This window comes from Mytilus edulis, chromosome 2, assembly GCF_963676685.1.
Source record: "Mytilus edulis chromosome 2, xbMytEdul2.2, whole genome shotgun sequence".
Lineage (NCBI taxonomy): Eukaryota > Metazoa > Mollusca > Bivalvia > Mytilida > Mytilidae > Mytilus > Mytilus edulis.
The window spans coordinates 100554300-100626388 of record NC_092345.1 but is presented as its reverse complement, the minus strand read 5'-3'; the positions used below and the strand labels follow the sequence as shown (position 1 = coordinate 100626388).

Genomic DNA, 72089 nt, shown 5'->3' with positions numbered 1-72089 from the left:
ATGAGTTTATTTACTACTGCTGGGTCGATGCCAATGCCAATGAGTTTTAATTCCAAGAGGGTATCAAAAGACCAGTAGTGAACACTTCTTTGTTAACTTGATTTATCATTGATATGTTAATAATAATGATTTACTGTTAATTAACACAACTTTGATTTTTTTTTTTAAATACTTAGGCTTTCCTACCTCAGGAATAGATCACTTTTATTGTTGTATTTGGCAACACTTTTAGGAATTATTGGTCTTCAATGTTCTTCAACATCGTACTTCATTTTGCCTTTTTAACAATATTTAATTCGAGCCCTCTAATGAGTCTTTTGTAGACGAAAAGCGCATCTGGCGTGAATATAAAATTTTAATCCTGGTTAATAGTATGAGTTTATTCACCTTGAGGCCTTCAACAATGAGCAAAGCTCATACCGCATTGTCAGCTATAAAAGCCCTCCGAAATCACAAATTTAAAACCATAATAACGAGAACTAACGGCATAATAAATATGCAACAAGAATGAACAAAAAACAAATATGAAACAGATCAACAAACGATAACTACTGAAATACAGGCTCCTGACTTGGAATAGGGGGATACATACAGAATGTGACGGGGTTAAACATGTTAGCGGGATCATAATCCTCCCCTAACCTAGGACAGTGTTGTAACAGTTCAACATAACAACAAACTTTAAAAATCAGTTGAAAAGGCTTAATTCATCAGATGGATATAAATAGAAATACATATTACAAAAACATAGAGTGCACGTGGCCAGGTATTTGTACATCCCAACAATAAGAAGACACTGAGTATGAGAGTATTTGCAGTTAGTGACAGCTAGTTCGAAGTCAAAAACAACTAACAAAAAAATAATGCGTCTTTTCTTATTTATCAATCAGTATACACATTCAACATATAATGGATTTATTGCAAAGACATCAGAAAAAGTTAAAGAAAAGCATGTCTTTGTGCAATGTGAAGATAAGGAATCGACAGATTGAAGATCCATGGAAGTGCATATATATAAAACAAAACAAATTACTTTGCTTTTAATCTACTGATAACAAAAGTAATATTAATACCAATAAAAACAATACCCAAAGATATAATAAAATGGTGAATTGTTAACCTTTTAGTATGGGCGCACTACGTTTGCGCGCATTTTGGATTAAAATGTTTTACGTTTGCGCGCAGCTTTTGTTTACATTTGCGCGCATTCATTTTACAGGTAAACTCCGGTAAAAATATATATAAAAATTAAATTTTATTATAAATACCTATATTTTTTTCTTTAATTTTTATAATAACTATGACATTCAATTATTACTTTTGAAACTATTTGTTCAAATTTTATATTGTTCATATTGAAACCAAGAATAAAGTGATCATGATAAACTCTGTTATAGCTTAACAAAAAGGAATAATCAACAGCAAAGAGCATGGTATTGTTTTTCTATCATGCAATTCTAATCTTGATGCATTTTGCACAAAAATTCAGAACTTTTCAAAGACTTAACTTTTAGTTACTGTCCAAACTATTTTGAACAACTGTACACTTTTTATGGATTTTACTTTGGACATTATGTACCACTAGTATTTGCTTTCTTACCATCGAAATCAGAGGAAATTTACACTGTTTTGATCAATATGATATTTTCGTAGTGTACAGACAGAAACATTATGTTTAAACCAAGGACAGTACGTATTGACTTTAAAATCGTAATGCACAATGCATTTTATAGGACTGTATTCCCATATACTGGAATAGAATGCCGTCGAAGTTGGTGGCGCAACATATTTAATTCTAGGATTTAGTGCTTGTGCATATCCCACGTCAACCTCCTCGTTGGTGAGCAGTCAGTGAGCAGGGGATTTAGACTAACGGAAGGAGTGCTTATACTTGTTAATAATTGAACAAATTAATAAATTATTAAGTATTATTACCTGTATTTTACTTGAGTTTACCTGTAAAAAAAAATGCGCACAAACGTAATGATTTTTGCGCGCAAATGTAATGGTAATGCGCGCAAACGTAATGCACCGTTTAGAATAAGTTTATTTAAAGGATCGATAAATTTACCTGGATCGTCTCTAATTTAACAGGCACGATAAATAACATTTCCATAAAAAAAGGGATGTGCTATCCCATTTGAAATACGTTTTTTACAGGTTATCAAACTTTGCAACCATAAGTCTGATCTATTATAATTGGATTATCGTATAACAAAATGGAATAAATTACTTTTTTAAAGGAAGATAATACAATCTGTTAATTAACGTCACCGTAGACTTTTGTCAAAAACTGCAACAAAAACAAGTTTACAATTCACAGGCTATCCTGGTACTTTTGATAACTATTTACACCTAATACTTTTGATAACTATTTACACCACTGGGTCGATGCCACTGCTGGTGGACGTTTCGTCCCCGAGGGTATCACCAGCCTAGTAGTCAGCACTTCGGTGTTGACATGAATATCAATTATATGGTCATTTTTATAAATTTTCTGTTTACAAAACTTTGAATTTTTCGAAAAACTAAGGATTTTCTTATCCCAGGAGTAGATTACCTTAGCCGTATTTGGCACAACTTTTTGGAATTTTGGGTCCTCAATGCTCTTCAACTTTGTATTTGTTTGGCTTTTTAACTATTTTGATCTGAGCGTCACTGATGAGTCTTATGTAGACGAAACGCGCGTCTGGCGTATAAAATTATAATCCTGGTACTTTTGATAACTATCATACTCAGTATTAAACTTTGTTCATTAGGTCTTTCCACCTTTCGTGTGGAAAGACCTATTGATTTTGTTCTGATTATTTTTTTTTTCTTCCGCCTAATTTTTTTCTTGCGGTGTAAAAATGTTTCAAAAGATGTCGCTTAGTTTTTTTGTATATGAGATCCTACAGTCTATACGCTTTTGAAACTCACCCTGTTTAACCGAACACTTTTCTTTGTAAGAGTTATCTCCCCAAACACTGTTTTTCTTGTTATCAGATCTCCTCCGCAACCGTAAAAGAAAGCGACAAATTTATTTTTCCAAATTGCTCGTTATATCCTCAGGATGTTACGTTTTATTTTTAACCGAAGCTATAGGAAGACCCCATATGAGAGTAATTTCCCCTTTTGTATTGAAATAAGTGAAATAAATTTGTAACTGGAAAACCATAAGTGATAGATGCCTAGGGTCTTTTGATTTGAGGCCCTTGCTCAAAAAGTATGAAAATGAGGTCAAGGTCAAAGGTCAAGGTCATGTTCAAATTTTTGATTTTGGCTTGTTATCTCTTATTTTCAGAAATCATACAAGATATCGACAAAATATTTTCACACAATTGTTAGTTGCGACATGTCGTAACATGTAAATTTTACTTAAAAGGGTACGTAACATTTAATGCGAGTTTTGTCCCCTTTTATATCTAATATTAGTTGTATGGTAATATAACTCATTAACAATATAAAGTAGAGGCCTAGAGTCTTTTGATTTGAGGTCCTTGGTTGATGACCTTGAAATTGAGCTCAAGGTCATAGGTAAATTTAACGTTCTTGATTTTGACCTTTGCTTTTTCCTTTTATATATACATGATAAAGCCATGGGACTTTTGGCAAAAAGGTTGCAAGCAATGTGACCTTGAAAAAGCCAACCGGAAGTGACCTTTTGTAAACCGGAAGTAGCCATTTTTTGTACTAATTTAATGAAAAAGTATATAGAACCATCTAGTTTTGGAATCAGTGTCAAGTAAACTATCAAAACATACCGGAAATAACATCTTTTAAACCGGAAGTAAAAAATGATCTCCCTTATGTATATCTTTTTGTATAGAAACCATATATTTTTGGAATCAGCGTCCAATAAGCTGTCATTTGACGCTAAAATTGACATTTAAAACCGAATTTTAATATTTTCATATAAAAAAGATCCTTACTGGTGGAAAGACCATCAATGGTTCTCTGAACAATTGGTTTTTAATTGTAAATACATTTGTCTCACAAAATAAACTTACTGTGTATTTCATTCAAATATACCAGGAACTGTTTGTCTTTGGATTCACTGTCTACTACAATTAGGTCACCAGACTCGTTTTGACATCTTGTTCGTGATTGAGACCAAGATAATCTTTCCGTCGAGGCAAAGTAGAACTTTAGACACAAGTCCAATTCCCATGCATATACATAACCATTGTATAAACAAGTTTTAACCTCTGTAAATAAAATGAGTACGTTTTCTTTAAAGGATATCGCAGTGTGTAGACTAGATTATATAAGCACTCCAAATTTATTGAATTTCGAACTCATGAGTCATGGGAACATGACTACTCTATAGTCTACATTGAAAGGCGACAAAACGACAAACAAGTTAACAAAACGCTACACAGAAATCGGAAGGCGGCTGATTGTTACATACCAAGACTTTATTTTTTCTATTTTGCACTTCTACCTTTAATGACTGGACTATATTAAGGAGATAAAATTGAGAATGGAAATGGGGAATGACATCTTGTTCGTGATTGAGACCAAGATAATCTTTCCGTCGAGGCAAAGTAGAACTTTAGACATAAGTCTAATTCCAAGGCATATTCGTAGCCACTGTATAAACAAGTTTTAACCTCTGTAAATGAAATGAGTACGATTTTCTAAAGTGTATCTCAGTGTGTAGACTGGATTATATTTATACTACAAATGTATTGACTTCCAAACTAACAAGTTGAGAGAACATGACTACGTTATAATCTACATTGAAAGAAGGCGATAAAACAACAATCAAGTTACCTCAGTGCTACACAAACATTTGAAGGTGGCTGATTGTTACATACAAAAACATTATTTTTTTATTTTTGCGCTTCCATCTTGGATGACTTGTCTATATTTCTCCTTAATCAGTGTGAATAGTTTTATCTATTAAAACAAATTGCAATTGCATTCACATTTTGATTGAAGTGCAATATGCGGAGAGAAACACTTATTAGCAACATAAGATTTCATTACCAACTTATAGATATTTGGCAAAATTTATCAAAAACGTGGTACATTGAAAAACATGTGAACATGCTGTAGTTTCTAACTGTCATGGTTGAATTGCCTTGAGATCAATTTTGTAATTAAATGCTTGATTTGTTTTCCCTGTAGTTGATATATATATATGTTCTTGTGTAACACTGTCGTCATATCTGCAAACCAAGATATATGGTCAATTTGATTTAAACTTCTACATAAATAAAATTTGTAAACATAGACATCAATATACTCTCTTTGCCTGCTTATCAAATATTTAATTTGCTAGACATATAAGAGTATGATACTCAAATGCATCCCACGAAATAAAATAAAACATACAACAAGAACTCCAAACATATTATTCTAAGGCTTTTGTTATGTGTCAGACTTGTCATATACATGGTTTAGACAAGTAAAACGTGAGTTGGATGGGAAGTAAATTGGATATACGGTCGAACTGTATGTGCATGCATCAATAGATACTTATTAGTCCATATTCAATTCGCTGATATTTTGTTCGCTGATATTTTGTCCTTGTTTGGACGTCTTTATGGATTTCAGTATTAGTTATTGGTGCACTTTGTTGTACTGTCTAATATATGGTATGATTATTTGTGAAACAACTACTCATAATTACCAGAATCATGGATTCATGGATTTGAACAATAACTGTTCACTGTTTGTTCTTTGATTCAAAGTAATATCTTAAAGAAGGACATAAAAGGTGGTCCATGAACGGATTCATACTAAAAACCCAACGATCTCATTTGTCGAAAACGTTTCGTCCCCGATGGTATCACCAGCCCAGTAGTCAGCACTTTGATGTTGACATGAATATCAATTATATGGTCATTTTTTCTAAATTTACTGTTTGTAAAAGTATTTATTATACGAATTACTAAGAGTTATCTTTTCCCAGGCATAAATTACCTTAGACGTATTTAGCACAATATTTGGACATTTTGGGTCCTCAATGCTCTTTAACTTTATACTTGTTTGTCCTTCTATCAATTTTGATCCGAGTATCACTGATGCGTCTTATGTAGACGAAATGTGCGTCTGGCGTATCAGATTATAAGCCTGGTTCCTTTGATGAATATTAACACCACTGGATGAATACCACTGCTGGTGGACGTTTTGTCCCCGAGGGTAACACCAGACTAGTAGTCAGCATTTCGATGTTGACATGAATATCAATTATATGGTAACTTTATTTTATAAATTTACTGTTTGCAAAAGTATTAGTTATTCGAAATACGAAGGATTTTCTTATCCCAGGTATAGATTACCTTAGGCGTATTTGGAACAACTTTTTGAAATTTGGGGTCCTCAATGCTCTTCAACTTTATACTTGTTTGGCTTTCTAACAATTTTGATCCGAGCGTCACTGATGAGTCAATATTTCTATTGGATGAAATTTAACGTGTAATGCTTAACACTGGTGTATACGATCATCATCTACGTCTAATTTGTCAAACTTTCGATGCGGTATAAAACAATTGCCTCAAATTTTTTAAAAGTTGACTTATATAACAGAAAACTGTTACTTTAACTGTCGGGAATAAAATTGAGAATGGAAATGGGGAATGTATCAAAGAGACAACAACCCGACCATAGAGTAAACAACAGCGGAAGGCATATTTGTACACTTCTTCATTTATCAATTGGGATTAATCGTTCATTTATCTATTATTTTTACCTTTTGTTCTATAATAAATACCAGACAGCTCTTTTTGAAGTGAATAATTATCAGTCTGGTAGTGAATCGTTGTGCATCGCCTTGATGACTGGTTGTAATAAAGTGCTTCACAGAAGTCTTCGGAGTCACATATACAAGCGCATTCTATTAGGCCGAGCGTAGTTTTAATTTTACCAATGACTCCCTGTACAGGACTAAAATCAATTACAGGAATGTTTTTCAGGAATTTTTCTGCTTTACCTGAAAACAGTAATAAAATCATCATTGTCAATGTTAATATAAAAAAGAAGATGTGGTATGATTGCCAATGAGACAACTATCCACAAAAGACCAAAATGACACAGACATTTACAACTATAGGTCACCGCCGGCCTTCAACAATGAGCAAAGCCCATACCGCATAGTCAGTTATAAAAGGCCCCGATAAGACAATGTAAAACACTTCAAACGAGAAAACTAACGGCCTTATTTATATAAAAAAAAATGAACGAAACACAAATATGTTCCACATAAACAAACGACAACCACTGAAGTACAGGCTCCTGACTTGGGACAGGCACATACATAAATAATGTGGTGGGGTTAAACATGTTAGCGGGAACCCTCCCTGGGACAGTGGTATAACAGTATAACATAAGAACGAAGTATAAAAATCAGTTGAAAAAGGCTTCACTCATCAGATGGATAAAAATAAGCGTATTTGTTTTAAAATATGTTAATATTTGCATAAGTTGACGTTCTAATCTTAACGTAAGGAAACCTAATGGAAACTTATTTGCAATGATTATTCAGCCATTTAAAAAATATTTAATGTTTTTTTCTTTATTGGACTTGTTGGTATGCATTATCTTTAGAAAATGAAAACAGAAACAAATGCATCTTCATTGTTTAATTATTTTTTCAATGGTGGGAAAATAATTACATGACTTTAGACTTTCTCCTTCTGAGGTTAGGTAATCCCTAATGGAAACGTACGTAAAGTGATAACTCAGCCTTTTAAAAAAAATATATGAAGTTTTTCTTTGATAGGGTTGTTCTCGTATATATTGTTAGTACATGTTTATTATTTATAATCATGATCCTTTTCTGAAAGCTGAATGATGATATTTCAAAAGAACTGTAAAGGCAATACTCAACATGTGATCAAAAAGTTCCATAATAGGTGATGACTTAGAATAAGGAAAAGTGAAAATATTTTACATTAATACATAATATCTTTAGAGTTAATGAAACGGATAATGTTTATACAACATGCAGTCCCATAGCTTCAACAAGTTAAACAAAAGATCGTCTACAACAAAATACCAATATGGTAATGTTAAGACCAGATATATCGATTTATTGCTGATGTTTGTCAAATGTCCAATGACAAATACTAAATGCAAAATCAGTAAATCGAAGCCAAGGTAACACCTTCGACATGTTCGATCACAACTTTATTCAAATGCCTATTGGTTATGACTTTATTCAAACCAAACATGACATCTTTTAAATACAAATTTTGCGTATAATAGACTTGAGGAACAATGTAAAACGTGTGAACGCTTCAAAATACGATATGATGCCCATGTCCGAACAAACTATTTTTAATCGCTTGAAATATCAACTAAAAGCTTATCTCAAATTATGCTTCCTTGAAATGCATATAACCTGGTCCATAAATCACAATAATTAAGAATGATAAGGCAAACGTCATTTTCCCTTGAAATCTAACAATAAAAGAGGGACGAAAGATACCAAAGGGACAGTCAAACTCATAAATCTAAAACAAACTGACAACGCCATGGCTAAAAATGAAAAAGACAAACAGAAAAACAATGGTACACATGACACAACATAGAAAACTAAAGAATAAACAACACGAACCCCACCAAAAACTAGGGGTGATCTCAGGTGCTCCGGAAGGGTAAGCAGATCCTGCTCCACATGCGGCACCAGTCGTGTTGCTTATGTGATATCAAATCCGGTAAATAGTCTAATTCGGTAGGTCACATTCAGGAAAGGGAAGGGGATTGTAGTTACGACGTAAGGAACATATCCGATATCATTTGTGATACGGTTATTCCATAACGGTCAACCAACTCATACTCACATATAAGCGTTCTATGTCGTTGCATCAGATTAATAAAAAATTAAACCACCTCTATATAAAGAGTAAAATTAAAAACAAATTGACAAGGGAAATTAAAAAAGGAAAATCCTTCAAAAAATTGACAACATCAAAAGCTCTGACACATTTAACTAATGGATCACAACAGTCCTGACTTGGTACAGGCATTTTCTTTTGTAGAAAATAATTACTTTAACCTGGTTTTATAGCTAGCTACATCTCTCATTTGTAAGACAGCCGATAAGAACTACCATTTATTGACAACAATGTGTGTTTGCAAAACATAGAGACATAATAAGTAAAAACATCAAATATTGGGTTATAGGATTAACATAGTAATATAATCTTAATCACTTTAAAAACTAATAACTATTTAAACAAAGACACACAAAATGACATATAGACAAAGTACGTTAGATAAGATTTAAGACAAGAACTCAAAGTGACCATAGCACAATTTCGGGATATATAAAGACCGATCCACGTCATAAGTATATAATCAAAACGGATTAACCGTAACGGTAAAACTATGCAGAGACATAAAAGGGTAGCTTCAACACGCAATTAAGATGATAACCAACGTTAAAACCTAGAATCTATGCTTCAAGACCACCATGTGTTATTCATGAAGTTGATATGGGTATCAAACAATGTATTGTTATCTTCAAATAAACTTTTTACAAACAAGACGTCTCCAGACGTTCTTTGACATAACTTTGGCTCATCTGTTAACTTTCTGTTCCCACACTAGTGACTTTTTATTTAATATATAATACATGTAAGACCAAAATTTAAATGTAGTATAATGTTTCTTTAAAGTGTTGTTCTTTTAAAATAAAACACCAAAGTCAAATTTAAGCACTGAAATAATGTCTCATTAATTGCAAAACAATTTTATTGAAATCTTATGTAGGCGAATTCCACAAAACTGCTTGCAATATATTTGATGAGTTAATTTTTACTTATGAACTATTATCTGTCAAATTCAAAATCAGTAATGAATGTTACAATGAACGTGTCTTGCTACATAAGTAGATGTAACTCCTACAAAAAAGGTTAACCCCATTTTCATTAATGATATGGCATTCATTTGTAGGATCCTTTACAATAGACAATTCAGCTGATCTGTAACAATGCCATCTTCATGTCTTATATAGCATGTACTGTATTACGACGCTAGATTAAAACTGACGACGAACGGTAACAACCGGCAACCGAAAGCTTTATTTTTGGAAAACCAAGGTTGTCGAGTGGTCTAGCGCGTCGGGTACAGTGCAGGCTATTTTGTGTCACGATATCTCAGTAGCATGAGTTCAAATCCCGCAGAGAGAAGAACAAATAACTTGCGATAGCAAACTTAAAGATATAACAGTGTTGGGCTGATGTTAAGACGATAATTTATATATAGGCAACTATCCATCCCATACATTACAGTTCGTATACATTATGTCGGTCAGATTGAAAGAGCAATACGGAAGCCAACAGAAAAAAATCTTCACGCTTGAGATATCTAATGGCCTAGTGCCAGTTACCTTCCTACTTTCGCAGTTGTTTTCACAAGTTTTTAAAGGAAGTCCGTTTACAAATATTCATGTACTCTTCTTGAGTAAAACAAATTCAATTTTGAAAACAACATAATTATAGCTGCTAAAAAATGTTACTTTTATAGTTTTATACAGCTAATGTTTATAAATAGAACATGTAATAGGCAACAACCTTCGAACGAATTTTGGCTGAAAGTAAATAGATTGAATAATTTATCATTATGAGTATTAATTTTAACGAAATTTTTTAACATTGTTATAAAGCAGAGGGTTTGGCTAACAATAAAACAAGTTTCAACCCACCATATTTCCCTAAAATATCCTGTTCAAAGTCAGGTATATTGCAGTTGTTATCAAATTGCTCTTTTCTATGTATGTTGATTTGATGTTTATTTTTCGTTGCACTCCAGTAATTTTGTTCTTCTGTTGTTATCTTTTTATTGCTGATAATAAACTCATCATAGATACCAGTATTACATTTTGTATTTACTATTTACGCCAGACGGTCGTTTTGTCGCAAAAAAGTAACAAAAAAAAAAACATAAAAAAAAAAAAAGATGTTTTCCCTCGATTTTAGTTTGTAACCCGGTTTTGTTTTCTCTCAATCGATTTGTGACTTTTGAACCGTGGTATACTACTGTTGGCTTTATTTTCCAATCTTTGCACACAAATAAACTCATCATAGATACCAGGATTCAAATTTTATATTTACGACAGACACACGTTACGTTTACTAGTGACGCTGGAATAAAAAATGTTAAAAAGGCAAAATAAGTACGAAGTTGAAAACAACATTGAGGACCAAAAATTCTTACAGTTTTGCCAAATACAGCTTAGGTAATCTATTCCTGAGTTAGAAAAGCCATCGTACTTAGTATAAAGCGTATAGAAAATTTGTAATTCATTGAACATCTAAATTCGTGGTTCATCAGTATCCACAATACCTGAGAAAAATGTAATCATCATTGTTTAAAAGAAGAAAAACGTTTGTATCTTCATACCATTTGAATATTGTCATCTCTCGATTAAAATAAGGATATATTTAACAGAATTTACACAATAATATTTACCTGTTGAAAAAATGAGAATGAGCAAACTCTTCCAAATCAACTCCATCATAAATTGTGATAAAACTGTCACTCTGCAACTTATAAATGTCATCAACTGATGCTATCGATTATACCAGATTAAAATTATATATGTACATGAACTAATTCCTTAGTCTGTTCCGATATCATGCATGGTAAACTGATGATTAGAGCGTAAATTATACGAGCAATTTAACAACAACAAATAACATGTCTGTAAAATAAAGCAGGACTTGGAACTTCTCATCCAAGCTCTAACAGAGTAAAAACGAATAAAAAAGGAGTAATGTGTTGACATTGTTGATGTAAATGTCCTTTGGTTTTGTGAGTCTTTAAAATTAAGAATGGAAATGGGGGATGTGTCAAAGAGACAACAGCAGAAAGTCACCAACAGGTCTTGTTAACTTCTTGGTTGTGATTGTTATTGTCTTGCTTTAACCTGGAAACGTCTTGACGTGTGTTAAACCAAATATGGTTAATATTTCATTTCCTTAAACAAATGGCCTCAAAGCAATTGATCAACATTGAATAAATTTGTTAAATTATTAATAAAAGTTAGAATAAAGTCGAGAAATCTCAGCAAATTATATACTAAATTTAGTCCTGGTATCTATGATAAGTTTATTCATCACCCAGTGAATATATAAGATTCTAGTTTAAAGCTACTAAACGTACACAAATTATTAGTTTTACAGTTTGATTTAGAGAAAAACCGACATAACTAGATAATACAATAAATTATATAATTACTGACACAATCCTATACGAATAGTTTTGTATTTGTTATAAAACACAACTAATGCTATAATTACAAACCTGATTATTAACTATATCAATTTTTTAGAAATTTACATGGGGCGTCGATCCAATCGTATGACATACATTGCGTGGTTCGGTTGTGCTGTCCTATGTTGTTTAGCGTTTTATTCGGTGGTTAGTCAGCAATTCGGTGTTGACATGAATATCAACTATATGGTCAATTTTATAAATTTACTGTTAGCTGTTTGCAAAAGTATTAATTATTCTAAATACTAAAGATTTTCTTATCCCATACAAGGATAACCTTAGCCGTATATTGGCACATCTTTTGGGAATTTTGGATCATCAACGCTCTTCAAATTTAATTCTTAATTATAAAAAAAAGGAGAAAAACAAAGCGGTGTTTGGTGAGATGGTGAAATCGATCATTTAAAAGAGGGACGAAAGATACCAAAGGGACAGTCAAACTCATAAATCTAAAACAAACTGACAACTCCATGGCTAAAAATGAAAAAGACAAACAGAAAAACAATAGTACACACGACACAACATAGAAAACTAAAGAATAAACAACACGAACCCCACCAAAAACTAGGGGTGATCTCATGTGCTCCGGAAGGGTAAGCAGATACTGCTTCACATGTGGCACCCGTCGTGTTGCTTATGTGATTACAAATCCGGTAAATAGTCTAATTCGGTAGGTCATATTTGAGCATGGGGAATAGAATTGTAAAGCGTAGAAGAATCAAAGGCCTGTAAGTTGCTGCAAATTGCAAGGATTTTTATCTATGATTAAGCAGTAGATCCTTGAGAATAGAGAATTTTTGAGAATCAACATCAGGCCTTGCGGTCATAAAACTTTCGAGTCAGTTTTTTGTACTCATACTCGAAAATCAACCAATCAAATTGCTGGATTTCATGTTTCGAGCATGATTTTTGTGCTCCGAGCACTGAGCAAAGTTTTATGCCTTCAAGGCCTGATTGACACCGCAGGTTGAATATATATCATTACAATTTTTTAAAAGGCCATATTTTACTGTAGAAAGAATAGTAGTCAACGCTTTAGAAAGATGTCCATTTCCGTTCTATTGATCAGTACTTCTGACTTATGTGTGTTAATATGCCATGCAAACTTACAAATCGCAAACCATTAATGTTTATCACATTTCAGCTAATTAAATACCTTTTAAAGCATCTCAATTGGGAAATACAAAATAAAGGTGCGTCTTGTTTTTACACTTTTTGTTATATATGTAATTATTTCATTTGATTACTGATGCAAAAAGAATCAGACACTTACTTACTTTATCTGCTTTTACGTATATTACTCGTGTGATAAAAACCAAATATAATAACATTGTGTTGTAAGTCAAAAGAGCCTTATAAATGAGTTTCGGTACACGTCTTCTTGTAACCTTGTATTTTTTCATATTCATTTTGTAAATAAGGATCCTATTTCTTGGTTTACTCCCAGTTGTAGCCCATATAGATTGGTTCATCAATATTTATAGTTTTATAAACAGCTGAATCTTTTCGATATCGAGTCTTCCCTTAAATCCTGTACTGTCCTAGTTTTTAAATAATCTTACTGTTATTGAGTTTCTTCTTCATATGCTTTCTTTTATATTTCTATGCGTCCTTGTATTTTGAAAAACACACAGTCTGTCGTGTTATTTTATTATCATCATGTAGTGAAATTATGACGGAGAAACAATTTATGTGCAATTATGATAACAGAAATATGATGCATGTCACATTTCACCTAATTTATATTATTCTTGATTCCAACTAAAGGCTTAATTTCTGTGTCATTTTGGTCTCTTCTGGAGAGTGTTCTCATTGGCAATCATACCAGATCTTCTGTATAGCGGGACGGCTGCAGTGCAGGCGATTTGGTGTCACGATATCACAGTAGCATGGGTTCGAATCCCGGCGAGGGAAGAACCAAAAATTTGCGAAAGCAAATTTACAGATCTAACATTGTTGGGTTGATGTTTAGACGAGTTGTATATACATTATGTACACAGCCATGTATCACCATCATTGATGGCGATCCGATGGATACATCTGTTGTAGAGTTGTCACTGACTCAGACGTACTTATAAATATAATTATTTTCTGTGACTGTATATTACATTAATTTGTAGGATCCTTTACTATAGATAATTTAGCTGATCTGTAACAATAACATCTTCATGCCTTATATATCATGTACTGTAGTACGCCGCTAGATTAAAACTGACGAGGAAAGGTAACACACGGCCAGCGAAAGCTCTTTTAATGAGAGCCCAGGTGGTCGTGTGGTCTAGCGGGACGGCTGCAGTGCAGGCGATTTGGTGTCACGATATCACAGTAGCATGGGTTCGAATCCCGGCGAGGGAAGAACCAAAAATTTGCGAAAGCAAATTTACAGATCTAACATTGTTTGGTTGATGTTTAGACGAGTTGTATATATATATATATATATCATTATACTCACCTTACAGATGTCGACCTGATCAAATAGATAGAAATGATTGAAAAACAATTAAACTCGATACACGCATCTGCAACACCGTTATCACTGAAATGTCTTGCTGATCCCCAGTACATCATAAATAATTCTTTTGGTGTTACCGAGATTTATCAAGACAATGTTCAAACAGACAAATTTACTTATTTTTAAACAAAGTGGACAATGAACGAAAGAGGATTTCGTTACATAAGAATTACTTTAGATGTGCATGTCAGTTTGAAATTTCTTATATCCGGCGACCTTTGCCTGATAAAACTTTATTCTGTATTGAAATAACAATTAGTCGTCTTATAAGAACAAGACAAATAGAAAAAAAATAATCTGTTTGCGGAAACAATTGATAACCTTGTTGCTATAACGAAAAATATTTAAAGAAATATATTACATACTATTTGGTTTAGCTGAATAGGTGTTTTTACTGTTGAATTGTAACAATAGCTGTTGCGTGATAAAAAAGGAAAACGAAAATAAACAGGAAATTAAAAAAGTCGAATACCAAGATGAACAAACTACATCATGGCGAATAAAGAACGATAAAGAGACAAAGAAATATTGAGATACTTTAAAAACAAGAACAGTAAAACTGAAATTTTTAAAATACGTCTTCTTTAACGAGAGTATAACATTTCCGAAGTCAATGAACTTGTGATGGATAACTATTTTTTTTATTATTTTTTTTTATTTTATGATCCAAACTTTTTATGTGGTAGTATCATTGGTCTCGAATTTAACATCCGACCTGATATTAATCCGTTCTCGTAAACCTATCGCTTGCAAATGTCCCCAAGTTCGTTCAGAACAAGATGACACAGATCTACGAGTGTTGTTTGTTTTTATGTCTCTAATTATTTTATGTTCCTCCACTGATTAAACAATTGTAACCAACTGCATGATAAATATTGATCTCAGAATAGAGACTTATGGAAAGACGTATATTCTATTAATTCTTTTAGTTTTGTTTTGAGATTAGTTTGACTAAATGTGTTATGTCACGTAAATACTAAAAGAATACAACAGAAATCCATACTTTAACCAAATTCTATTTTTTTGAATTTAAATTATCAATTATAAGATGATGATGAAATCAATTCTTCTTTCATTAAGACACCTTATTTGTAAGTATGAGATTTTATCCCCAAGTGCCATGCATATATATTAACTTTTAAAATATTGCCTTTGTTGCTGTTACCACGAGAGGATGTTTTGTATTTCTATCAATAAAACGGTCGCCAAGTTAATAGTTATAAGCCTAGCTACATCATGACATCTATCGTTATAATTTGTTAATAAAAGAATGTTATCAAAATAATGTATATTTTTTAATATGTATACACTTAAGAATTGTTAAAAAAATAACCCCACCAAGACATACGTATGCAAGTTATAATAATTTGTTTGTGAAGCTATAATATATTATTCTATTTAGCATTTAACTATTCCATCATGTATTTAAAATATACGTCACTTTTCATCGCGGTTATCGAGTTAATTCTTATTTTGTAATATTGCTCGCCGTACGGCCCAGGGCGAGGAACAAAAACTATGCCGCATAGCAAGATATAAAGGGGTCCGATATAACAACGGCATAATTTATGTTCAAAACAACATATGAAAAATTGATATGCAGTAATAAATCAAGACAACAGTAGTATACCTATGATCATTAGTCATAAATGTATTGAGCGAAAACTATTGCGGGTCAAAAACCAAAACACATCATTAAATGACGAAAACAACGGGACAACAAAAAAACTGAAATGCAACAAAACAAACATGCACCAACATATAGAAACGGACGATTTGATAATAATTCACTGCCATACTCCTTACTTGGTATATATTAAAAAGAAGATGTGGTATGATTGCCAATGAGACAACTCTCCACAAGAGACCAAAATGACACAGAAATTAAGCCTTTAGTTGGAATCAGGAATAATATACATTAGGTGAAATGTGACATGCATCCACAAGAGACCAACATGACACAGGAATTAACAACTATAGGTCACCGTACGGCCTTCAACAATGAGCAACGCCAATATCGCAGATTCAGCTATAAAAGGCCCCGAAATTACTATGTAAAACAATTCAAACGAAAAAAAAGGCCTTATTTATATAAAAAAAAAAAACGAAAAACAAATATGTTACACATAAACAAACGACAACCACTGAATTACAGGCTCCAGACTTGGGACAGTCACATACATACATAATGTGGCGGGGTTGAACATGTTAGCGGGATATCAACCCTGCCCCTAACCTGGGGCAGTGGTAATACTGTACAACATAAGAACGAACTATAAAATCATTTGAAAAAGGCTTAACTCATCAGATGGACAAAAATACAAGTGGACGTGGGCGGGTACTTGTACATCCCAACAACAAAAAGACACTAGGAACAGATCTGAGAGTCAGTTAACTGACAGCTAGTTCAAATCCACTAACAACTAATAAAAAAATCATGCATCTAAGATTAAATTATCAATCCGTACACATCCAACATCAAATGGATTTAGTATAAAGACGTTAAAAACACTCAGAGAAAAACATGACCTTGTGCAATGCCAAGATACAGGTATCGACAGATTGTAGATCCATAAATGTGTATATGTATGTAACATACAAGTAATATTTAGTTTGCTTTAAATTAATGATAATATCAATATTTATACCAATAAAAACAATATTCAATGATCTCATTACAGTGTTTAATTGGTAACCTTTTATAATAAGTTTATTTAAAGGAGCGATAAGTTTACAAGAATGATTTCTAAATTTCAGGACACGGTTAACAACTTTTCCTTAAAAATGAGGATGTGCTACCCCGTTTGAAATCAGATTTATGTTGTAAGATAGTGTGAAAGTGTAGTGAAAAGAGTAGAAAAATCAAAACGTCAACAGAATCAAAAGGACCATCAACAGCACGTAATTTATCTAAAACATCCAAATAGTTTTTTATACTCCACAAATAGTTTATCCCACTATGTTCATACATTTTATTACAAAAGTTTCTAATACACTCTTTAATATTAGTTAATGAACTTGTTTAAAGCACTGAAAGATTAGTTTTCGAACACTTACAAGAGGCCGACATGAACCAATATTTCAATGTTTTTTGTGTAGTTTAGATAGCCAATACATAGTAGGGACCTTCAAATATTCAGAAGTAGCCTTAAGCTTTGATGTAGTAGTGATATGTTTGTTTACAATATGTCTCTCTGTGGAGCGGATGCACTTGTTTTTGTTATTTGATTTTGCCATGTGATTATGGACTTTCCCAATTGATCTTCCTCTAAGTTCAGTATTTTTGTGATTTTACTTTTGAATGTAGATGAATTTAAATTTCCATTCTAAAGAACGTTCGTGTAGTATTTACGGCATACCGCCGTCACTTTTTTGGCTGATAGAATATTTGAAGAAAAATGGAAGGTTGAACTTGGTTTTATGGCTAGCCAAACCTCCCGCGTATGTGGCAATGTTAAAAACAAATACCATTAAAATGACAGCAGTGCATGACAGGAATAAAGTAACAATTAACGCAAGAATACTCAGGCAGAGAAATACATGAATTAATTATAAAACAGTACATTACAAACATGTAATAACATTCACTTATAATTTGAAATTAAATATCAATTTAAGAAATATATCGTTTGGCAAATTTCTACAACATTTTATTACAATATGCTTTTAAACCGACGGCTCTGGGATTTGTATTACTATTTTTGAAAATTAATGCAGTTTCCATTAGTCAATGTCTATTACAGTCGAGTGACATTGTTATTGTTTTATTTTTGTTCAGTCGCACATTGAATTTTTCCATTAAATCTAAATAGAAATTCTAAAACAAACGATTCTAAAATTTTTAAATATCAATCAAAATTACCCTGGGTAATACAAAAAAAAATCGAAACTCATGAAAACCTACAACAATGTTTCAATGCGTATTGCTATTCATATATAACTCTGAACTATCAATGACCATACCTTTTAAATTGTTATCGTATTTTAGGTTAAATGTCTGAAACGTCAGCTAATAACAACAAAATTATGTGAACTGATTGTCCGAGAGCAATCTCTTAGAAATGATCTGCTTGTCTGCAATCACTTTGAATAAGGAGCAAATAAAATATCAGAAAGATAGTACAGGTATTTTGTGTTAAATGAGATAAGACCGCTGAAATGACAAAATTGATGGTTAAGGACTTCTCCTTGAATTTGATGAACATTTCTCCAGTTTTTGATGGGGTTCGTGTTGCTTAGTCTTTAGTTTTCTATATTGTGTCTTGTGTACTATAATGTGTCTGTTTGCCTTTTTCTTTTTTAGCCATGGTGTTATCATTTCATATTCGATCTATGGGACTGTCCCTCTGGTATCAGTCGCCCCTCTTTTTTTAACTCAGCCACTCGAACTCGACGCAGTCATGGTCAATGTCATTACTACATGACGCTCGTGTTAGGTTCATCATTGGTATCGTCACGCGACGTTGTTTTTTCGTTTATGAACCGTTTATGTTGCTCGTTTTTTGTACGAAATGTCAGAACTTTGCACTATTTACACAGGTATTCACATTCGGATTATCTATTCATTTAAAAGAATAAACACTTTCAAGATGACTGATTATCTGTTTTTAAGCTTGTACTTTTTCACCATCAAATTAACTTATTCAAAGTATATATAACAAGTATTTGCCAATGCACAAGATTATTAACTATGGCAATTGGCATACCATATTACAAATATATATGCAAGTCTTGTTGATCTTCAATAGTTTAAAATTATCAATCCGTCTTCGACAAGAAATTTGAAAAGCACCTCCACTGTAAAATAACTTTAAATAGTCTGAGGCGACACAATTGTTCTATGATTTTTGTCAGAGAAAAAAAACAACGTCGAACTGCTTGCATTTATATTTTTTTCTTATTTTCAAGTCTTACAGAATTACAGAATCATCAGTTTCAGGTTTTTTTTTCCAAAGTGCACAAATGCAATTATACAATAGAAATACTTTGATTCTGAAACAAGAAGAACTTATATAAATCCGTCTGCCTTTACAGAACCCTTGCTAAAATATACAATAGACATTTTATAATGTAGTTGCACAATCTAGAACAGAAACAACAGTGACGGAGACAGAAATTTTCATAAGTGGGGGACCACTGACTGCCTAAGAGGGCTCTGCCTTCTTAATCCGCCTCTAAATAAATAGTTAAAACTGTATAAATCAGTTTTTATTGGATTTCAATTCAAATGACGAATCAAGACAGTTTGTTGTTTCATAGTTTGTTTTGATTTGAAATCCGTTAAAATTATTAAGTTATTTCGCCAAATGCGTACACTGAAATGACTAACATATCCTACCTTCAATTTGACAGGGTGTGAACATTTCATATCTCAATGTCTTTTTTGTGGAGTAATGTCCCAAAAGATTGTGCAATTTACAGTGCAAAAAACAATATTGAGAAAAGATGAAAACAAAAGTGGCAATACATCACACAAAAGTGCTGATAAAAGTCTTTGTAAATGCTTTGATAACTACATATAAAGAATTAAGAGGTCTTAAAAGGCTATTCCATTTTTATTTTTCTGGGAAAACTTCCTCACGGCTGATAATATACACAGGCAGGTCATTTGGTTCTGCAATGAAAACCGTGAGAGGATTTTCCGGTTGTTCTTGGGTGGAGTAATTGTTATTTCTAAATCGCAATTTTCTGATTCAACTGATCATAATATTAAAAGTCGGAGAATGCTATGATGTGGTGAATACTTTAACGAAGAGATACATGTTTAATTTACTGTTGTACGTGGAGTTGAAATTTGACAAAATCAGTTGCCCCACGAGATATCGCCGAAAAAGGTGACATTTAAATATTGAAATGGTTCTAATAACAGACTTATAAATTCGAATTACTTTTTTTATTTGTCAATTGGTATGAATGTTGTTTTTGGAGTGGCGTGTACGCTGTCCGGTGTTGATAGACGTCTTAATAAATCTGAAAACTACAATTTTTTATTATTTATGCGTGAGGGGATCGGTTCTCATTGAGAACATCTTAAAGCATGAGGGGAAGTACAAACATTTTTTTAGATTTTTGGCTTTATGACTTTTGTTGACTCAATAAATGTGACCAATGCTGATCAGAAAGCTCAGATTTATTTATATATTTTAATAGATGTAAACTGATCACAGATTCAATGAAATCAAACTATACATTATTTGTTTAATTTCAGGAAATGCCCTTATTTAAAGGAAAAAGGAAGAGAGGACTGAAATTGGCTCTCTACAAAAAGCCATGAAGATATACAGTATCCCCGCCTACGATACGATTCAAAAACCTCTGGAGTAGTCCTGTCTTCAAATATACGTCTGAACAGAGGTCACAACATATAGTTAAGAAAAGTATATCGCCGATCAAAACTTCGACACCTATTAGACGCAGTCTGTTCACTCAAAATTACGAAATATTCAAAACAACAAAGACAGATATACAGAACTTATCATTCACGAACATCGATGAAAGCCATGATAATCTCGAGGAAGACCATGTAGTAGACAACAAGGAAGACATAGAAGAAGACCACGTAGTAGACCACAAAGAAGACCACATGGAGAACCTTGAGGAAGAATATAAAGTTTTCCAAAGTGCTTTAGATAAACTCTTAGAGATAGGGGAAAGGGAGAGAGTTTTGAAATTTTTTCATGAGTACAAAGCGGACGTTTTCCTTTAAACAACATTGCACTCGACCTGGTTTTGGACATTGTCGAGTGGTTTGAAAAAGACGAATCAAGACGAATGAGATCCTCCCAATCATATATATCTTCAGTTTTTTTTTGGTTAGGAAGAAAGTTGTTTGGATTTCGCCTTTTTCGATTCATGTCTGGTGCAAAAACTTAAAGTGACATTTTATCAGGAATTTTTGCATCTTTGTCTCCGTTGCAATATAGAGTAGATTTTGCATGTCCCCACAAAAACATTTTAAGGGGTATCAATCTACTAGGGTCAGACCTCCCGTCAGTGTATATTCCAGGTCTAATAAATTCAATGATTAATCTAAAGGCCGAATAAATTGCAGAACAAACGTACTACATACTAATGTTTGATGGTATAAAAGTCAGGAAAAGAGGTTTAAGGAGGGACAGTCATTGCAAGATAGAAAGGAAGAATTAATAGAATTAACAAGTGAAACTGCGAGCTACTGCTCACTGATGATAAACCCGCCGCAAGTGGATAATATTAATAGTGTAAAAATATGCAAGTGTTCGGTAAACAGGAAGTTGTCGAGTGATGAATCTAAAAACGCATCACACGGTATAGCTGACTTATAAAAATCCTGAAACCAAATTTCAGAAATCCTTGTATTGTAGTTCTTGAGAAAAATGTGACGAAAATTTTTAACTTGGTTATCATGTGTAAAATCATACAAGTGTTCGGTAAACAGAAAGTTGTCGAGTGATGAATCTGAAAACGCATCACACGGTATAGGTGACTTATATAAATCCTGAAACCAAATTTCAGAAATCCTTGTATTGTAGTTCCTGAGAAAAATGTGACGAAAATTTTCAACTTGGTTATCATGTGTAAAATCATACAAGTGTTCGGTAAACAGGAAGTTGTCGAGTGATGAATCTGAAAACGCATCACACGGTATAGCTGACTTATATAAATCCTGAAACCAAATTTCAGAAATCCTTGTATTGTAGTTCCTGAGAAAAATGTGACGAAAATTTTCAACTTGGTTATCATGTGTAAAATCAGACAAGTGTTCGGTAAACAGGAAGTTGTCAAGTGATGAATCTGAAAACGCATAACATGGTATGGCTGACATATATAAATGTTGATACCAAATTACAGAAAGGGTGGATGTGTAGTTCCTGAGAAAAATGTGACGAAAGTTTTATGGGACGGACTGACAGACGGACGAACGGACAGACAGAGGCAAAACAGTATACCCCCCTTTTTTAAAGCGGGGTTATAAATTAGGAACATAAATATGATAGACCCATTTGTAAAGAACACACAGTTACATGAAAGACAGAATGTTTTTGACCTTCTCAAAAAATGCTTTTAAATAATATCCTCCAATATCTGGGAACTCAGAGAATTCAAGAAACGTAAAGATGGTATGCTTAGACGATTGAAAAAAAATGTTACAAAAATTTCATCATCTGTGTAAGCCACAGATCTGAGCAGGACAGTTCTTAACATAAAAACACTCACTGACAAAGAACGATAAACCACTTTTGAGGATGTATGAAAAAATAAAGTACTGTCAGAACAACTCATTTTTTTGCCAAAATAATTGCATATTTGCCTTTACTAGCTTAACTAGAATTTACGAAAAGAAATGACAAACTGATTCAACTTCCAGTAATCTAGTCCATTTTAGGTATTGGGGTATATTCAAATCCCGTTCAAAAGCTGATAAATTTCAAATCAATTTTACAAAATGAATCTGATGCTGCAAACCATCGAAGGAGAGCTCTAGCCACATGTCACCATATACTTTTTTTAGATAATTGCCCTACTCTCACAAATAGCGGATCTAACCCAATCACAACGGAGGTCATGCCATGCAAAAGGTTGATATTCTGTTCCGAAAAAAATTGTAAATAATCAGCATTTGTTGTACCATCACTAGATCTATCGTCAGGCTGACCAGGCCCCAATTTGTATACGTTGTGTTTCGACCAGATATCCATTCGAACTGTCCCTCATTCAATACGCCACTCCCGCCAATCCACCATAGTTGCACTGACGTCATGTCTACAAAAACAACTATCATGATAAGTAGTAAATCGTTCTTCTGGAAACACGATCTTGTTTATTTCAAAAAATGATTTAAAAACAAAAACAGTAGTATGTCATCATATCAAGACAAAGCTCATGCCGCATAGTTCTTTATAAAAGCCCTTCGAAATCACAAATGTTAACAAATGTGTAACAGAGCAACAGACGGTAATGCCTGAAAAACCAGTTCCTGACTAAATAAAGACAGCTACATACACAATGTAAGCGGGTTCACAACCTTCCACTTTCTGTGACAGTGGTGTAACAGTACAACATAAGAACTAACTATAGAAATTAGTTGAAAAAAGGCTGTTGTCTGCTCTTTGGTCGAGTTGTTGTCTTTTTGATACATTTCCCATTACTATTCTCAATTTTAATTAAAAAAAAACAATATGTGTCTAAGACTTATTTATAAATCAGTACACATCCAACATCTGATGAATTTAGTGCAAAGACATCAGAAAAACATGACCTTGTGCAATTTCAGGATAAGGAATCGACAGATTGAAGAGCCATGAAAGTGCATATGTATCTAACATTATATTTAGTTTGATTTTAATTTACTGATAACAAAATCAATACTAATACCAATAAAAATAATACTCAAAGATAAAATAAAGTGTTGAATTGGTAACTTTTTAGAATAAGTTTATTTAAATGATCGATAAGTTTACCAGGATCGTCTCTAAATTAACGGACACGATAAATAACATTCCCATAAAATAAGGATGTGCTATCCCATTTGAAATAAGTTGTTTACAGGTATGAAACTTTGAAACCATAAGTTTGCTCTATTATTATAGGGTAATAGTGTATAAACAAAACGGAATAAATAAACTTTTGTAAAGGGAGTTAATTCCATTTGTTAATAAAGGTTGTCCATATGAAATAATTCTGTCTCGCAAAATGAACTTACTGCGTATTTCATTTAAATATATCAGGAACAGTTTTTCTTTGAATTCACTGTCTACTACAATTAGGTCGCCAGCCTCGTTTTGACATCTTTTTCTAGATCGAGACCAAGATAATCTTTCCGTCGAGGCAAAGTAGAACTTTAAACACAAGTCCAATTCCCATGCATATACATAACCATTGTATAAACAAGTTTTAACCTCTGTAAATAAAATGAGTACGTTTTCTTTAAAGGATATCGCAGTGTGTAGATTAGATTATATAAGCACTCCAAATTTATTGAATTTCGAACTCATGAGTCTAGGGAACATGACTACGCTATAGTCTACATTGAAAGGCGACCAAACAAGTTAACAAAACGCTACAATAAAAGTTGGAAGGCGGCTGATTGTAATATACCAAGACTTTATTTTTCTATTTTGCACTTCTACCTTTGATGACTTGAGTTTATTAAGGAGATAACTGTATTGTATTATTAGCTTGGCCTTCGTAAATTGCAGATTTTACTTTCGAAAATTTAGTTGACCTAACGAAACACCCTCTTTCCCCTCCTGTCTAACAAATCAGGATAAATATTTGTGTTATGCATGTATACTAGTCAACAAAAGAAACGATACACGACTTTGAAATATAATTTATCAAAAAGTGTTACATATAAAACAAAATGATATACACTATTTTAAAAAGCTTTCATTTGCAATGTATGCACATGTGATAATGAAAATCAAAACTTTTCGGAAAGTATCTAAATTCCGTGTAAACGATCATAGGGTGTAAATTAGTTTTGCGTAAAGTTGAATAAAAAATCGACACATAATTTTCTCAATACTAAATAAAATTTCAAATTTGTTTTAAAAAATATTCAATATGCTAATCAAGTTATGTTCATGTTGTAACTAATGGGTTGAAATATTGTTAATTTAAATTTTTGGGAAAAACAGTGGGGTTTTTTCGTCTCAAATCAATGCTTTAGATATCAAAACAATATACAGTAAATTTGGAACCTTTCGGATTAGTTTTAAGATTGTTACCGCTTTTTGAATATCACTTTACACATACTGTCTATGGTAAATCAGTTGATAATGTATACATTTTAACGATTTCTCGTGGGGCCGAACTTTGCGTAACTAATAAACGAAGAAACTGTATGATTTTTAAAAACAAATTGATGGCAAACACTGTCTTTACCTTTAAATGAGAGGTTGGCATCATTAGTTGGAACTTCTGTTTTTAAAACTGTCGTTTTATGTTAATTTTGATAAAAAAAAAAAAAAAAATCGCGAAAAAACGTCACAAAAGCTAAAAAAATATTTTTTTTAAACGGATTTATATTTCCATAATGATTGAGTGTTACTTCCTGCAATATTGGTCCAATGAACGGAAAACTGTATCTTTAATTTGAAAAAAGTCTTGTATCGTTTCTTTTGTTGACTAGTATATATATTTATAGAAAGGGAATCTTCCATAGATCTGATTTCTAATGGTCATAATGGTGAAATATAATCCCTTTTAGGTGTAACCATGGCAACAATCTGCATTACTTTGATACAAAGTATAGCAAAAAAAGGGGTGAACATGTCACAAAAGTCTCCAAAATTTGGTCCAAAGTAAAATTTAAATCAATTACAGTGATACCTTTCCTGAAACAATAGGTTTATATCTATCAAGTGGTTAAAAAAAAAACTCATATGCATTTCTGCTCGTTTTTCCATTAAATTGAATTGAAAAGATCGAGCGAAAATTCTTTGTTGATAATCACTACAAAGATTTATGGACCTATGGACGGTACGGATAGGAAAATACGGACTGTCAAACAGATAAATGGCTTATAAAACATGCTAAAAACAATCTAAATGATCATATAAGAAGGCTATGTTATTCTTCAACTATCTAAAAATCAATTTTAGTGTACAAAACTTTCATATTTAATACAGTTATCTCCATTATTATGCAGAATATTCAAATAAATACCATTTTACAAATATTATGGTTTCAACTTTGACAAAAAGAAAATTTTGAGACTCCAAATGTGAATTTCCTATTTTTTTTGTGAGATTTCACATACCAAAAAAATATCGGATTCAAAAATGGTGGCTTTCTTAGTTACAGACATGTAGAACGTAGAATTTACCCCTTCAAAATATTTGTCAACCTCCAATGAAAATAATCGTTACAAACGGATTGCATTAGAATTCCCCTTCATCAGTGTGAATAGTTTAATTTGATAAAACAAATTGCAATTGGATCAATATGGTATACAACGTTTGTCTAAATTTTTCTAAGTTAACTATATAACAGAAAACTGTTACGTTAACTGACTGGAAGACTTTATATGTCTGCACTTATATCTTGAGATAAATCGTTCATTTATCTATTATTTTTACCTTTTGTTCTATAATAAATACCAGACAGCTCTGTTTGAATTGAATAATTATCAGTCTGGTTGTGAACCGTTGTGCATCGATTTGATGACTGGTTATAATAAATTGCATCACAGAAGTCTTCAGAGTCACACATACAAGCGCATTCTATAAGGCCTAGGGCAGTTTTACTTTTACCAATGCTTTCCTGTACAGGACTTAAACCAAGTTCAGGAATGATAATCAGGAATTTCTCTGATTTACCTGAAAACAGTAACAAAAGCAGCACCGCCACTGTTAAGACTATTTGTTCAAAAATTAGATAATATTTACATAGTTTGACGTTTCAATCTTGAGCCTTAGGAACCTTAATGGAATATATTTGAATAATATTTTTTATCGGGTTAGTACTAACATAAAGCATCATGACGGGTGCCACATTTGTATCTGGATCAGGTTACCCTAAGGAGCACATGAGATCACGCCCAGTTCCAAGCTGTTTCGTTATGAACATCGCTGATTCTCAAGTGTTATTAGGGGAAACCGTATATGTGCGGTGAAGAAATCTATGAACATTAAAACACTCACTGACAAAGAAAGATAAACTACTTTAGATGTATGAAAAAACAATGTACTATCAGAACAACTCATTTTGTTGCTAAAATTAGCTTTACTAGAATTTATGAACAAACATGCCAACTGATTCAAAATCGAAAAACGAAGAGTAATCTAGTCTATTTTAGGTCTTGAGATATCTTCAAATCCCATTAAAAAGCTGATAAATTTCTAACTTATTACAAAATGAATCTGATGCGGCAAACCATCACTATGACCAAAAACTTAACAAGGAGAATGAAAATAGCTATCAGTTTTCAAACTGTCCAATATGCTCCATATCAACGGCGGAGATCTTTAATCACATGTCACCATATACTTTTTTTATATAAATGCCTTACTCTCACAAATAGAGGACCTAACGTTATCACAACGGTGGTCATACCATTCAAAAGATTGATATTATTTTCTAAAATAATATTGTATACAATCTGCATTTGGTACACCACTTGATTTATCGTCAGGCTGATTTAGGCCCCAATTTGTATACGTTATGTTCTGACCAGATATCCATTCGAATTGTCCTTCATTCAATACGTCATTCCCGCCAATCCACCATCGGTTCGCTGACGTCATGTCTACAAAAAATAAACTATTATGATAAAAAGTAAAATAAATTGCAAATCCTTATTCAGGTATAACGATCTTGTTCATTTCAAAAAAAGGTTTAAAAACAAAACAGTAGTATGTCATCATATAAAGACGAAGCTCATGCCGCATAGTCCGCTTTAAAGGCCTCCAAAATCACAAATGTAAAACCGTTCAAACGAGAAAACTAACGGCCAAATAAATGTACAAAAAATAAAGAACGAAAAATAAATATGTAATAGAGCAACAGACGACAATCACTCAAATACAGGTTTGAGAAAGACAGCTACATACACAATGTGAGTGGGATCCCAACCCTCCACTAACCTGGAACAGTGGTGTAACAATACAACATAAGAACACACTATAGAAATTAGTTGAATCAGTTGAAAAAGGCTTAACTAATCAGATGGATACAATAGAAATACATAGAACAAAAACATAGAGTAGACGTGGCCCGCTACTTGTACATCCCAAAGATAAAAAGACACTAAAGATATGAGAGTACTCGTAGTTACTGACAGTTAGTTCTAAGCCAATACCAACTAATTTTGCCTTCGGCTGTTGTCTCTTTGACACATTCCCCCTCACCATTCTCAATTTTAATTAAAAAAAAATATTTGTCTAAGACTAAGTTATAGATAATTTTTTATCAATCAGTACACATCCAACATCTAATTGATTTAGTGCAAAGACATCAGAAAAACATGAACTTGTGCAATGTCAAGGTACGAAATCGTCAGATGGAAGATCGATGAAAGTTCATATGTATATAACTATAATATTTAGTTTGCTTTTAATTTACTGATAACAAAATCAATCCTAATACGAATAAAAACAATACTCAAATATATAATAAAGTGTTGAATTGTAACTTTTTAGAATAAGTTTATTTAAAGGATCGATAGGTTTACCAGCATCGTCTCTAAATTAACGGGCACGATAAAAAACATTCCCATAAAACAAGGATGCGCTTTCCCATATGAAATAATTTGTTAACAGGTATTAAATTATGAAACCATAAGTCTGCTCTATTACTATAGGGTTATCAGCAATCAAAGACGGGCTTCAAAGTTATTGTGAAACTGCCTATTCTAGAGGTGGCGTGAATCAGATACTTAAAAATTCCAAAGATCTTAGAGTACATAGTAAGTACATACAATCTAACTCTCTTTCATCTTGTAACAGTATTAAAACATTTGACTTTTCTACTCTTTACACAAGTATTCCACATTCCAAAATAAAAGACAAATTGAAAGAGTTGGTATTGCTTTGCTTCACAAAAAAGAATGGCCAACGTAGATACAAGTATCTTGTCTTAGGGAGGGATACATCCTACTTTGTAAAGGATCACTCTGATTCAAACAAAAAATTCTCTGAAACTGATATTATCAAGATGCTTGATTTCTTGCTTGACAACATATTTGTTACGTTCGGATGACATGTTTTTCAACAGACTGTCGGCATTCCAATGAGAACAAACTATGCCCCTCTACTTGCCGACTTGTTTCTTTATTATTATGAGGCTTACTTCATGTAGGAACTTCTTAGGAAGAAAGACAAGAAGTTAGCAATATTCTTTAACTCTACTTTCCGCTATATAGATGATGTTCTTTCACTAAATAATTCTAAATTTGGTTACTATGTGGAACGCATCTATCCCATCGAACTAGAGATAAAGGATACTACAGATACAGTTAAGTCAGCCTCATATCTTGACTTACATCTAAAAATTGACAATAAGGGTCGGTTGAAAAAAACTTTACGACAAAAGAGATGATTTCAGCTTTCCAATTGTGAACTTTCCATTTCTAAGTAGCAACATTCCAGCAGCACTTGCATACGGGGTATATATCTCCCAATTGATACAATATTCCCGTGCTTGCATTTCCTATCATGATTTTCTTGATAGAGGGTTGCTGGTCACAAGGAAGCTATTAAACCAAGAGTTCCAAATGGTGAAGTTGAAATCATCCCTTCGTTAATTTTACGGACGCCATCACGAGTTGGTTGACCATTAGGCATAACCGTTTCACAAATGATATCGGATATGTTCCTTACGTCCCTTCCCTTTCATGAATGTGACCTACCGAATTAGACTATTTACCGGATCTGTTATCATATAAGCAACACGACGGGTGCCACATGTGGAGCAGGATCTGTTTACCCTTCCGGAGCACCTGAAATCACTCCTAGTTTTTGGTGGGGTTCGTGTTGTTTATTCTTTAGTTTTCTATGTTGTGTCATGTGTACTATTGTTTTTCTGTTTGTCTTTTTCATTTTTAGCCATGGCGTTGTCAGTTTATTTTAGATTTCTGAGTTTGACTGTCCCTTGGGTATCTTTCGTAACTCTTTTATAGTGTATAAACAAAATGGAATAAATTACTTTTGTAAAGGAAGTTAATTTTAATCTGTTGATAAAACATTGTCCATTGGGAGTCAATCTGTCAAGCAAAAAGAACTTATTGTATACTTCATGTAAATATTTCAGGAATAGTTTTTCTTTGAATTCACTGTCTACTACAATAAGGTCGCCATCCTCGTTTTGACATCTTGTTCTGGATTGAGAACAAGATTATCCTTCTGTCGAGTAAAACTTTAGACACAAGTCTAATTGCCGTGCATATTCGTAGCCACTGTATAAACAAGTTTTAACCTCTGCAAATGAAATGAGCACGTTTCCTTTAAAGTTTACCTCAGTGTGTAGACTAGATTATATTAACTTATATATTGACTTCCAAACTCATAAGTCGTGGGAACATGATTTCGCTATGGTCTTCATTGAAATGCGAGAAAACAAGTTAGCAAAACGCTACACAGAAAACTTCTACCTTTGAATACTTAACTACATTTATGAGATAATTGTATGGTTTTTTAAGCTTGGCCTTCGTAAATCGGAGATTTTACTGTCGCAAATTTAGTTTACCTTACGCTGCATAGCGGAGCTAGGTAAACGGATATTTGCGACAGTAAAATCAAGTTTGCCTTCGTAAAACAAGGATTTTACTGTTGCAAATTGAGTCTACTTAATAAACGGATATTGGCGACAGTAAAGTTTAACGAAGAACAAGCTTAAAATACAATGCAGTTATCTCCATTTTAATGCAGCATTTAATGAATGGCTATTATTTATTTTGAATTTATTGAACCATAAAATTAATTTTTGACTCTTCACATTGAATAATCCGCGAAGCGGATTATGTAAAATGTGAAGAGTCAAAAATTAATTTTATGGTTCAATAAATTCAAAATAAATTATTGCCATTCATTATAAATAAATATCTATCAAAAATAAAGCTCAAAGAACTTTTCATCTTATTTATATTAACAATAACAACGTACACAAATGTTGGCGTATGAATACACAACGTCAGAGTGAGCGTGTCGACATAAAAATTGACAACATTGAAAATAAAACTAATAATTTTAACCAATCAGAAGACAGTAAATACACCGAATTTATTTATATTAAAATAAAAACCATTTTATAAATATTATGGCTTTTTGAGGCTCAAAATGTGACTTTCATGTTTATTTTGTGATCTATATCAATAAAAAAAAAGATCAGAATTCAAAATGGTGGCTTTCTTATTTACGGACTGGTAGAACGTAGAATTTACCCCTTCAAAATATTTCTCAACGTCCAATGAAAATTATCGTTACAAACGGATTGCATTAGAATTCTCTTTCATCAGTTTGAATAGTTTAATTTGATAAAACAAATTGCAATTGGATCAACATGGTATACAACGTTTTTCTTTTTTTTAAGTTAACTTAAATAACAGAAAACTGTTACTTTAACTGACTGGAAGACTATATATCTGTACACCTATCTCTTGAGATTAATCGTTCATTGATCTATTATTTTTACCTTTTGTTCTATAATAAATACCAGACAGCTCTGTTTGAATTGAATAATTATCAGTCTGGTTGTGAACCTTTATGCATTGCCTTGATGAGTGGTTATAATAAATTGCACCACAGAAGTCTTCAGAGTCACACATACAAGCGCATTCTATAACGCCTAGAGTAGTTATACCTTTACCAATGCTTCCCTGTACAGTACTAAAATCAAGATCAGGAATGTTAATCAGGAATTTCTCTGCTTTACCTGAAAACAGTAATAAAAGCATCATCGCCAATGTTCATAATATTTGTTTATAGATTAGATAATAGTTACATAATTTTACGTTCTAATCTTGAGCTAAAGGAACCCTTATGGAAACTTATTTGTACAAAACGTGTAATGATTTTTCTATATTGGCCATGTTGGCACGCATTATCTATATAACATGAAAACATAAACAAATTCATCTTCATTGTTTAATTAATTTTTCAACGGTTGGCAAATAATTACATGACTTTAGACTTTCTTATCATGAGCTTAGGAAATCCCTAATGGAAACTTACGTAAACTGATTATTTAGCATTTTTTAAGAAAAAAGTATGAAGTTTTTCTTAGGTAGGCTTAATTTTTGTCCTCATATATATTATTAGTTAAGAGTCAGTATTATAAATGATCAACATGTGATCAAACAGTTCCAGTATAGATGATGACCTAGGAATATACAGTAAAGTGATCATATCTTACATTAATACATAATATCTTTAAGAGTTATTGAAACGAATAGGGTTTATACAATATTCAGTCCCTGAGCTCATAAGTAACACAAACGATCCTATACAACAACACACAAATGTGGTAATTTTAAGACCGGAACTACTGATCTATTGCTGATGTTTGCCAAAAATACTAAATGCAAAATCATCAAATCGTTATTTGGCCAGAAGCCAAGGTAAAACGATTGGAATTTCGATCGCAATTTTATGCAAACGCCAGTGATTTTTTTTAAAGAAAGCATAACATTTTACGATCTTGTGGAAAATCTATTGGTCATCTCTTTAAATAAACATGGTCTTGGTTGCAATATATCAAAAGCGGTTTAACAACTTTGAAATAATCAAATCAAACACATGCTTAAATATTACAATCGTTGAAAAAAAATATTGGTATTACTTTATTCAGGCATGATATTTTTTTATACAATTTTTGCGTATAATAGACTCGATTTACAATGTAAAACGTATTATTCGTGAAGTTGATAAGGAATATTTATCAAACAAGGTCTTGGTATCTTCCAATGGACTGTTTAGATAAAGGACGTCTCAAGATATTGCTTGACATAACTTTGGCTCATCTATAAACATTTTGTTCAGACACTGGTGACGTTTCATTTTATCTATAATCAATGTAAGAACAAAATTTAAATGTATTATAAGTGAAATTTCAAGAAAAACTGCGGATGAGACCAACCTCTTTTTTACTAATTAAATACTATTATCGTGATAAAAACTTATTTATCCAAATAATCTTGAATTTACATAGTTTCAACTCGTCAAAACTTACACATCAACTCCAAGTCCTTGATTTTTTATTTTATCTTCGAACATGTAGTTTCAGTGAAAATTGTCAAGTCTCATGATCGACAAATCTAATTATTTTTGACGAAAATAAAAATGATGGACTGGTTATATTGATATGAATTAGCTCTGACTGATAAAATTTACTTTGTAATTTTTATGATGGTAAATTGGATCACTCCTAGTAGATGAGTAACAATAAGTTTCTTCAAAGTAAAAAAACACCTTGAAACTCAAGCCTATGTTTCTTAGTATAACGTTACAATACTGCCTAGAAAATATTCAGTAGAAGAAAAAAAATAAGTTTACCAAAAATATTGACAGAAATTGTGTGAAAATTAATACTTAAATTTTTTAGTGAAAGTGACATAATTTTTTATTTTTAAATCATTATATTGTAACATTTTACTATTATATTAGCCAGGGAACAGTTTATCTAACAATATATGTCCCTGGATTAGCTAGCACAGTAGTCCTTGTCTAATTTCTAATGGCGTTTTATAGATTATAAAAGAAACCTTTTTGAGAAAAAAGGATTTCTACTCGTCAGGTTGCTGTGTCAGCTGCTTTACATATTTATAATCAATGTATTGTATATTTTACCTGAATAATTGGATATTTATATCACAAATGAAAGTTGTTAGGTTAAAGCTTGTGCATTTTCCATGGATTGTTAAAGTTGGTAAGAATTTGCCATTTGAATAAATTCAATTTTGTAAGATTACATCTATATGAATTGACTTCTTGTTTGACATGATAAGCTTTTTTTCTCTCTTTTTATTTTAGCTTACTTAGTAAAGAGATAATAAAAAGAGCAAGGTTTTTAACTGATAAATATAATTAACTGACCTTCATTTCCTTTTTCATGTTTTTTCCTCCAGAAATTGTCTTTACAATGCTTTTTTTTTGTGCTTTTGTCCATCCTTAGGCTATCATTAATTTGTCATATTTGTTTCCAGTATGAATGCATTTTTTTGTTACGTAGTTTGAGAAATCTCAAAACGACTGACCATTTTGGTGTTACTAATGTAATGCATGTCAATAAATCTTTTTATTATCATTCATCATTCATGATCAAATTTAATTTGGATCCGATTTTTGACAGTTTATTACATCACAGAAAATCAATGATAAATAAAAAGTAATACTGAAAATATAGGTACATGAAGAAGTTAAATTCTTAACTAATAATTTATTCAATGTCTTTATGTTAAATAAATAATGGTATGTCGCTAATTTTAACAATCATGAATGATACATCCTTTATAAAAGAACAACGTTCCAATTTCCTTCGCGTTGCAAGTATGTTATCCAACAAAAAGCAATAGCTGACAATATTTTTTGTTCTTTATTTTTTTTTACAAAAATGTTAGAGAAATGAAGGATTTACAGCAAATATAATTCAATTTCCAATATAACTAATATTTCCAAATGGCGCAACTCTTTTGCAAAATAGTTGATAGGCTCTGATTTTCGAACGTGTCCATATGATATACGTTTTATCAAAGAATTGTCTAATAAACCGGAAGGACCGTTTGAACAAATAGAAGGATATTTTAGTCAGGAAAATGGCAGTAGTTATCTTATAGTTCGTTTCTGTGTGTGTAACATTGTCGTTTGGTTTTTTGTTGCACTTAAGTGTTTCTGGGGTTTCTTTGTTTTCCTCTTATAGTTGATGTGTTTCCCTCGGTTTTAATTTGTAACCCGAATTTGTTTTCTTTCATTGAATTTATGACTTTTGAACAGCGGTATACTACTGTTGCCTTAATGTATGTACTCCGCAATGCGTCGCGTGTCGTGCAGTGGTGAAAAAAAATATATTGTTATTTACAAATAAAGCTACGCTATAAGAGGAGTATTTGGATTTTAATTAAAACTTACCATCCCTTTTCCGCCCCCCCCCCTAACTTCCCCCCACCCCCTCCCCCAAAAAACTAGCATCAAACACTGAAGAGAAAAATGCTTCAAAGTGTCACTTGCTATAAAAACGTAATTTGGGTGGGTATAGTTTAGAAAGTTGGTAGAGGAATAAAAAGGAACAAAAACAAACCCAAAGTTATGGGGAATGTATAGGTAACATAACCAGTCTTCTATATATTAATTTAATCGTTGTTTGCAAATCGAAAGTTATGAACAATTATGAAAAATTTCTATATAATGTTTAGTTTCTTTGTCTTGTAAAATCCTCCTACTTTAAGCCCCAGTCCCACTAGACCACGATCGCACCACGCTCACCGCGATCTAAAACAAATTCAGATCGTGGTGAGTTCGCGGTATGAGCGGCATGAAAATGTAAATTTTCGTTGCTTTCACGATGCTACTATGTCCTCATTACGCTTCTACAACGATCCCGCTACGATTATACCACGTTCTCACCGCGCTTATTCTGCGACCTCACTACGCTTATCAAGATCTTTCTACGCTCTTCACGTTCTCACTACGACCATACCACGAGTTATGCGATTGCAACACGATCTTATCACGCTTCTACTGCGATTATAGCACGTTCTTACCACGATTATACTACGTTCATACCGCGATTTTACTACGTTCTCAGCAATAACGTCAACATAGTGTTTCATATCAATACAGTTCCATTCCTTCGATTTCTGATTAATACGTAGATTTCTCGGAATCAATACAGTCATGCCACCAAAATCTACAAGAACACGTGGGCGTGGTAGTAGGGGTTGATGTAGAGGCAGAGAGAAAAAAAGTAACCAATACTGATCAAGTAGAGATTTCGGACGGACAAATCCAACCTAAATTACAACCTTTTGCTGGTCCATAAAGCTCAAATGACGATATTTAAGTGAACGATAGCAGAACTGAAACATATGTGCCAATAGATGTAGGAAGATGTGGTATGAATGCCAATGAGACAACTTTCCATCAAATTAACAATTTATAAATGTAAACCATTATAGGTCAAGGTACGGAATCCAACACGGAGCCTTGACTCACACCGAACAGCAAGCTATAAAGGGCCCCAAAAATTGCTAGTATAAAACCATTCAAACGGAAAACCAAGGGTCTAATCTATATAACGAGAAGAGCCGTTAGAGAAAATGGATAATAACTACATACAGACAAACAAAACCTGGAGATATATAATATACTTTATGCGAAAATGACAATGAGAATGATGGTCGTAGTATGAATGTAGTCATGTCGTAAGAAGAGCGTGATGAGGACGGCAAGGGCGTGCTAGAATCGTACTATGGTCTTGAACAGCGTGGTGTAAACGTGGTATAGTCGTAGTGGAAGCGTAGTTGGGTCGCGGTGAGAACGTGATGGTCGTAGTGAGGTCGTTATAACGTCGCTGTGAGATCGTTGTGCAGTCTCTCCGAATAGAATAACACTTTCAGTACGCTCTCACTACGATGGTACAGCGACCTTTGTGATCTTACTACTACCTTAGTGCGCTCTCACTACGCTTCTACTACGACCTGATTTCGCCACGACCGCACCACGATTGTTTTGAACATGTTCAAAGTTGGCCACGCTCATCACGACCGTGATATGACCTTACTGCGATTTACACGATCGTACTACGATCGTCAAAATTTGCAATTTTTTTACAGATCGTAGTGCGATCGTGGCCTAGTGGGACTGCGGTATTATTCAACTGTAATCATTGACTAGAATAAAAGTTTAATTTCAGAAATATATTTGAAATTCTTTAAGATGGACGAAACATACCAGAGGGAGAGTCAAACTCATTGATAGAAAATAAACTGACAACCCAATGGCTTAAAATAAAAAAGGTAAACAGACAAATAATAGCACAGAAGACACAACATAGAAAATTAAAGACAAAACAACACGAAACCCACCAAAACACTTGGGGTGATCTCAGGTGTCAGCCGTCGTTTTGCTTATGTTATTACAAATCCGGTAAATAGTCTAATTCGGTAGGTCACATTCGTGAAAAGGGAAAGGGTATTTTAGTTACGACATAAGGAACATATCCGATATCATATTTGAAATGGTTACTCCATAACGGTCAACCAACTCATGATGGCGTCCGTAAAATTTACTAAGGGGTAATTTCAACTTAATCATTTGGAACTCTTGGTTTAATAGCTTCCTTGTAAGTAGCAATCATCTATCAAGGGAATCATGATAGGAAAAACAAGCCCGGGAATATCGTATCAATTGGGAGTTGTATACTCCGTATGCAGGCGCTGCTGGAACGTTGCTACATAGAAATGGAAAGTTCATAATTGGGAAGCTGAAATCATCTCTTTTGTCGTAAAGTTTTGTTTTCAACCAGCCCTTATTGTCAATTTCTAGATGTAGGTCAAAATATGAGGCAGACGTAGCTGTATCTGTAGTATCTTTTATCTCCAGTTCAATAGGATTAATTCTTTCAACATAGTTAACAAATGTATTATTTAGTGTGAGAACATCATCTGTATAGCGGAAGGTAAAGTTAAACGATATTGCTAACTTCTTATCTTTCTTCCTTAGAAGTTCCTGTATGAAGTCAGCCTCTTATACATGTTATACTAAAGAACCAAGTCGGCAAGAAGAAATTCCTACCAAATAGAAAAAATATCTACCTCCTTTTACAGATCCCCTAGAGCAAGAGAGAAATTTGATAGTAAATGGGAATTAATTAAAAACTTAGTTCACATGTGAGGAGAGATCTTTCTATTTATGTACTTACTTAAGGCTTTATAATAGTTCATGTAGAATTAATAATATGTTGATGCACATCACAACTGGACAGTGATTTGTGTGCATCTTAAAAGTACTATCTATGTTTATTGCTATTGTTATATATATATTGATATACTAGTTTTTGTTTGATTGTATTTGAATTATCTCCCCTTGACTGAGGTTGACATTTATTATGTGACTCTGTCCAACATGTTGTCCAACATGTTATCTGTTAATGATCTCTGGTGGCCTCTCCTAGTACCTCTCATGTGTTACATCACTGTATAGGCAGTGATGAATGTGGCTAGAGGAGAAGGCTTATGCAATCATTAACCTTATCAGCATATTCAGGTATTCTAATCCAGAGTGATAAAGGATGTGTATGATCGAGTAGAAAATTTAGAACAATTAGCATAACTAACTTTTTAATTTTAGACTGTTATTGAAAAATTTAATATCAATATATGTATTATGAATTAACTATATAATTATGTATCACAATATATACTTGGTGTATTTTCAGATGAAATAAAAATAAATTACAAAAAAAAAGCCGGCAAGAAGAGGATACAATTGGTTCACATTAGAATTCCGACAGTCTGTTGAAAAAAACGTCCTCCAAACGTAACAAATATGTTGTCAATCAAGAAATCAAGCATCTTGATAATGTCAGTTTCTTTGATTCTTTACAAAGAAGATTATTCCCACCCTTAGACAAGATACTTGTTTCTACGTTCGCCATTCTTTTTAATGAAACAAAGTAATACCAACTCTTCCAATTTGTCGTTTAGTTTGGAATGGGAAATACTTGTGTAAAGTGTAGAAAAGTCAAATGTTTAATACTATTGCAAGATGAGAGAGTCTTAGATTGTATGTACTCTAAACATCTTTGGAATGTTTTAGTATCCACATCTGATTCACGCCACCTCTAGAACAGGCAGTTTCACAATAACTTTGGAGCCCGGCTTTGATTGCTGATAAAATAGATGTTAATAATTCAGAATTTTTAATGTTGCAGTCTGAAAGTTCTCTAAAAAGTATTGTAAATATTCCTCGACAGAAACTAATATGTTACATTGAGGCTTCAAGCTATTCAACAAATATATTATATAAGTCAATTTGTAAATATAAAACTGAACCATCAATTGTTGTTAGCAAATGGATGCGTATTTTACAAATTAGTGAGAACCTTAGTATCAACCAACAATATGTTTTTATGTTTCATTATTAAGAAGAAAATAAGTTAAAAATATATAGATGGAAACTTTTACAATTCATATTACCAACAAAACAATTATTGTTTAAATGGAAACAGAAGAATGACAGTCTATGTAATGTATGTAACGAAGAAAAAGATTATAACCACTTTTTTATTTCTTGTCGATTTTTAGAACAATTATGGAAAAGTATTGATGAGTAAATGATAAAATCAAATTTAAATTTGAGGGTATCATTAAATCAATTAGTCTTTGGAATTATTTCCTCACTATCTTAGGTTTTTCAATATACAAATCATATAACGTATCTAATCAGAAATTGACAAAGATAAATTTTTATCAAATTTTTGTTCGAGAATACATAAAAAGATATAACGAAAACAGAACAATGAAACTTAATCCATTACTGAAGTCACTAAAAAGAAGTTTAGACGATTGATAGAATAAAACATAATGTATTAAAATGGTGTACAATTATATTTCAAGAAATTTATACATATTATTATAATACATACATTATACCAGCAGCTGATTATTAACCTGTGTAATCAGTGGAATATAACAGGATGCATCAAGAAAAGCTTGGTTTCTTGGTGTAACAATGTAACAATCATATTTGGTGAATACATATATAATGTTGTTAAAAAAATTAGAAAGAGGTTCTGTTGAGCACTTTGAAGACCCAGCAATATAACGTTGTTTGTAAGGACATTTATAAATTATAACCCTGGTACTTTTGATAACTATTATGTAGTTTAGGTATCCAAAACAGTGATGGAAGATCCAATTCTTCATCTGTGGTTGAAATTCCAAAGGAACATAGAACAGACCTATGATTATCAAGGATTTCCTCTTTGGTAAGTGTCGTGAGGGTATAATTATGTTGAGTTTCCAAGTGAATTGTCAATACCTAATTCATTTTTCAAGCAGTTTATGTAATGATATTTACACACATAAACGATATTTTTTTAGGCTTTATCTGCGGGGACAACAACTTATTTGTCATGGGGGTAGGACAAGTGTTTTGCAACATTTGGTTCTTTAAAAAGTGACGTAGCGTGGGTATTGATAGGCCCATTAAGTTTCTTAATTTGGATTTGTATTAACGACCTCACAGCCTTAATCCATTCGGAAAGAGTATCTGAGTCTTCTTTTTCGCGTTTAGTCCATGCCTGGCATAATCCTCGACTGAATCCATCAGCATTATAAAGTTGTATTTCCAATTGATGGATTTAGGCTCACGATATTTCGGACCTTTGGATAACAAATTTCGTAGAGAAGTGTTATTCACAATGTTGAGGTCTCCTGTAATAACGTGGCCAGCCGGATTATATGTGAATTGAGAACTAGCCCAGGTGCAATCGGGAGGTTTAGACTTTAAGTCCCTGAAAAACGTGTTTGTAATTGAAAATTTTAGTTGCAATTGGTTTGGTTTAGGTATAAGAAATTATTGGTAGAGCCTGATCTTTAAAAAAAGGACGTATTTTCTACTGAACTTTTAAAAGTGATTCAAACGTGAATAAAAGGATTTATAGGGGTATTTTAATGAAACAGCAGCACACCAAACACACAAAAACATGTAGAGGTCAACATATGGTATGAATCAATACACGAGTGACTGAGTGAACCGTAATTTTACCTGCATATCAAAATCTAAATTGCTGCGAGTCTTTTATTTTTAAAAGCCGTAAAAAATATCAATAGTCCGCAATAACTTTTCTTGAGATGATTCTCAAATTGACAGATAAGCGTTTTTGGTTTTTTTTATGAAAAACATTATTATGTCACACATACTAAACGTATTTTAGCCATGAAGTCTTATTTTAAGGGCTAGATTTTGCCCTTTAGTCCAAATATTTGTTCAAAGAATATTCTTATTATTTAATGTGTTATTCCAGTTTAATGCACAGTAATTCTGTTTAGAGTAAATACGTTATTTACAAACGTGAACCAATCTGTTCATTGCCTAATCTGCATATTTTTATCGATTTCTAACACTAGCGATGCAAAAACAAAACACGCATATAAAAGAGAAAACAAAAGGATTTCAAACAGTTATCGTCTATTAAAAAAAAACGAGTATTTATGTACCAGCTCAAGATACGAGTGGCAAAAAAGAGAAGGACTCCATTGGCAAAAGAAATTGACTTTGAGGTCAACGTCATTCATAGAAAAACTTATCTCGAAATAGGAAAATCTAAATTGAGTATGTTTTTTTATAAATTGACAAGCTTTTCAAAACACTTTTCTTTTTGTTAAGTTTTAAAACTGTAATGAGTGAGTAATTGGCGTGTGAAGTTTGACAAAATAGCCGGAAAATTATGGGATTAGGAAACGGAATGTTTGTCATATTATCGTGACGTCATGATTGTTAAAATAAAACACTGGAGTCAAATGTAAGCAATGAAATAATGTCTTGTTGGTTGTCGTATTCTTGTTTGCTGAAATTGAACTGGACATACATCAGAATTGGAATATGAGAAAGCACGATTTCATCAGGTTTTTTTTAATTTCATATGAAATGAAATCAAGTGATGCTCACATGTTGCACATAACTTTAACTCAAAGGAACAACTTATGGACCATTAGTTCTGAGTTTCGTAATAATTCTGAAATATATAAACGACTCGAATTATATCAATTGGGTAAATCTAATTATCAATTTATCAATGTATATGGCATTCAGGATATACGAGGAAACCAATATATAGTACATTTCAATGCACAATAATACATTTTAAAAAAGTACCTTAGTCTAAAAACTTCGATTTCAATAAAGGCAACAGTAGTATACCACTGTTCAAACTCATAAATCCATGGACAAAAAACAAAATCGGGGTAACAAACTAAAACTGACGGAAACGCATAAATATAAGAGGAGAACAACGACACAACACTACAATGTAACTAACACACACAGAAACGGACCAAGCATCAGACAAAATCCCACGAGAATAACAAATATAACATCAAAACCAAATACATGAATTTGGGATAGACAAGTACCGTGACACGTCTTATCGCAATGTCAATTTACACTCAAAAATAAGAGAAAACAAACGACGCAACGTTAAATTGTAACACACACAGAAACGAACTGTAATATAACAATGGCCATATTCCTGACTTGGTACAGGACATTTTTAAAGGAAAAAATGGTGGGTTGAACTTGGTTTTGTGGCATGCCAAACCTCGCACTTTAATGGCAATGTTAAATATAACATAGAAATGACAACATAATATTACAGGACTACAAAATAGTCGAAATCAGTAATCTAAAATTTGTGACACACTTTAAATAGTAAACAAATAGAAATTTCTAAAATTATATAAGGAATATTTTCAGTTACAACACAATTCCGTTGATAGTGAGGATTGCATAATTGTTTGTATGTAAAAAGGAAGAAGATTTTAATTGATAAATAGTTTTTAAAAAAAACAATCAGTCGAAGAGAGATACTCAACACCTTAGCCACATCATATAATAAAATTGATGATACACATGATCTCAGCAGTCTGGTGTTATACAAAAGTTATTCTCATTCTCATTTTGTTTAAAACGGTTTTGGGATATTTAATTGTCCTATTCTGTACATTTCTTGTTGTCAGTAAGTTATAAATTTCTCCACTTCTTTTTTCCTTTTTAGATTAATGTGGATCCATTTATTTGTGTGGAATGAGAAAATTTTGTTTTTTAGTGGATATTTTCTTTTATTGTTTTGCCAATCTTTGCATACAAAGCGTATAAAAAATTGTAATTCGTTGAACATTTGAACTTGACCTGTATCCACGAAACCCATGAAAAAAAATGATATTCAACGTATGGTAATGAATCCGCAGTAATAGTCATGATTTAATAGAAGAAAATGTATTCATCTTCTCATCATTTGAATATTGTCATCTTTCCATAATTTTCAATCATTATTCACTTTAAACCCCTTTATAACCCAAAAACAACAAGTATATTTAACAGAAGTTACACATCAATATTTACCTGTTGAAAAAATGAGAACTAGCTAGCTCTTCCATATCAACTCCATCATAATTCTAACAAAACTGTCACTCTGCAAACTTATATATCATCAGCTATCGGTTAAACCAGATTTAATCTATGTATGTACATGAATGAATTCCTTACTCCGTTCCGATATATCATGCATGGTAAACTGATGGATTGGAGTGTAAATTACACGAGCAATATAACAACAACAAATTATATGTCTGTAAAATAAAGTAGGATTTAGAACTTCTCATCAAAGCTCTAACAGAGTAAAAACGAATAAAAAAGGAGGGATGTGTCGAAATTGCGCTAACCTGGAAACGTCTTGACGCGTGTTTCGCCAGAATTGGTTAATATTTCATTTCCTTAACCAAATAAAATTGGGAATGGAAATAGGGAATGTGTCAAAGAGACAACAACCCGAACATAGAAATAGACAACCGCAGAAGGTCATCAATTGGTCTTCAATACAGCGAGAAACACCCGCACCCGGGAGTCACAAGGAAATTGATCAACATCAAATTATTAATTAAAGTTAAAATAAATTCTAAAAATTACGGCAAAATTGTCAAATGTACGCATTAACGCAGGTGATTTTTTTATTATAAATATCAATAACTGCTTAACACTTATGGGGTGTCTTTATTTCACTTTTTATCTACCGTATTTCTAACATTTTCTGAGATTTATTTTATTCTTCTGTGGTTTTCAAAGAGATTATTGATTAAATTGAGAGCAACACAGTTTTTGGTGTTTTTTCATTCTTTAACAACATTATTTTTGGGTTTCAATACATATTTATAGGGTAACAGTATTAAAAGATTATAGCATAAACTACAAACTTTAAAGTTTATCTCCAGTTTTGATAATCTATCGAATTCTTTCGAATTAGGTATTTTTGATACTTTGCTTATTAATATCAATATGAAGAAATAGTGAAGCCTATTATGTACTCCTTACACAGAAACTGCTCCAACAAAGTTATGAGGGGAAAAGATTAAAATGAGACTCCGTAAATGTATCGACACCATCACGAATTGGTTGATCCATACGGTTGTCTTTGTCTAAACTAAGTAAGGACATTTTTATAACAACTTAGATTGTGAATCACCATTTACGTCGTCTGGTCTTTTAAGTATCGAAGATAACCTATTCCAGAATAAAGAATTGAGAAAGGAAATGGGGAATGTGTTAAAGCGAAAACAACCCGACCATAGAGCTGACTGTTTTGCTCAATGTGAGAATTAGCGTTGCTATAAGACGTGTCACGGTATTTGTTTATAGAACATTCATGTATCTAAATACGTTGCTGTATTTGTAATTCTGATCGGATAGTGTTAAATGTCTTATGGTTTGTAGTTGTACTATTTTTTTATTTGCTATTCTGTTGTTTTCACACGTTTTGTTTAGTATGTAGTTATTTCATTTGAGTACTGATGCAAAAAAGAATCAGACACATACTTTTTCAAAGATAACATTATTATATTGTGCAAATAGTTAACCTTCACAGATAAGAACTCAATATTAAAACTGTTACAGTGAAGGATAATGGGGAAAACATAATGAAAAGTCAGCTTACGTGATTAAATGCAGTAAATAATTTGACAAAGATTATCATGGAGAAAACAAATCTACGTTTATGTATCTTAAAAGTATGCTTACCCTTCCAGAGCACCTGAGATCACCCCCCAGTTTTTGGTGGGGTTCGTGTTACTAAATAGTTATCAAAGGTACCAGGACTATACTTCAGTACGCCAGACGCGCGTTTTGTCTATATAAGACTCATCAGTGACGCTCATATTAAAATATGCCAAACAAGTAAAAAGTTAAAGAGCATTGAGGATCCAAGATTTCAAAAAATTGTGGCAAATACGGCTGATAAGAAAATCCTTAGTTTTACGAAAAAATCAAAGTTTTGTAAAAAGGAAATTTATAAAAATGACCACATTATTGCTTTTCATGTCAACACCGAAATGTTGTCTTTAGTTTTCTATGTTGTGTCATGTGTACTTTCATTTGTGTGTTTGTCTTTTTTCTTTTTAGCCATGGCTATGTCAGTTTATTTTCGATCTATTAGTATGACTGTCCCTCTGGTCTCTTTCGCCCCTCTTTTAAGCCTCTTTTAAAACCAGGTTCGGGTGATCATTGAAATGGAAAAAAATCAATGTTTTATGTCCAAATATTTTAGGAGCCATATAGATGTGTTTCTTTACTAGTTTTCTAGTATTTGTAACCTTGTATTATATCATATTCATTTTGTACATTGAGATTATGTACGCTTGGTGTACTTCCAGTTGTAGGTCATATAGTCCGGTTCATCAATATTTATGATTTAAAAAACAACTGAATGTTCGACGATACCGATTCTTTGCTAATGTTTGCTGTTTTAATCTATTCTGAGCTTGTCTGCTAGGGCTGCTCGTCCAGTGTTTTTATAAAACAAAATAATAACTAACTGGCATACAAATAGGAGGTAAAGATCTTTCAAAACCAGATTCTGGTGGTAAATGAAAAGAAATACAATGTTTTATAAAAAAAAAAGAGTCATTCAAATGTGTTTTATACAAATTTTCTTGTAGCCTAGTATTGTATCATATTCATTTTATGAATTGGAATTATGTGGGCTTTATTTACTTCCAGTTTAAGCCCATATAGTCCGATTCATCAACATTTATAATTTTATAAACAAGTGAATCTTTAACGATACAACACTAATGTGTCATTCCTGTCTCTATATGTTTATAGATGATATTACTGGTGTTGCTTTGTTTCTCCGTATGCTTTGTGTTATCCTCCTGTGCGTCTGTCATTTTATTATATCATTATCGTGTATGGAAATTGTGCTGGAGGAACAATTCATTCGCACTTATGAAATAGAAACATGATGCATGTCACATTTTACTAGGGTATATTATTCTTGATTCCAACTATAGGCATACTGTCTGTGTCATTTGGTCTCCTGTGGAGAGTTGTCTTAATAGCAATCGTACCACGTCTTCTTTTTAATATATATATCATTATATTCACTTTACGGATGTCGACAAGATTAAATAGACATATTTCTACAAGAAATAATTGAAAAACAATAAAACTTGATACACGCAACAACACCACAGTAATCACTGAAATGTTTTGCTGATCCTCATATATACAGAGATTTATCAATACTATGTTCAAACGTAAAAAAAAAATCACAAAAATACTGAACTTAGAGGAAAATCAATTCGGAAAGTCCATAATCACATGGCAAAATCAAATAACAAAACACATCAAAAACGAATTGACAAGAACTGTCATATTCCTGACTTGGTACAGGCATTTTCAAATGTAGAAAATTTACTTATTTTTAAACAAAGTGGACCATGAACGTAAGAGGATTATGTTATATAAGAATTACTTTAAATGTGCATGTTGGTATGAAATTTCTATTATCCGGGTTCCTTTGTTTAATAAAACTGTATTCTAGATTGAAGTAACAAATGGTCATCTTATAAGATGAGGATAAATCATCGAAACGATTTAATCGTATTGCGGTAACAATAACAATTATGTTGCTACAACGATCAATTGAAAATCCTAGTTACACTTTTGAAAAAATATTACATATTTTTTTATTATTAAAGCAGATATATTTTTACTGTTATATTTTAACAATTGCTGAGTAAAAAAATAACACGATATTAAAGGGATATTAAACAAAATATAAGTCGAATTCCAAGTTGACCAAACTATATCATGACAAATAAAAATAGATACAGAGACAAAGAAGATTCAATTAAACGCTACAGATAGTAGTCAAAATTAATTAAAAAGAACCACACCAATTCAGGTGAAAACTATTTTTAAGCATTGAAGATTGATTCTAAAAATATTTTTTTTAAATGAATTAGGAAAAGCAAAAACGAACAACTATATATTTAGTAACTTTATTGATACGAAAGAACCCGATCCCCATCTTCTAGAAAACAATGAATTTATGTTTAACACTAAACTATTCCTTAAAACCTTTGGCGTAACTATTGCAGGATCAACATCAGCAAAGTAAGCAGACCTCACAAAGTACATTATTTTAAAAGACAATTTTTTAACGCAGAAAGATTCTTAAACGAATGCATATTACGCAGCAAAACTTACATCAAACCAACTGAAACCATTAAATATCTACAAATACACAGCTAACAACTGAAAAGCATTTTGAAAGGATATATTAGGGTGAAATATTCTGATACTTTTACCAACAAAAGCAGAAAACGGAACTTATAAGGCAGCTCAAAACTTTTGAAATATGTATTCTCTTATGAGAATAAAACATTTCCAAAGTCAATAAAATTTTTGATCAAACACAAAATAATCGATTTTTGTGGGTTTTTTCGTATTTTAATGATGATCCAAACTTTTTATTTGTTACTTTCGGTGAACTCGAACTTTGACATCCGACCTCATATTCATTAGGTTTTGTCCACTTAACGCTTGAAAACGGCATCTAGTTTGTTTAGGCATAGATGCCACAGGTCTACGGGTGTTATTTTTATAAAGTATATGTAGCCATTATTCTAGGCCTGTAATTTAGTAATGTTCCTCCACTGATTAAACAACTGTAGCCAACTGCAATGTAAATATTGATCTCAAAATAGAGACTTATGGAAAGACATATATTGTACTATTTTTCTTTAGTTTTCTTTTGGGATTCGTTTGACTAAATGTTTTATGTCACGTAAATACTAAAAGAGAACAATGGTAATCCATACTTTAACCAAATTCTACAATTTTGAATTTAAATTACCAATTATCATATGATAATGAAATCAATTCTTCTGTCATTAAGAAACATTATATGTATTTATGAGATTTCATCTACGAGTGCCATGCATATACATAAACATTTAATCTATGAGTCATCTATCTTTTAGAGTCAGGAGGTACCAAGGTATGGTACATAACAGAAGATATGAGTACTTGAATTTGTGAATTTGCAAATATTTGAAGCTTGTTATTATGGAAAGATATATAATAATTTTCCCGTTGTAACAGCAACAAAGGCTAACCTACTTATTGAAGGTATTTTCAACCATCTTCTTTCATGAAGATTTATATGTCATGGCTTTTAAATGTATCTACCATACAAGTTATTTAATTTATATACCATTCAGACATCGTCCCCTCTTGATAACTTCATTCAAATTACCAATATGTATGATTGTCTATGTTGATTTTACCACGGGAGAACATTTTATATGTCTATCAACAAAACGGACGTCACTTGAAAATAACGACTTTGGATATTTAAACTCATCATAGATACCAGGATTGAAATTAAGTATTTGCGCCAGACGTGCGTTTCATCTGTAAACGACTCATCGGTGACGCTCGAATCTTAAAAAAAAAGTAAAATACGAAGTTGAAGTGCAGTGAGGACCAAAAATTTCTAAAAGTTTTGCAAATGCTAAGATAGTAATCTATTCCTGAGGTAAAAAAAAGCCTAAGAATTTCAAAAATTCACATTTATAGTTATGATCATATCTATATGATAATTCATGTCAAACACAGAAGTGCTGACTACTGGGCTGGTAATAGCATCGGGGAATTAAAACTCCACCAGCAGTGGCATCGACCAAGTGGTTGTAAATAAACTCATCTTAGATACCAGGGTAATCAACTATATTTTTTTCCCGAAAACAAATACAGATAATAATAGAAGTTCTACAAAAGGGAGCCCGTTTGTTTTGGATACCTACTACAAACATATGTACTGATGTGAATGGGTACATAGAAACATTGTTTATCCAATACATAAGCTTGTGAGAAAAGAATAATCAATACAGTCACCAAATAAATAGATACCCTTGATTGATTCGGTTGAATACATTTTCAACTTGAATATTTGTCTAGCTACATCGTGACGCCTATCGTTATAATATATTAATAAAAGAAACTTTTTCAAATAATGTATATAATATGATATGCATAACACTTTAGAATTGTAAGAAAAATAACCTCGCCAAGACATGTTAAGTATTCAAATTGTTAAAATTTGTTTATGAAGCGATAACCTATTTCTCTATTTAACATTTAACTATTCCCATCATGTATGTAAAATGTACGTCACTTTTCATCGTGCATGGTGATCGAGTAAATTCTTATTTTATAATATCGCTCGCCGTACGGCCCAGGGCAATGAACAAAAACTATACCGCATAGCAAGATATAGATGGGGCCCCGACATAACAACGGCATAATTTATGTTCAAAACAACATATGAAAAACAAACATGATATGTAGTAATAAATAATTGAAACAGTAGTATACCGATGTTCATTAGTCATAAATTTATTGAGCGAAAACAATCCCGGGTCAAAAACCATAACATTGTAGCATTAAATGAGGAAACCAGCGGATCAACAGAAACACTAAAAAGCAACTAAAACAAACACCAACATATATATAAAAAAAAATGATATCAACTGTCATACTCATTACTTTCAGTTTGTATGGAACATTAAAAGAAAAATGGCGGGTTGAACTGGTTTTGCGTTTTATGGCTAGCAAAACCTCCCGTTTATGTGGCAATTTTGAAAATATCGTTAAAATGAAAACATTGCATGGAATGAGTGCGAGCTGTTTTGTGTGGAATATTTCTTTTTATGCTGTCTTTAGTTGTTTTACAGAATAGTTCCCATAAGACCTCCACGCTGGCAATTTCCTTAAATAATAAAGTAATCTTTGCTTGTACATTTTTCAGGCCATTTTCTACATTTTCCTATTTTGCCTTCTTGTAGAGGGGAGTCTCTCTTTGTTTTCATAATTTGTTTTGATCCGGAATCCGGTAAAATAACCACTGCCTATGAAAAAAATGTGTCATTTTTAAAGAAATAAAATTCCATAAAAAAATCTACCTTTACCGTTTCAGGTTCAGACGAGATAATTTGACGATACTGTAAAGCTTGTTTTGATTTCTTTTATATATATGTGAAAGGGGTCTCTTCCGGTATAAATTAATAACTAGAAGACTTTCTAAGGTTCAGATGGTTTTATTACCAGAGAATAAAAACTCTGAAATAACAAGATTATAAACATTAATGATAGTTCATGTAACATATAGAATATATTATACACATATTATATCACAGACAATTTTAATACAGTTCAAACGATTCCTAATATAATAGTGTTACTATAAATAGTAGATACACATTTACTATGGAATGTTCATTCATTCAATTGTGTAGTGAAATGTACATCACATGTCACATGTACTTTAACAAACCGGTTTCTCTGACCGACATTTAATTATAACGGTAACCAGTTTTATTGCGTTTACAATCAAATATATTAAATGTATCTTAAAATTACTTCTCGCAAGTACATGAAAGTTTACAATTAAACTTAATAAATATTACAACATTCAAAAAGTATTTACTATGTCTGAATACCAACATATAAATTCTACCACTGATTTGCTAAAAACGCGCAAATCGCCAATGGAAATAATCCATGAATAACTATCATTTCTATAGTATAAAATAATACAAAAACTACAAATTATGCGCTTACCACTTGTGTGGTGCTGGCATTAAATCTGTTAACGGCCTGGCGATCTTACTGAAATCTTTCACAAACTTTCTATAATAGCCAACAAAGCCGAGAAACTGTCTAACCTCTTCTGGTGATGTTGGTTTTGGCCAATTCTTTACTTTCTCTAACTTGGCTGGATCAGGCTCAATACCATGTTTGGAGACAATGTGGCCAATATATTTCACTTTCTCTTGGAAGAATGCGCATTTCTTGGGTGATAACTTCAAACCACTTTCTCTTAATCTCTGTAGAACTCTCTCAAGACGTACTAGGTGTTCCTCATAGCTGTCAGAAAATATGATGAGGTCGTCTAGGTAAATGAAGCAGATGTTGAGATGAAGGTCGTCTAGGATATCTTCCATCAGTCTCTGGTATGTTGCTGGGCTGTTGACAAGTCCAAATGGAAGGCGATTGAACTCATAGAATCCTAGTGGTCCTACTGTGAAGGCTGTTCTCTGTTTGTGTGATTCTTCAAGCTCTACCTGGTGATATCCAGACTTCATATCAAGTACAGTATAAAAGCTGTTTCCACCAAGTGCATCTAAGATCTCCTCGCTTCTTGGAAGTGCGTATGAGTCCCGAAAAGTCTGGTTGTTTAATTGTCTATAGTCGATGCACATTCTTAGCTTCCCATCTTTCTTTCTACACAGGACTACATTTGATGACCATGGAGAATGTGATCGACGGATGATACCAGCTGCCAGGAGTTGTTGAAGGTGGGTGCGAACTTCTTCAAACATTGCAGGTGGGATACGTCGATGTCGCTGTTTAAATGGCCTTTCATCCTTCAAGTCTATTCTGTGGTGAACTCTATCTGTGTGACCAATATCTGTGTCTGAAGTACTGAAGACATCTCTAAACTGACGAAGTAGCTGCTTTCCTTGTTCTAGTTGTTCATCGTCTAGTAGATCTGTTGGTAGACTCACATCATACAGTACATCATAGTTGTTGGTATCAGGTGTTTCAATGTCAGTAACTGCAACTGGCTGTACTTCACACAAGATGGCGTTTGGTGAAACAGTGATAGTTCTAGTAGTGACGTTGCTGATGTGTACTGGAACTAGTCGATTATCTTTGTAGTTGTAGGAGACTAATGATGGAGCAATGTCTAAATCGGTTGGTATGGCAGCTCTTTTTGTAGGTTGTAGCAAACAACAAACAGGATGGTATGGTATCTCATGGTCCATGTAACCTTGAAGTACTATATCTTTGTTGGGTTGAATGTGTACTGTCTTGCCTTCTGCACATTTGATTATTGCCAGTCTGTTACTTCTCTTCTGCAATTCTTTCTCTCGTAATGATAAGCAGCGGAAAGTGATGTACCATGGTGTAAACAAGTCCGCATCTTGGAGAAATCTGTTTCCAAAAGGTTTTAACATCATCAATAGCTGTGTTGAGGACATTCGTTCCAAGGAGTAGTGGTACAATGTTGTTGTAAGTGCTGTCTGGTACTACTAGAAGTATGCATGGCTGTTGTCTATCTGATGATGTACCTGGCAACTCTAAGTCTGCTGTAATGTATCCAAGATACGGCATACTCTGACCATCAGCACACTCAATGTTCAGGATTCTGTTCAATGTCTCTATGGGTTGTTCAGTAAGATACTTTCTGTAGAAGGCTTCACTAACTGTGCTGACTGTTGAACCAGTATCCAGTAAAGCTGTTACTTTCATACCATTAATCTTGACAGTTACTTCGCTGGTGCTGCCTATAAGACCTGTTGTATCTTTGCGTGGTTGCTGTTGGTAAGCAAAGGCTCTGTCTTCCATGTTGATCTGCTGGTAGCTGTATGCTTGTCTGGAATGGTCTAATCTGACGCAGCATGCAAAGGCATAATGACCGGCTTGACCACATCGGTAACAGATGATAGGTTCTCTAGGTTGAAATGTTGAAGTCGGAGTAGGTGGATATGCAGGTTGTACTGGTTGGTAGTAGTCGTTGTCCCAGTAGGGTCTTTGTCTGCGGTTCCGGCGTCGTCGACGTCGTCTACGTGATGAACCATACTGTTGCTGGGTATCAGGTTGGTACTCAGTGGGCTCCATAGTAGAAATAATACACGATAAAAATTCCGATATGATACAAAGTACACGCTGTATATGCCAAAAACTTTCAAAAATATTAATGACTTAGAGTCACTAATAATATTCAAGTCAAATAAAATATTTCCAAAAAAAAAATCAAGTTCAAATTATCTCCCCATCTGTATCAATTGCAAATGTAACTGTACAGTATTCAAAGTCAAGTAATAACAATCAATCACTTAATGCAGATACCTAAACTGCTGTCAAGAAGAATGACTAACGAATGACTAATGCAACTGGTCAAGACTGACTTCAACCACAGTAAATATCAAGTACACAATCAAAGAACTAAGGGCAATAACTCCAACTAAGTCAAGTATACCTCAGATACAAAGTCCTAATCAGAAATACCAAGAATCAACTACACTTCCGGTATGCAATGTCAAGTCAAGTAAAGTCTGATCTGATGTGCACAAGTCTAAGAGATGCAAGTCCAACTATAAGCAACCATCAAACTGGATATGGGGTGAACAACAAGACAAAGCCTTTAACAACTTGAAGTTACAGCTACAGAAGCCACCAGTTCTTGGTTTTCCACGCTATAACCAACCTTTTGAGCTGCATACAGACGCTTCCATGCTAGGACTTGGTGCTGTACTCTACCAAGAACAAGACAACAAGAAAAGAGTCATAGCTTATGCCAGTCGTGGACTTAGTAAAGCAGAACGGAACTACCCAGTACACAAGCTTGAGTTCCTTGCATTGAAATGGGCTGTCACTGAGAAGTTTAAAGACTACCTCTACATGAACAAGTTTACTGTGCTAACAGACAACAACCCGTTGACATACGTCCTTACAACGGCCAAGTTAGATGCTACTGGACATAGATGGATTGCAGCCTTATCAGCATATGACTTCAACATCGTCTACAGACCAGGTAAAGCCAACGCTGATGCTGATGGTTTGTCAAGGTTACCAGGACTGCTAGGAAAGACCAACACTTTCAGCATGTGCACTGAATCCGTGAAGGCCATTTGTAACTTGCAGCACGTTCAGCCATACCTGCAATGTTTGTCAATGTCAACGACAACAGCTGATGAGCCATCTTTGCCACCAAAGTCTATGGTCAACATCAAAACAGCACAAAGGAACGATAAGATTATGAAAGAATGGTTATACTGGGTCCAAGAGCATAGAAAGCCAGCCAAACATCAGATAGAAAGAACGCCATGGAATATCTGGTTTATCAACAACTTTGACAAGCTTATACTAGAAGATGGCATACTGTACAGAGAAATCAACATCGACCAAGAGCCAGTAAAACAGCAAGTTTTACCAGAAGCCTGTATAACCACAGTCCTTACAGCACTTCATGATGATATGGGACACCAGGGCCGTGACAAGACACTTTCACTAGTCAGAGATCGCTTTGTATGGTATGGCATGACCAGAGATGTTGAAAATTGGATAAGTCATTGCAACAGATGTGTACGACGTAAAACACCAGCCAACGAGAAAGCACCACTCATCAACATAGAGTCTTCTCAACCGTTGGAACTTGTATGCATGGACTACCTGTCATTAGAGAAATCCAAAGGCGGCTTTGAAAATGTACTCGTTATCACCGACCATTTTACCAGATATGCCCTAGCTGTTCCAACTAGAAACCAGACTGCAAAAACAACAGCAGAAGCCTTCTTCAATCACTTCGTTGTTCACTATGGTTTGCCGAAGAGAATCCACTCTGACCAAGGCGCTAACTTTATGTCCAACATCATCAAAGAGTTATGTCACATTACTGGAATGGAGAAGTCGAGAACCACGCCATATCATCCTATGGGGAATGGCATGACAGAACGCTTCAACCGAACACTGCTCAGTATGCTTGGTACCCTTGAAGCAACACAGAAGAAGGATTGGAAGTCGCACATCGCTGGACTCGTTCATGCATACAATTGTACTCGACAGACAACAACTGGCTTTTCACCATACTACTTGATGTTTGGAAGACCACCAAGATTACCAGTGGACATTGCCTTTGGTTTAGACATAAACTGCAAGAAAGAACCAGCAACGAAGTATGTTGATGCCATGAAACAGCGACTTAAGAAGGCTTACGAGTTAGCAACAAGATCAGCAAGAACAGCACAAGAAAGACAGAAGTCAGGTTATGACAAGAAAGTTAGAGGAGCCATTCTGCAACCCGGCGACAGAGTACTTGTCAGAAGAGTAGCCTTCGAGGGGAAGCACAAGATTGCAGACAAGTGGGAAGAAGACCCGTACCTAGTTGTTTCACAGCCAAACAACGACATCCCAGTGTACGTGGTTCAGAGAGAAAATGGAGAGGGAAAGAAGAAAACACTACACAGAAACCTTCTACTCCCGATTGGATTTCTGCCGAGTGATGAAGAAAAGAGAAAAGATCCTGCACCTGTAGCCAGGCGTAAAGTAAGACAGCCTACCAGGAAAAAACCGACAAAGTCTGAAAGCATTGAGCAGATTGATGAGACGGAATCAGATGAAGAGTCGGAGCAGGATTACTATGTAATTGTGTCTGAGATGAGCCCACAGAGCAACAGTGACAATGATGCTACAAGTGTGGAAGTGGACCAGACAACAGGTACTCTCAATGCTACTGGTGACGGCCATGTTAGTGTTGAGAGAGGACAGGGGTCTGGTTTTGGAGGGGACGCTCTTCCTTTAGCTGAGACGAATGCTGGAGAACCAACCCCTGTAGTTGACGATGGTAATGGTACAGCGACGGGCCATCAGGATGAAGATGACACTTCAGATATGGTAGATGGCAGTGCGCTGACCGACACGTCACTTGGACCGGCAGATGTACCCACAGAAGCTCAGACAGAACAACCAACACCAACACCACCACCACCACCACCACAGAGACAACGACAACGTCGTATATTGCCAACACCACCACGACATTCACCATTTTCACCAGTTACTCGACCCCAGAGAGAACGCAAACCACCAGCTTATCTCAAGGACTACGTCACCACGTCCAAACAGGCCACAACACAGCCAGACTGGTTGATGAGAGTAAATTGGTTATTACATCAAGCAGAGAATGGTAGATTTAAAGGACAAGAGACAGAGCTTTCCAGAACCATTATGAAGATTATGGAGAGTGACCTTTAGTGTTCCATCATGTCGAGGACGCCATGCTTTCTGGAGAGGGGAAGACAGTTCTAATGACATGGAAGTCATTTTTTCAACAGAGGGGAGGATGTAGCAGAGTGATTTTTCATGCTTCATAAATTATGTAATTTGCACTTTTGAAATCATTGATTTATATTAAAAATCTACTTATCAAATTCTTATTGAGTCTTTAGTTTAATTATTTCACTCTTGCAAAGTATTTTTACTAAAGGATATTTATCCTTTATGACTTGATTTAGTATATAATTTACGTATTGAGTAATGTTACTCATACATATTCATGGGGGTTGAAATTGAACTCTTGTTTTGATTGGTTCTTAGTTATTGGCGGTTAAATTGAGTTTTCCTTTGTGTACCTTGGGTAGAATTTACCTTGACACTGGTCAGTGAAAGACGTCCATTATTTACCCAGACTATTATAGCAGAAACCCATATTGACAGATTGTATATTGACTATATTAAGCTTTATAGTTTTCCAGACATGACTAGACTCTGATGTAGACTATTTACTTTGTGCCAAGTTCCTTATTTACTAGAGAACTCACTCCACAAGTGAGTTTTTATTCTCTGGTAATAAAACCATCTGAACCTTAGAAAGTCTTCTAGTTATTAATTTATACCGGAAGAGACCCCTTTCACATATATATGTCATATATGCTACCTTGGCTTTATCATACACAGCTACTTTTGCGTAGGTACTATTTTTGTACCAACAATCTGTAGTACCGAAAATCTACATTTAACATTCAGTACTATTTTGTTACTTTAAAATTATTGTAATATTTAGGTACCTGTATTTTACAGTACTTAATTAATTTTGTACTTGAAAATTTAAGTACTACATATTTTTGGTTGCACCGTGATATTTTCAGCATTTTGAAAGCATGTCTATTTCAAATCTCAAAAAATGTAATATTGGGATTGCTTTTGGAATTATTTCTGTACTAAAATTTAAAGTACAAATCAAGTACTGTAAAATACAGGTACGTAAATAGTACAATAATTATAAGGTAAAGAAATAGTACTAAATATTAAAAGTAAATTTCCAGTACTACAGATTTTAAGTACAGAAATAGTACCTATGCAAAAGTAGCAGTGTAAATGTAAGACGAGGTACGAGTTAACAGAAATTGGTACGACTTCATTGGTGCCGAGACGGAAAAGGTACGAAGTGTACATCGATTCATCAATCAGCTACGTCGGCAATATTGCAATGTTGGATTTTGCTATTTTTGCCGTGACATTTGTTGGAGGACTTATAGCAGTTGTTATTTATCTCTATCCAGTAAGATTTAAATATATTTGATAGCTTAAGCGTTAAAATTAGGGTCAAGTTAGATCTCCAGATGCGTACACTGAAATGACTAAGAGATCCTACTTTCAATTTGACAAGATGGGACCATTTTATAGAGATCTCAATGTCTTTTTTGGTGGATTAATGTCCCAAAAGATTGTGCAATTAACAATTTAATAAAAATTATTGAGAAAAGGTGAAAAAAGTGGCAATATATTATAGCGCAAAGGTGCTGTTGCAAAGGCCTTGATAATTTAACTACATATTAATCTAGAGAAATTATTTTGAGGTCTATTTCATTTTTATTTTTCTGTCACAGCTTCCTACAACATCTAAAATCATGAAGATAAAATTAACCTTCACATTGCGAAAAACCAAAGAATCTACCTTACCCCCAAGGAAAAAATTTGCAAATTTTGTACCACACCCCCTTTTTCCCCTATTCCTTCATTTCCTCCTTTCACAGGAAAACAATTCTGAAAATGACATTTATTTTTATACATCAATATTTAACATGAATTTTTAGGCAATTTAAAAAAAAATATGACCTAATTAACTTTTAATCAATCAATAACTCCTCACTCTTGACTACTATACCAGTCTATCCTTGACAGCTTTCACTCTTCACTTTCATGACCATTCATTTTCCCTGGTCACAACCTCAGAAATCACCATTAATATTTGGTCATTGGCAATTTCCAAATGATCAAATGCATTATCCTAGAAGCATGTAGCTGTGGAACTATAGCTCACAGGTCCTTAAGTAATTTTTTGACTATTCATGTGCTATTTGTGGACCGTAGTTGCAAAAAGTAGAAAAATAACATAAGGACATATGAGCTAAGGTTCAACAGCTAAGAAGCATGACATGATATTTTCTAGCTTGTGACAAAATAATTGATCTGTATTACCAACCCAATTGGAGGTCTTTATAGAAACACATACTTTTTGTTAGCTCACTGGGGCCCAAAATGCCCAATGTGAGCTTATGCCATCACTTGGCGTTGGTCATCTGTCGTCATCTTAAACTATTTAAAAAATCTTCTCCTCTGAAACTACTGGGCCAAATACCTTCAAACATTAATTAAATGTTCCTAATGGGTATCTAGTTTATAAATTGTATCCGAAGTTTTGATCCATCGACAAACATGGTCACCATGGCTAAAAATAGAGCATAGGGGTCAAATGCAGTTTTTGGCTTATATCTCAAAAACTAAAGCTTTTAGATCAAATCTGCCATGGGGTTACTTTGTTCAATTGGTCAAAATCTATCAGCCCAGCCATCTATTTTCAGATGAATCGAACAACCCATTGTTGGGGTTGCTGCCACTAAATTGGTAGTTTTAAGGAAATTTTACAACTTTTTGTTATTATCTTCAATATTATTTTAGATAGATATAAACTGTAAACAGCAATAATGTTCTGCAAAGTAAGATCTACAAAAAAGTTAACAAAACCATTATTGTTAATTGACCCCTTAAGGAGTTATTGGCATTTAAAGACAATTTTACACAATTTGTTCATAAAGTTTTCTAACATTTAAAAATCTTCTTTGAAACTACTGGGCCAATTACCTTCAAACTTTAAATAAATGTTCCTTTGGGAATCATGTTTATATGGCTTTCAAATTTTTTTAATCTGAGCATAGTTTTGTGTGGACGTAGTGAGCGTCTGGCGTATACAAATATTTTTTAACCTATAACCTTTTGATGGCTATTATTCGTTTGTTTCTCTGTCCTATATTTTCTCCCATTTATTTATTGTAGCCCTGTCTTGCAATGTTGTCATTTTAATGTTATAATTAACACTGCCATTAAAGCGGGAGGTTTGGCATGCCACAAAACCAGATTCAACCCACCATTTTTTCACAAAATACCCTGTACCAAGTCAGGAAAATGGCCATTGTTACATTTTTGTTTGTTTCTGTGTGTTTTACATTTCGGTGTTGTGTCTCTGTTGTGTCGTAGTTCTCTTATGTTTGATACGTCGTTTCCCTCAGTTTTATTAACCTGGATTTGTTTTTTCTCTATGGATTTATGAATTTGAACAGCAGTATACTACTGTTGCCTTTATTTATAACTTGTATCCGAAGTTTTGATCCATTGACAAACATGGCTGCCATGGCTAAAAATAGAACATAAGGGTCAAATGCAGTTTTTGGCTTGTATCTCAAAAACTAAAGCTTTTAGATCAAATCTGACATGGGGGAAAATTGTTCAATTGGTCAAGATCTATCGGCCCTCTAATTATCAGAAGAATAGAACAACCCATTGTTAGGTTGCTGCCACCGAATTGGTAGTTTTAACAAAATTTTGCAGTTTTTCGTCATATCTTGAATATTATTCCAAAACTGTCATATATTCCGGTCATTTGTATAATGTCCGGTAAAAGTCCGGCTTGGCAAAGCATGAAAAGGTCATATACTTTATAGTTTTCGAGGCTTTTTCGGTCATTTTAACATAATTCACGATTTTTTTGACCCAACCTTTTGCATTTAACATCAACACATTTCCAGTCATAAAAGTGACATGATGATTAATTACTATCAAAACAACCCCTACTTCAATACTTTGAGTTTCTAATTTTAATCAAGGCTAATTAGTAGTTGAACAGCTGAAATCTACCTGTTCAGGTGATAGGTGAACTATTTCCAGTACCAGATAAATTGATCGGTCTAATCACAATTATTTTCTTACATTTCAGCGGTTTGTATCTAATTGATTTAGTCCAAAAGATTAAAATTATAAGAAATAAGTTTATCAACATGATTTGATGAAAAATTAAAAAAGGTTTTAAATGAAAAATCGTCAGAACTACGTTGTATGAACCTGAGACTACTATAATGTGTTATAGTAGTCTCAGTATGAACTAGAACACGTGTGTGCATGTGCACAGGTGGGAAATTTAATTTTGCATCCTTCATTTCTTCAAAAATGCTAAAATTATCATTGATACCTGTATCTAACTTTCATTTCAATTATTTTGTTGAAGAAATAAAATGGAAAGAGCTTCTTCACTCAGTCATGCTTTGTAAACATACAAGGATTTTACGTATCCGTTTATGGTCCATGTTTTACCATTGTCAAGTCAATATCCGGTTAGAAAAATGTGATTATAAAAACAAAAGTAAAGTTTTTGACAATGTCATTTTGCACAAATAAAGAGTCTAGGGCAGATATGAGCACGCTGATGTGCCCACTTTGAATGATGCATTGCCAATTTAACAGTTTTCATCCGAACATCAAATTCATATCAAAGTAAAGTTTAAAATCGTTTTATTTTAATGTAATGTCAATCATTGGAATGGCCATCTGATTACCAAATAAATTGCCTTTTGTGTCTTAAGGGATTAAAATTGGGATCAGATATAAAATGTCCGGCTGGCTCAAATATTTTTTGGAAGCCTTGTTATAGATAGATATAAACTGTAAGCAGCAATAATGTTCAGCAAAGTAAGATCTACAAAAAGTTTATGACAAAAATTGTCAATTGACTGCCTAAGGAGTTATTGCCCTTTAAAAACAATTTTACACAATTTGTTCATCAAGTTTGCTTACATTTAAAAATCTTCTCTGAAATACAGGTGAGCGATTCAGGCTATTGAGAGCCTTGGGTTTGCCTTAAATGTGAAAATTTTAAATATAAGTCAATAAATAAAATAAATTTATCCATAATATGTATTCCAAAATACATGTACAAGAAATTAGATTTAGTAGCATTAGATTGAACTGAAAATTTAAATTGACCTAATAAAAAAACCAGTTATCATGGTTATTGCATGGATTTTTGTTTTGAATTTTTCCCAAAACCATGACTACAATGCAATTAAGTTCTCACATCATTTTGCTGAAAAAGAACTTATCTAAAACTTTAAATATTGAAGTATTTAGCATGAAAATATTAATTTAAAATCAACCAGCTGTATATATGGTATAGAGTACATAAAAGCAAACACCAATCTTCTTGAAAGCACAGTGGATTTTATAGTAAAAAAACATTTACCCAGATGGTTAGCCCCTAAAATTAAGAAAGCCACATATCTGCTATTATATATTATTTTTTTTATTTCAGATACATGTATTGAAAAAGTCAATTGTTACAAACTTTAAAATCATGAATGTTTGTTTTATATAAAAAGTATATTATGTTCAAAGGAGCTTTCAAAACCTTCTTGGAATATGGCATTTTAAAAGAAATTTGTATACTGGTACATGTAATGTAATGTAATAAATAGTATACATGTATGTATAAATATGCTTTCTTTTGAGATCAAATTAGATTGGCTGCCTTATGATAATGTTTACGATTTTACCTTTAACACTACTGGTGTAACAGTTCAATATCATTTTGTGTTTTAATTTAACCATACATCTTGGAAATTGCTTTTATTTCAGGGATCATCAAAGCCAAGTTCAATCCCTGGTCCAGATCCCACTACTAAAGAGTAAGTATAAGGCCAAAATAAAAGTATGTGTGTTTACTGTACCACTACCTACCCTAATTTGTATCCCCTATCCTAAAGTTTTTTTTGGCCATTTTTAATGAAGCACTGTCAAAGTCACAATGTTGCTCCCATAGACTCAATGTAAAATAATTACAAAAAATTTAAAATCCCTACCTACCTGCCTGGTTTTTTTTCTCTTCAGCATGTGAAAGTAAACACACATACTTTTTTGTTTGGCCTAAATATCTAGAAACTATCCGCTATCCTACATTGTACATGCAATCCAACTTTCAAAACATTATAAACAAAAAAATTCTAAATGCTACCACAAATAAAAGTAAAATACTTAAACTGATAAATATTGGAGTCATGACATTAGACATTCTAGATACTTTTAATACCTTTAGACTGATTTTGATATACATGTACATATATATTAATCAAGTATTATTGTTTACATCTTTAGAGATGGTAATTTAGCAGACATTAGCAGGGCTGGGAGTCTCCATGAGTACCTATTGGATATTCACAAGCAGTATGGACCTATTGCATCATTTTGGATGGGACAGCAGTTTGTGGCAAGTATTGCCTCAGCTGATCTATTTAAAGAACACCAGAATGTATTTGACAGACCTCGTAAGTCATTTACTCTCATAGTTTTTTGGGTTACTGTATACAATATTAAGATCTTTAAGTTGTTTTTATCAAAGGTAAAAAATAGAAGTTGAACAATGGTGGCCATGTTAGCAGAAACTAAAATAATTTATAGTCAATTTAGGTTTCTTATTTCTCTCTTTAGTTCTTATTCAGGTCTTTAACAAATCATTCCCTTTCTTCTGTGGACTTCCTATCATTATGTTGGGTTTTTTTGTTGTGAAAGTTTCTCAGATAACCTGAAAACATCTCATTGTGCCGAATATTAATGTTACAAAATTTACTTGAATTTTCCACCACAATCTGTTAAGGCAATCAGTCATGTGCCTAAACATTAAGGTAAACAGATATTTAATTGACCGATATAAGATTGAATTTAACATATATCTTGAGAAATTGATATACTGGATATAAAGATTTGATTCCAACTGTTTGAAGAAAACAAGGCTGAACATGAAAAATGAAATGCATTTAGTAAAAGATAGAAATTCTGTCTGGTGTAGCTTTCCTGCAGGAAGGTATAAACAAAACAAAAAATAGGATGTAACAGATCTTGGACCAATTTGAACCCCTGATTAAAAGTATACAGTTTCATCGTAAAAGAGCTTACCTTTATTTAAACAATTAAATTGAATTTTAAATGATATTTTATAGCTGAGTTATTCAAGCTGTTTGAAATTCTGATTGGACCAAAAAGTATACAGTATGCAAATAAGCAAGATGGCAGGACAAGAAGAAAGAATTATGATGTGGCATTGACTCATGATGCTATCAAAAAGTACTACGAAACGTTTCAAATTGTAAGTAAAGTTCATGTTAAGTGGCATGAAAAAGTTACTTATTTTCATTTTATCTAAATGCCTGTTATATAAATATAGAAATAAAGAGATTGCCATTGAGACCACTATCCATCAAAGTTCAAATGAAGTGGGTATAAACAATTATAGACAACCATATGGCTTTTAACAATGAGAAAAACCCATACCTAAAGTCGGCTATAAAAGGCACAGACATGAAAAATATGAAACAATTCAATTGAGAAAACTAAAGGACTAATTTATAACTAAATAATTTACCAAAATAAATATGACAGACATTCACCAACGACAATCACTGAACTACAGGCTCCCGACTTGGGACAGGTATACTGGTATATAAAGAATATTGTGGCAGGGTTAAACATGTTTATGAGTTCCCTTCCCTAACCTGGGACAGTGGTGTAATAGTACAACATAAGAACAAACTATAAATATCAGCTCTATTTTTGATAGAGGTGATTGTTATTTTGACATTAGGGTGTAATTGCAATAAACGATACAAGCTTGATGGCTACCAAGTCCACATTAGTGAAGTCTTCACTTAAGATCGTCCATTTTGACCTTTTTCTTCCTCCAGTCATTGATGTTTCACTGCTATACTTTATAATTCTATTGTTTGTGTAAGATCCTTCTTTTTATTAATAGATAGCCAATGACCTATCCAAGAAATTTTCATCGCTTGTGAAGGAAGAACACATAGCGCTCAGTCAGTACATGAGTGCATATGCACTTAAAGTTGTGTTGTTGACTTTAATGGGTGACACCTTCAAGGATGATAAAGAAGTTTTAGAATTCAGAAGATTGTATGATATTGTAAGTATAGAAATAGGAATTGAATAATATTGCCCTTAACCATGGTAACTTAACAAAACACCATCTTAAATCTCCAGATAAACACTGTCTCACAATTTGAAAGATAATTAATTCATGCTATACAGATAAAATTGTATCTGTCAATTATTAAGCAAAAACATTGTGAATAAGTTCATTTTCACATATATAAAAAAAAGCATCAACCAATGAATATCTTTTTCAAAGTTTAGCTATGGTCAACATAGGCCTGTAAACATAGTGAAGATCCAGTCAACTGCTAAATGAATGGGTTTTTTAAGAATACTAAAAATACAAAAAGATGAATTTCTAAAGGTCCTATTTTGATGGTGATAGTTAGTGAAATCCCTACTTACTTTATAAGTCCAATTTAAAAGTCTCTTTTACATTATGTGAGTTAGGAGGATAAAAGAAATATAATAAAAAAAACTTTTTCATTATATACCCATAACTGTATCTGAATTTAAACTTCGTTTGGCAGATAAAAGTAACACATCAGTGACATCCTTTTAAATGAAGGTCTTGTTTAATTTCAGACTTGGGCTGAAACAGAAAAACAATTAACAGATGTGCCAGAACCAGACAGTCAACGCATGAAAACATTTAAGGATGGTAAAAATGTTACTTATGATATTTCCTTATGTTGATAACAAATAGTAATGTTTGTATTACATATATCATATTATATATATAGAGATTAATACATGGCCTTTTCCATGTCAGCCTGGGTATCATCCAGAGACCCCCATATCAGCCCAAGACGGAGTCGAGGTGCTGATATGGGTCGAGGGATGATACCCAGGCTGATATGGAAAAGGCCATGTATTAATCGCTTTATCATATACTTCCGACAATAGTTTTATGTAAATGAACTCATCATAGATACCAGGACTAAATAAGGCAAATAAACAAATGCAATAACTAAAACAGTCAAAAACTTTATAAAGAAGTTAAATTATGAATCAAATATACTATAACTGTCCAACAACAGCATCACTACCTCCATATATATGTATCGTAACATTTCCTATAGAGGCATTTTGAAACATTGAAAATTTGAAAGAGTTTTATGATCATTATTACTCCATGTTTGTTGTACATGTACTATAAAATGATTCATAACTGTCAATGACATTTGTTAGCAAGTACTAAACTGGGGACAAAAGTTCCTGTAAATTTTGACGTCATCATAAAAAATATCTGACGTCACAATGGAAAAGTAAACAATCGATACCAGAAACACCGGAAGTAACTTGCACGAGAAGCACTGTTATGGGTTTTTGCATGAGACGCCACTGATATGGGTTATCAGCCCGGGCTGATATGGGTTATCAGGCCGGGTGGGAAATTATGGCTTGTGTACTTCCGCTCATTACACATATACAAAAGCTATCATATCGATGCTAAGTATATGATAAATATATATAATCAATTGATCAAAACAAATGAAAGTAAAATCTATAAGTAACAAAATGGTCTTTGCATCAAAATCAGTCTGCAGTTTACTAAGTTTAAATATAGTTTATATGACTGAAATTATTGGCAAATCTCATATACCGGTCATCTAGATTTGGTTTTTTTTTTTTTTTTTTGGTTGAGTAAGGGAAACATTGATTTACATTGATATAAGTTTTTATTGTTTTGCTAAGTCTATATACAAGCCTATAAGAAAATTAATACTTTTCTGAGCATTTAAATTTGCAGATTCAAACAAATATACTTTTTAAAAACTGTTTTGTAAATTGATCTTCATTAGTTAAGGGTTACATTCAGTGTATTCCTCCTTGTTCTTTGCAGATTGATTTAGCATTTGTAATCCACAGGGTAATGATTTCCAGTGGTTTCAATTCACATTCTCTTTTTACATTTTATAAAAAAAATTATTTGATTTTAAAATGATGTGGAAAATTTTGTCCTTCATGTAAAATTCCTTGTTTATTGGTAGCAAAAGACAAGATGTATAAAATAATAAAAAGAACATTGGATCACAGGAAGAAAAATCCCGCCAAGAAGGGAGAATTACTTTTGATTGACATCCTTATAGAAAATTGCCAGGATGAAGATACTTTACTCTCGGAAACTTTTTCTTTTATTATTGGTGGATTTCATACTACAGGAAGTCGTAAGTCATAATTGTATGTGTAATGTATTACAATGGGTGTGTATATATTGTAATGGATTGAATATCAATACCAATGTCTACAATAAGATGATTTATTTGATATATATCTTGAGATTTAGCAGAGTTGATATTGTCGTAAGTTATAATAATTACATGCATGGCTTCTATGGTCACATAATCAATCATCTGTAAACCTGTCACTTTTCAATCATTTAAGTCATACTCAGGGAATATGCATTTTTAACTTTTACCTTGGGCACCACATGTAAATTTAGGTGGGCATTGCTCTCTGGGCAGTTAACTTTCATGAGTGTAAGAAGAACAAAGATTTGTGCACCAACATGTTGTTTCTCTATTCTCATTGGCTAGACTGTGTCTTACAAAAGTGATGCCCTTAGTCTTAATTCTTCTGGCACTTTCATCTGTTCTTAGTGTCTGAAGATTGCTACATTTCCTGAAAGTAGTAATAGCAATTAAAACACAGTTTTAAATGTTAAATCTTTTAAAAGTTATCTGTTTTATAGGTTCATAAGGACTTTTTTCTAACATATCTAGAACTAATTGTAAATACCACATGGGGATTAGCTTGACAAAAGGAGACCTCGTATTGTACAATCCCCAACCAACCTTGTCTTCTTCGAGCCTTTACCCGAGTTTCATAATGGCTGTTTGTGCGTGATATGTGGATGTTGCCAAATTGGAAAATTATCTAGTGAAGGTATCGCTATAGTCAAAATATCTTGAAACGATTCTGTATTGTAAATATGATAAGAAATCTGCCTTCTGACTTGAACTGCAAAGGGAATTTATACTACAAAGTCATAACTGCTTTACTTTATTTGAAAAAATTGATATATAATCAATGCATTGATTTATATGCCTTTTTTAGAATTTATTTTTTATGGTTTTGTTTACAGTACTGACCTGGTGTTTTTACTTCCTGGCCACACATCAAGATATTCAAGATAAAGTTTACAAAGAGATTAAGAGTGTCCTCGGAAATGACGATGTTGATCATACAAGTATCAATGATTTAGTGTAAGTTCTTGAGTATCATTGCTTTCTTAGTATAGATATTGTAAAATATCAACAGGACCACACAACACAGATTATGTTTCTTTCCTACATCTATATCATCCTGCTCAGTCGCTCGGTAATTCTCGTATCATGTCTGATGAGAAGTTATCAGTGGTGTCACAATGTATGAGTAGACGTTATCAGGCTTGCTTTCGTCAAGTGTAAAACTGTCTTGGAGAAGGTGAGAAGTACAGTAATAGAATGATAATGGGGTTTTCTTCCTATAGATATTGTAAAATATCAACCGTTCAACACATTGTTAAGCTTTTTAGCTCGTTTGCTGCCCTCACTCGTCAAAAGAGTTCACATTATGGCTTCCTGCTGATATTTTACGATATCAATGTGTAGAAAAGTGGATAACCTATAGGTATCAGTTCATAAGTTCTCAGCTGGTATCGATGATTAAACTTATGTTCTCTTGTCACAATAATTTACTGTCAGTTCTCTAGTATTTTAGTGTATTCCTGGCCCAGTGTCAATAAAATATTATAAATTTTTGTATTGGTAATTTCAGGTTTGCAAGGGAATGTTTATCCCATACCACTTTTAATTTAAATTGATGTAATGGTATCTGAAATAGTTCAATGTTATATATGCAAAAGATTTTGTTATTATGAATAGGTATTTACGACAAGTTATAGATGAGACCCTAAGATGTGCAGTCATTGCCCCATGGGCAGCAAGATTCCAGGATTTTGACTCTGAATTAGGAGGACACAAAATACCTAAAAATGTGAGTTGTTGATTTAATACCAATTATAAAAGTATTGGGGCATATAATATTATTATTATTGCATTAACCAGAAGTTGAAAGAATTTGCGTAAATTGCAACATTATGAATATAAGGAGAAGTGGTGTGATTGCAAAAGAGACAACTATCCACCATAGTTTAAATGAGATGGATTAAACCAATTATAGGCAACCATTAGACATTCAACAATGAGAAAACCCCACAGTGTCAGCTATAAAAGTTGGAACTACTGCCTATTCTGAGCCTTGCTGAATATACATGACTGAAATTTTGAACTAAAATGTGTTTTTGATGCTTGAAATTATGATATTTTCTCTGTTGGATATCAATGATATTTCTTAACTACAATCCTCTTGAATAGTACGCCATTAAAACTGAACCAATCTGAGAATAATGTATATTTGAATGACCTAATAGAATCTTTGGACAACTTTTACTTTTGATTTTTTTACTTTTAAATTCATGTCCATGTAATTTGTGATTTTGAACTGTAATAATCTTAATGTCTGTTGACATTAATACTGTAAATTTGTACATTATACAAATTAAAAGGCCCTTTATTAAAACATTATGATATTGAAGATGTCAATAAAAATCTCTTACTTTTATATAAACAACAAGAGATCTGCTTTTCTCTATGTAGAATTATTTTTCTTATCAAAACCTCAATTTTCTGTTGATGATTTTCTATTAATTTAATTGTAACCTGGTGAAGGCTAAGAACAGTTCACATTAAAAATTAAGAAATGGCAACTTTCATATGTATCTTTTATTATGATACAAGAATCTTGTCTCTGTCACTATAAAAGTAAAAACTATTTCAGAAAAGAATATTTCGAAAAATAAAAGTGCAGGATGCCAGTGGGTTTCATCAGGTTGGGTAAAAAAATCAAAGTTCCTTGTTGAATTCACAGAAAGTCAAATACATTCAATGATACAAGTTGTTGAACTGATTTGAAAATAATCAACTTTATTATTCATTGTTATTTAGAAATGATAGTTTGTTTTCAGACTCCTGTAATTCATGCTCTTGGTGTGACACAGCAGGATGAAGCTGTATGGCCAGTACCCAACAGGTATATGTAAAGTATAATGAAGACTAAAACTGAAAGTAAATGAAAATGTGTTTTTTAATGTTGATTAATGTTGCTGGTTCAAAGAAGGCAAACTTCATGTACATATAAATTCAATGTTTAAATTAATTCAATACATTTTACAAATAAGATGTCAATACTATATTATTGATGACCCTTTTGAAACCAAATAAATGTTATTCAAACTTCTCCAGCTTGACAACTATATAATTGGGGAATATAGTTGTCAATTTCGGTGGGTACAATTTTTTGGATGAATCTCTTCTTGATATTAAAATAATTCTGACAAGTTTCGAGCTTGTATGTATTTAAGCAAATCTAGACATCCTCTACCATGAAAGAAGAAAATTGTCGATGAATCTCTTCAACTGGTGATTAAAAATACCGATTGATGATTAAAATCTTAATCTTTTTGTAGATTTGATCCTGATAGATTTAGTGAAGAGAACAGTAAGAAGAGACAAAGTTTAGCTTTCCAACCTTTTGGATTTGCTGGGAAAAGGATTTGTCCTGGATATAGATTTGCCTATGCTGAAGCTACTGTCTGCTTTGTGTCCTTACTAAGAAAGTTCAAGGTCAATATGGTGGAGGGTCAAGTAATTACTCCTGTGCATGGTCTTGTAACATATCCTAGTGAAGAAGTGTGGATAACCATTGACAAAAGATAAAATAAATTCTAGAAAAACTTCCAGCATGTAGTTTAGGATTATTATTCTAAATATTATTGTTCAATCAAGCTTTTGCATAGTTTCCATATTGACTGTGGGAAAATTTGCCACACAAGGCTTTTTGCTGTTAGAATATATTTGGCAAGGGTAGAATAGGAAATAAATTTGCGACAAGTTTTTATACCACCTAATAGTTGAAAAATTTGTTGCATGGGCCAAATAGGTTTTTGTTATTTTTTATTTTGAGCACTTTTTACCAACTTATTTATGAAATGAAAAAAAAACAGGAAAATTTTTCAATATCATTATTCCATCTCTCTATATACATATTTAGTGGTTTGAAAATTTATCAGAAATATTTAATTTAATTATATTTAGTAATTGAATTGTAATACATTTTTCAAGTTGAATTGTTATGTGTGAGATCCTGAGGTAAGGTAGCTATGTTTCAAAAGAATTATTTCTGATCTGGCTGAGAGAAAGATAAAAATGCAGTTCTAACACAAGTGAAATTCCATTTCAAGTAGGATTGTTACTGTGACAAAGTTCTATATTTGTGGTCATTTGTGACAGTTGATCTGATCATGCTCACATCAACAAAACTTGAAAAAAAGATGACTACCTATATTAAGATTGAAAACCATTTGTTATATCAAATTCAGTATTCTGAGATGGTTCATTTAGTTTTTTCATTGGGTTATTTTGGTTATTTTAAGTTGAGTTACACTGTTTTTATTTGCGATCTAGTCATTATATGTTTTAAAACAAAAGTTTGAATTGACTGTGAAATAACAGAACGCATAAGAAAATCTTGTTTTTAGCTCACCTGGCCCAAAGGGCCAAGTGAGCTTTTCCCATCACTTGGCGTCCTGCGTCCGGCGTCCTTCGTCGTCGTCCGTCGTCGTTAGCTTTTACAAAAATCTTCTCCTCTGAAACTACTGGGCCAAATTAAACCAAACTTGGCCACAATCATCATTGGGGTATCTAGTTTAAAAAATGTGTGGCGTGACCTGGTCAACCAACCAAGATGGCCACCACGGCTAAAAATAGAACATAGGGGTAAAATGCAGTTTTTGGCTTATTACTCAAAAACCAAAGCATTTAGAGCAAATCTGACATGGGGTAGAATTGTTTATCAGGTCAAGATCTATCTGCCCTGAAATTTTCAGATGAATCTGACAACCCGTTGTTGGGTTGCTGCCCGTGAATAGGTAATTTTAAGGAAATTTTGCTGTTTTAAGTTATTATCTTGAATATTATTATAGATAAAGATAAACTGTAAACAGCAACAATTCATTATAGATAGAGATAATTGTAAGCATTAAGACTGTTTAGTAAAGTAAGATTTACAAACACATCACCATCATCAAAACACAATTTTGTCATGAATCCATCTGCTTCCTTTGTTTAATATTCACATATACCAAGGTGAGCGACACAGGCTCTTTAGAGCCTCTAGTTTGTTATGTTTACACAAAGCTAACAATATTCTCTACTACTGGTTCATTTTGATATTCTAAACCTAATTTGTCTTTTTAAAGTTTTAAAAATCACAGGCATTTAGTCTTTAGAAAATCTGATATAAATTGCACATATTATGTAAACATATGGTTGTATCAATTGGTAAAATATTCAGCTAAAAAGATATAGATATTATATTACTTTAGCAAAACATTATATATACACATATACATTATGGAAATAATTGCTTTTATAAACATTACATGAGATGCTGCATACAAATCTCCACAAATACATTTTACAAGTCAGAATTGAAGGAAAAAAATATATGTATACAAATGTTAACACAATTAGTGATTGCATTATTGTGCAATAAAATATAAGTAGATCACACATTTCTTTCATTTCTTTGCCAAACATGTCAAAACAGGAATATAAACATAGAGAATGTTACTTTATACAGATAGTAATAACAATAAAGTGTAGAATTCAGGTTCTTGATATTGAAGACTTGATCATTGTTATAGTCCACCAGACACCAAGTATTGACTCATACTGATCAATATGTCAACAACTGAAAAATATTCATAATTATTCAAGTACTTCTTAATTCCCTACATTATTAAAGATAGTTAGTGGAAAAAAAATAAAATGCATAACAAAATTACAGAGCTCCTTGGCAATTTCAAATTAGGGAAGTCCATAAAAAGTTAAAAGTGATCAATCAACAGAACAAGTGCACTATCCCTGACTTGGTACAGGCATTCTCCAAAGATGGTGGTTCACTCACTCTATCTAAGTATTGAATTTACTGACTGCATTATATATCCATATATATAT

At 32.9% G+C, this 72089-nt stretch overlaps 1 protein-coding gene and 1 long non-coding RNA gene across 2 annotated transcripts; one reads left to right on the top strand and one right to left on the bottom strand.

The window, feature by feature from the left end:
* Positions 1-4483: 4483 nt before the first annotated feature.
* LOC139513684 (uncharacterized) lies at positions 4484-11499 on the bottom strand. The gene is made up of 3 exons (XR_011662500.1): positions 11404-11499; positions 6680-6919; positions 4484-4594 (listed from the first exon to the last, which is right to left on the bottom strand). It is a non-coding gene; the product is annotated as an uncharacterized lncRNA (long non-coding RNA).
* Positions 11500-57172: 45673 nt separating this feature from the next.
* Positions 57173-71640, top strand: LOC139513683 (cytochrome P450 20A1-like). The gene is made up of 12 exons (XM_071302392.1): positions 57173-57319; positions 61723-61772; positions 62239-62408; positions 63081-63226; positions 63890-64057; positions 64612-64687; positions 66021-66197; positions 67115-67235; positions 67896-68007; positions 69038-69102; positions 69539-70601; positions 71248-71640. Exons 1-11 carry the CDS (start codon positions 57248-57250, stop codon positions 69786-69788), a joined length of 1407 nt encoding a protein of 468 aa, XP_071158493.1. The 5' UTR covers positions 57173-57247; the 3' UTR covers positions 69789-70601; positions 71248-71640.
* The last annotated feature ends 449 nt before the right edge of the window (positions 71641-72089 follow it).

What these genes read in the sequence shown, in the direction of transcription:
- LOC139513683 (XM_071302392.1), top strand. Translation starts at nt 57,248, where the DNA reads ATGTTGGATTTTGCTATTTTTGCCGTGACATTTGTTGGAGGACTTATA. An exon ending in GACACAAAATACCTAAAAAT is followed by an intron (nt 68,008 to 69,037) that starts GTGAGTTGTTGA and finishes GTTTGTTTTCAG; the next exon opens with ACTCCTGTAATTCATGCTCT. An exon ending in GTATGGCCAGTACCCAACAG is followed by an intron (nt 69,103 to 69,538) that starts GTATATGTAAAG and finishes ATCTTTTTGTAG; the next exon opens with ATTTGATCCTGATAGATTTA.